The sequence below is a fragment of the Cibotium barometz genome, chromosome 36, assembly GCF_041138505.1.
Source record: "Cibotium barometz isolate CiBa-2024 chromosome 36, ASM4113850v1, whole genome shotgun sequence".
Classification (NCBI taxonomy): Eukaryota; Viridiplantae; Streptophyta; class Polypodiopsida; order Cyatheales; family Cibotiaceae; genus Cibotium; species Cibotium barometz.
In genome coordinates, this window is record NC_141081.1 from 18,191,082 (window position 1) to 18,263,170 (window position 72,089).

At 42.6% G+C, this 72,089-nt stretch overlaps 1 protein-coding gene across 3 annotated transcripts; it reads right to left on the minus strand.

Annotated features, from left to right (window-relative positions):
* Positions 1–13,489: 13,489 nt before the first annotated feature.
* On the minus strand, positions 13,490–50,549 carry LOC147617564 (dihydroneopterin aldolase 2-like). Of its 3 annotated transcripts, none has more exons than XM_086775845.1 (4): positions 50,493–50,549; positions 14,414–14,476; positions 14,079–14,264; positions 13,490–13,992 (listed from the first exon to the last, which is right to left on the minus strand). In XM_086775845.1, exons 2-4 carry the CDS (start codon positions 14,458–14,460, stop codon positions 13,785–13,787), a joined length of 441 nt encoding a protein of 146 aa, XP_086631971.1. In that variant the 5' UTR covers positions 14,461–14,476; positions 50,493–50,549; the 3' UTR covers positions 13,490–13,784. The 3 variants fall into 3 exon arrangements, with proteins under 3 accessions (XP_086631971.1, XP_086631969.1, XP_086631970.1); XM_086775843.1 differs by lacking the exon at positions 50,493–50,549 and adding an exon at positions 44,739–46,060; XM_086775844.1 differs by lacking the exon at positions 50,493–50,549 and adding an exon at positions 44,739–44,912 and having other exon boundaries at positions 14,414–14,509.
* Positions 50,550–72,089: the final 21,540 nt, after the last annotated feature.

A 72,089-nucleotide genomic window follows, 5' to 3' on the forward strand; every position in this document is an offset into this window, starting at 1 on the left:
TTTGAAGATCAACAAGATCAACCAACAGATCCATATAAAAGAGCCATAGACTCATCCGTTGAGGACCAGCAAGGTCAATCAACCAGATCCATGCCCGAATTTAGAAAACAACTCTTACTCCTTGTTCCACTATCTTCCACAACGCACGTATGGGTATCTTCGATGACCCAAAGCCCGAGCACCGTATGGTCAGTACCCTCTAGAATCCTTCGTAGGTCACCTAGCGCTTCACTCATAGGCTGCTTCCTTGGTCCCTCATCCACCGTACCAGAAGCTCACCATTTAAATCGAACCTCAGCCGATCTTGCTACGTGATACGTCCTCCGTTGACTCTCCGTCAGCTGTTGCAACTTTATCAGTTAGGTCTCCCCACCACGACCTCATTCACAAGATGGTAAAAATTCTTCCCCAGCATTCTTGACATGAAATTTAAAAACAGGTCATAAATACAGTTTCTAATGAACTCTCATCTGTCCACATTGTTCCACATCAATCCTCATTTAATTCATATGTATTCCCATTCTCATCATGTCATTTTCCATCTCATCACACCTTTCCTCATTTATCTACATCAGATCTCATCCACTCGCATCTACCCATATCCACATCTCATCACATTTTCATTCACATCACACATCATCCATTCACATATATCCCAATTTACATCACATCTCATTCACTCACATCCCGATTCACATCACATCTCATCTATTCACGTCACATCTCATCTATTCACGTCCATCACATTCATTTACATCACATCCATTTACATCCATCACATCACATTCATTCATATCCATCACATTCGTGTTCTGATAACCATCTCATCACATACATTCAATCCACATTATATCACATCACTTCTATCCACATCATATCTCATTCATACACATCTCATCTCATTCATCTACATATATTCATGTCACATCACATCTCTTTACATCACATCACATTCTTTCACATACACATTCATTCTTTCACATACATCCACATCCATTCTTCACATACACATCCACATCCATTCTTCACATACACATCCATATCCATTCTTCATATACACATCCATTTTCACATACACATTCGCATCCATTCTTCACATACATATTCACATCCATTCTTCAAATACATATTCACATCCATTCTTCACATACATATTCACATCCATTCTTCACATACACATCTACATCCATTCTTCACATACACATCCACATCCATTCTTCTTCACATACACATCCACATCCATTTTCACATACACATTCACATCCATTCTTCTCATACACATCCACATCCATTTTTCACATACACATTCATATCCATATCATTCATTCACATCCTGATTCCCATGACATCACATCTCATTCATTCACATCTCGTTTCACATCACATTACATCTCATCCATTAATTCACATCTATCTGATTCACATGACATCTCATCACATCTATATTCACATTACATCTCATCACATCTATTCACATCACATCTCATTTCTATGCAAGTTTTCAGTTTGATTTTCTTTTGAGTACAAGGAGTATTTCTCGAATCAGTATCCCCAAAACTTCTTGATCCGAATTCTGAATTTCATACTAGAATTCCTCGAATTGTATAACCTTGATCCACAGATCAATTCGAAGGGTCTCAAACTTAGTTTCAGATTTGGCGGGAGTTTTGAGGGTATTTTTCTAAACTAGTCACACCTTTTTTCCTCAAAATTGACGAAAGAGTTTGGTATTGGTCATGGTCTGATTCAAGGATCGAGTCGGATAAGATTTTTCCTGAACTATCTTTCTCGAAAAGGTTTGGTAATTCAGTTACTATTTTACTGAATTTCTTTATTTGAATATTCTCTTAACTGATTTCTAAATTAGTTACCAATTCTAATGAGGAATGAATTAATCATTTATCTGAATATTTCGATCTTGATAGATTTTTTGAATTTTCTTTTTATAATCCGTGTGAATATAAAATGATAGAAATTTCTCTCTTAGAGTATTTAATTATTCATTTATCAAATACTCATAGAATTTAAATAGAATTTAAGAGAATTCTAATTTTTATATAAAGATTCATTATGCATCTATTTATGCATAAAAATCAACTTTAATGGGAATAACACTTTTATAAAAAAATTCTTTTATGCATCTATTTATGCATAAAATCAAATTTAATAGGAATAACACTTTTGTAATAAAAAAAATTTCTTTATGCATCTTTCTATGCATAAAAATCAAATTTAATAAGAACAACACTTTTATAATAAAAAAATTTCCTTTATGCATCTTTCTATGCATAGAAATCAAATTTAATAAGAATAACACTTTTGTAATTTAAAAAATTTCTTTATGCATCTTTCTATGCATAAAAATTAAATTTAATAAGAATAACACTTTTGTAATAAAAATTTTTTCTTTATGCATCTTTCTATGCATAGAAATCAAATTTAATAAGAATATCAGTAATATCCATGCATATTCATAGGTGAATATGTACATGGAGTAATTAGAATATTTCTTTTAGCTGCAAAAATGGTGGGAATTACTCTTTTGGAATAACATAAAAACAAACTTTCGTTTTCACAAAATTCTAGAAAACTTTGCCATAACCTCCTTTGTATGGCTGACCATTTCTCATTTTTATCATTCTTTATTTAACTTAAATTAATCCAAATTAGATTTATATAACTCTAATCTACATAATTTTCTAAATTCAAGAGAAGAGTTTAATTAATCTCTTAGTTAATCTGTCTAGGATTGAGAAAGGTTAGAATGTAAAGAGGAGAAGGGAGTGGCCTTTTTATCAAAGGCATAGCATTTGAATTTAATTCAACATTTGCAAAAGATAAAAATTAAGAAAACCATAGATTTTTCATTAAACAAGTAAGAAAATTAGCTTACATGGAGTTTGTAAAACATAAAAATTAAGAAAACCATAGATTTTTCATTAAACAAGTAAGAAAATTAGCTTACATGGAGCTTGTAAGCTCTCCATTGGCTTCAAGGATTGAGGGTTCTACTCTTGTTTGAAGCAAGAGTGGCCACCAATTCACTTTGGAGAGGATTAGGCCAAAAACAATTGAATTATTAAAAAATTCAATGTAGATGGCTCAGGACGACAGGAGCAGAGTAACAGTGTATAAACACCATTAAGCTTTTACAAAGGGGGAGGCTTCTATTTATAGGAAAAAGTGAGCCTCTAACCAAGCAAACTGATTCTAGAATTTTTCAGATCAATTTGGTCAATTTTTGACTATTTTTTGTCAGTTCAGCTTACTTTTTGGATCTAGTTTTGAAATAGGAGAGAGGAGAGATAAAAATATCTCATTTTATTGATTAAGAATTGGCAATAATGATGAGAAAAAGGCGCCTACTTCATGAGGGGAGATCCCCACACTGAGGTATCAAAATTCAGTTTTTTAATTCTTTTCTTTGTTCCTTAGTCTACTCTTCATTTTATATGAGCATTTACTTATTTTATTTTTTTTGGGAGGGGGAGTTCTTTTATTCTTCAATTTATCTCCTCCCTACATTTGGATTAATCTTATTAGTCCATAAGAACCTTAATTAGACCATAATCCAAAAATTTCTGAAAATCTGGACCCTTAGGCTAAGGTCCTTTATACCTATTTTCAATTAATTCCAAATGCACATTGGAAAGTTCTTTTTGAATTTTTGTTTCAAAAGAAACCATTTTAGACACTAGGAGAAATATCTCAATTTTGAATTACCTCCCTCTAGACATTTTCTCTCTCCAGGCCAAAACAGGATAAAACAGGATCTTTCTTTTATTTCAGAGAGGGGAATAACTATAAGATCAGAAGGGGAGGTTCTTACACCTGCACACCTCAAAAGCTGGAGGGAGGAATCTTACACAATTGCCCATACTCTGTCCTTTTTCCTTCACACATGCGCATATCCACTAGGCTACCACGTGTCGGCATGGAGTTGTAACTTGATTGCACTAAAGGTAATCCAGTAATAAAATCCATACTGATGCATTCCCACTTCATCTGGGGGATGTCTAATGGATGTAACTTCCCAGGCAATTTTACTCTCTCAGCCTTGACTTTCTGACAGGTCAGACATTGACGTACATGATTAAGCACATCCTTTTTTAGACCAGGCCAAAAGAAGCTTTTCTTCACAGACATGTAGGTTTTGATGAAACTTGGATGTCCTACAATAAGGCTGTCATGGGCTTCATTCACAATTTGACCCTTAGTTCCCTCATCATTGGGAATGCATAGCCTATGATTATAATAGGGTTCATTGCACAGTATCTTATATACATTACATCTATCTTTACCAACATGTTTGAACTAAGCTCCATATTCCTTTCACATATTTCTCCAACCCAATTGTGAAACACTTTCAAGTGTTTCATAACATTTTTGTGTTCTGACTGACCCTTCCTCTTGGATCAAAAGGAAAAGAGGCGAGTCCAAACTCGACAACCAAGGGCACTTGTAGCCCAATCATCAAACCAAATTCCAGCAAAATCTTGAACACTGTCATGAAAACAACCCAAATCAACAGCTTGTTGCACCCCCTAGTCAATATCCTCAGCTTCCTCATTCCATAATATGCTTACAGAGCATCCAGAAGCTCATCATGCCTGACACAAACTCTAGTATCCACATGGGCATCAACCTGCTCAACATCATCTAGATCCATATATTCTTCAAACAAAGCAAAGACACCCTCCAAGGTGTCATCCAACAAAGCATCATTATCCACACCACTATCCATATATTCATGCACATATGACTGTTGATTCATGCTAGTATCATCATCACCTGCATCATCATACAAAGGCAATTCTAACAAACTCTCTACTTCACACTTTGACACATCACAAGACAAACCTATAGACTCCACACTGGCAACCTCTGATGAAGCAATCCCTAACTCAGATACCTGTGATATCTCCAACACACTAGGGACCACCTGCCTCTCCATAGTAGACTCACCAACCTCTGAGCAATCCTCCATCACTTTGCCAGCATCTACTACCTCCAATTCTGGGTCCATGGAAGAGGTTTGAGGAGGTTTGGGTAGAATTTAAATTTGGAGTCTCAAAAGATGTACGAAGCAAAGGTTGCCCACTAGTGATTATAGTTATGTGACTAGTGATAGAATGATGAGCCCCATTTTTTTTTTGCAATCATAATGATATGAGTATTAACGACCAATAAAGCTTGATAGGATTAGTGTAGGGACTTTAAAAAAACATACTAGTGATTGTAGCACATATAAAAAAATCTCTCTCATGTGTCTGTGTCTGTATGTGCACGCGCTTTTGGTTTTTCTTCCCTTGAAGCCAGATTATGCTCGTTAACAGCAGTAAGTGCAAGCTTATGTGCATGCTGCTGCTGCCCATCATCTCATCTGCACCATTGCATCCTTCCATCTCAAGCAACAAACAACAACTAGCCCTCTCAAGCACACTACACAGACAAAAGAGCAACTATAACAAGAAATTTTTGGGAGCGAAGAAGAAGATAAGCAATAGAAATTTTGAAAAAGATGGCATTCACCACAACCTTTTTTCGCACCCCCGCTTGCCGAGATGTCATCAGTGGTGGATGCTCTTGGAAAGGAGGGCCTTTCCATCTCCAGGGACGTAGTGCAAAGAGCAAATTTAGTTGGTAAGGAGGGCTTGCCATCGCCAAGGATGCAGTGGACAGAGCTTAGCTTAATGCCCAGCTTGAGCATAAGGGCGGGATGGTTTAGAACAATTGTTGAAATGTTTTTACCTCCATCAGCCCTTCTCAATTCTCGCTCATGTTGGAAGCTATAAAATTCATATGCTTCAAGGTAAATCATGTGATATAATCTGGAGAAAGAGTACACTTTGGTGCGCCAAGAATTTCTTTGGCTTACGCCTACAAGCTCTTTGGTTCCTAATCATAGGTGGTCTTTCCTCATTTGATTGGAATGAATCTATGCTTGCATATAATTTTTGGTGACTCAAAGAGTTCAACCACTCCAAGCATGCATATATATTTTTTTTTGACTCAAAGAGTTCAACCACTCCAAGCATACGTAGTGATGTCAATTCCAACCCTCTCATAGATGGTATGGAATTGTGGCCAGAAGATGCATGCAATTCTCTTTGCATCCTCAGGCTCACGTGATGATGCATAATCTGTCTCATAATGCTCATCTAACAGCATGTGTATCACACATTGTGTGATGTAGTCCTAGCCGTAGTATTTTGCTAGGAATCCTCGTGCCATTGGGTGAACCTTCCATGTTCTAATTTTACCTTGAAAGTTGTTCCTTCTTTCTAAGGTAGATATGATTAGTATCCCAATCATGGACTATTATAGCTTTCATCATACAAGATCACCCTAGGGTTACATCATATGACCTTGGTTGCTTACATAAATTCATCATGATAGTTGTTTGGATGGTAGCTCAAACCAAAGGTTTTGATCTTCAAGTCCTTCAAAGTTTGTCTTTTGTTCCATTGGCTAACTTCAAGACTAAATTTGTTTTCTCCATAGGGAGCTTTCTCAAGAGTTCCATGGTGTGACAATGCTAACACCAGCACCATTATCTAATATTACCATAACTCCATGATTTTTGTGTGCACAGGTAACACTATATTAATTTCACCACTCTCGTAGAGTAAAGCCCTTATTTATTCATAGGTACCTTAGGCAACTTTTATTTTTCCTCATTAGTAGGAGTCTCCTCAGTTGGTTGTTTTTTCAACTTGAGTCAACTTTCTCCTCCACAATTGCTTATAGCATTCTCTCCATACAATCATTCACTCAAGTACCTTCACAAGCTCACATTATCCTATAACAAGATTTCCATTGAAAACTTAACTTCAGCAAAGATAAGAATATGCATGGACTAAAGTCAACATTATTCAAGAATGGCATAGGCTTCGTATCTATGTAAGGAATTGTAATCCTAGCAATGCTACATGGACTATAGTCAACATCATTCAAGAATGGCATATGCTTCGTATCTATATAAAGAATCTAGAATATACCCTCCTATAACGGGTTTTCAAAGTCAATTCTAAGTAACTTTAGAAGGATTTACTTATATGAGTCATTGGAATCTCCTTACAAGTCTTCCATGATAGGTTCAAGATCTACTAAATATCTCCTAGCTTGATCAATTGGCAACACATTAGGATGGATAGTGTCCAACTATTTTCTTGCTTCATCAATCTAGCCTTAAATTTACTAGCTTGAGACTTTGTACCAAGTTTTGGACTTCCTCTAGCAATGGGTTTGGATATTCTACTAGTCCCCTAGGTGTGGCTACTTTCTCTTCTAGTTTTCTAACTTTTAAGAGAAACTAAATTCGAATTGAGTTGCATCACGTACTGTTGTTGAAGGCATTGAAATAGACTCATCCTCAAAGCCACTTTGTATTGTGATTGGTTCATGTTTAATACAATATTGGAAGTGTTTCTAGCATTTTCTTAAGTTTTGAGAGCAACCAACCAATGCTAAGGGTTATCTCTACATGTTTACAAGGGCTAAGTTTGGATGTTGAGTGACCATAATTATCCACTTAAATTGGTTGCAAGATAATCTGTGTGCAAAGAATCTAAGTATTATAGGTGTTGGTGAATGTATGTTTATATGACTGGTTCACATATAGTTCTTGTATAACAAGTTTATAGTACCACAGTGTTTAAGAGGTTTGGTGTAAGTGCAGAAGTTATGGGAAGCACCATTTGGTAAGTTGCTATAAGTAATCATGTCTGATATCACAGATTATGAGCGAGAAGCTAGATAAGAATAACTCTAGGCATAGAAGTTTAGGATGACCAATTTCCTTATGTGAAAAGGATATTAGGAGTTTATCACATGTGATGAAAAGGAGATAGAGAATGCTGAAGAAAAGCTAACACCAGAGCACGTCCATGCATATAAATCATGGCATGAAAGAATCAAAAAAGTGTTGTATTGTTTGCCTGTCCACAGTGTGGTAAATTCCACGATTATGCATATAATACAGGATGCACAAAGATGTAGAGAATGCTGAAGAAAAGCTAACACCACTGCACGTCCATGCATATAAATCATGGCATGAAAGAATCAAAAAAGTGTTGTATTGTTTGCCTGTCAGTGTGGTAAATTCCACGATTATGCATATAATACAGGATGCACCTAAGCTCAAAAGATAAATTTGAAGTAGGAGAGACATAATGTGACTACAAGAAAACTGAGTATAAATGATTACTTAGTGAAGGTTAAAGGAATTACAGATGCCCTTGCTTCTATTGGATCACCAGTAAATGATGATGATATGGTTTTAGTGATCTTGAATGGGCTTGGCAAACGAACAGTTCAAGACCTCCAATCGAGATCGAGAGAACTTCCCTGATTTTCAGGAATTAATTGCTCTTCTTATCTATGAGGAGATGAATATTAGGGGAGTTTCATCCTTTGGAAATTCAAATGAGTAGGCCTTCTATACGTAGATACAAGTAGAGGTAGAGGGAAATTATCATCTAGAGGCTGAGGAGAAGACTGTTTTGGAAAGAAGAACAACAACAAGAATCAAATGTACAAAGAGAAGAAATAGGCCACTCTAGAGGTAAGGGGAGCCAGAGAGACCAAGGTGGTTGGTAAAGAATGTTGAGATGTCAAGTCAACACGAGCTGACACTCATGACGGGCCTAGGTGACCGTTCCATTTTCACACCATTGACACGTTTGGTAGCTGACATGATGGATCTTTGCAAGCGATTCTATAGCTAAACTACACCTACCTAGTTCAACTGAGTTATGACATACTTATCTTGAGCATGTTCACATTACGGATTGCTTGTACATAGTACTCTAGTACTTATGTTGGTTTTCACTTATCTTTTGTAGACCTTTTTTTAGAGCAACAAGTAGAAGATTTTTTTTTGCCTTCCATCTATGTGTGTGTCTTATCAATTGTGAGTGAGTGTGTGTGTGTGTGTGTGTGTGTGTGTGTGTGTGCGTGCTTACAAGAGCTCAAGATCTCTCTCCTCCCCTAATCTTTTCATAGTATCAGAGCCTGGGTCAGGCTAAGGAGCTGAAAGGAAAGATAAGAAAGCTACGCAAAGGAAAAGGAGCGGTACATGGGTAAGAGAATCCTCATCTCTTCTCCTATACTATTATGTTGCAGGTTGCATACAGAAATTGCTAGTGTGATGAGAATCTTAACAAGAATGACTTCCATGCGTGGAAGTTTATAATGACCAATTTTCTAATGGAAAAACAATTTTGGGACTATGTTAAAGAAGGAGACAATAAAGAGCCTCTGGGATTGCCTAAAGAGAACATTGCTCCACAGCAAAGATAAAGGTGGCATTCAAAGACTGGAACCAAGGTGCAAGAAAAGTCGTGTATTGGCTCTCAGTCAAATGTGACAAACACTATGATACAGTATATATAGGATGCCAACACTCAGCAATTGCATGGCAGAACCTGGTGAAGATATTCCGGACAAACACAAAGGTAAGGAAGTTGCAGCTAAAACAAGAGCTGCATACAGTGGAGAAGAAGAATATGTCCACCATCAATAAGAGTGCATTTGAAAATCAAGGGTATTGTTGAATTCATTGGATATATTAATGTCTTAGTGGAAGAGATGACTTGGTGAGTGTCTATTTGAATGGGCTTGGAAAAGAATAAAAGCCATTCAAAACCTCTATTATTGTAAAAGATAATGTTCCCACATTTCAGGATTTGGTGTTTATGTTAATCATAGAAGAGAAGTATTTGGGTGAAGACTATTTCTTCCAAAGCAAGAACACCTGAGAATAGGCCTTCTACTCAAATTCAGGTAGAGGTAGAGATAGATATCATGGTCAAGGCCAAGGTGGAAATCAAAACTATGGATAGCAGCAGTCCAATAATTCGCTAACATCAAACACACACGTGGAAGAGGCGAGTCTCAAAGCAGGGGAAGCTAGAGAGGCCGAGGTAATTGGCAAAGGCAACACTCAGGATTTCAGGTTCAAAGGATTTCTTTTATTATAGCAAACCAAGTCACTTTTGCACAATAGAGTGACTTGTTTAGGTTCAAAGGATTGCTTTTATTATGGCAAACCAAGTCACTTTGCTTTTATCATGGCAAACCAAGTCACTTTGCTTTTATCATGGCAAACCAAGTTACTTTGCACAACAGAATATTGCAAGAAGCACAGTGACATAAAAAGTGGCAAGTTACAGAGCAAAACAATTATGCATCTTGTGAGCATTTGTTTGTTATGCAACACATGTTGAATTCAATGACTGTAGATGTATTCACAAACGGTGATGATGTATCATGGTATGTGGATTTGGAAGCCTCTAACTACATGGCTTATCATGGTGGAGTAGTTTAGAGATGTTAAAATTTTTGAAAAACCATGTTATGTAGAGACGAGAGAGATGACATGACATCCTATTTCTCACATTGAAAATGTGCATGCCATTGGTTATGCAGGATGGCAAGATGAGTTATAGCAAAGAATTTGGTTTCTGTGTTGGGTAGATAATTGAGTAGGGTTTACAGATATGCTTTAACCCTAAGGGCTGCTACATTGAGGACTTCAACAATAAATATCATTTGGTTGCAAAGGTGAAAGCTGCTATGTTTACACAAGAGATATAGGTATTGTGGCCAATATAGATATATGGCACAAACATATTGGTCATGTGAATGAGAAGTGATGATTGAACTCTATGTAGAATTCAGAAATTATTGTAGGTTTGCCAAAGTTTAAGGTGGATGGAATGCATAAAGTACATGAAGCACGTCAGTTTGGAAAGCAAACAAAGAATGTATTTCTACATGATAGGAATGTAAGAGAGGAGCAGCTAATGTGGTGCACTCAGATGTATGGGGGGAAACAAGATGGCATCAATGGGAGGATGTCGTTATTGTTTATCTTTCATTGATTGACCACACAAGGAAGGTGTGGGTCTATTTCATGAAGGAAAAAAGTGACATACTTACTCACTTTCACAATTTTAAAATGTTGGCTAAAAAAGCAAACATGTTTGTACGTTAAACGCCTAAGTTCAGATTGCTGCTGTGTGGATGTCTCCCCCTATATGAACAAGGATGACAAGTTGAAAGGACCCAACTACGCTCATTGGAACCTTCAGATGCGGGTCTAGTTGATCCACAAGGGTTTGTGGGACATTGTTCAGGGCACTGAAAGCAAGCCCAAGTGTCCTCAAAACTCTAGGTGGACTCAGGATCAAGAGGATGAATTTGCTGTGGAATTACAAGACTGGGAGAATCGAGACTCGAAGGCGCATTTTGTGCTTGTGCGGACCATCACCAAGGAGGTCTCACCGGCAATGCAAACTCTCACCATTGCTCATCAAGTATGGTCAAAATTGGAGGATCTCTTTGCACGAGATTCATCGATGAGGGCAGTTACCTTGTAGGGGCAGCTCTACGGCTTGTTATTTCCTGAAAACAATTCCATGCAGTCTTTTCTCATGAAGGCCAAGGTTATCCATGAGACCAGTTATTGGCTATGGGTGCTGCTTTGTCCTCTTCTCAACTGGCTGCTCTTATCCTCACCAAGCTTCCTCCGGACTAAGATGTGATTTCTCGATCTTTGCGATGCCATGTCACATCCACTCAGTTGGATTTTGATGATCTTAGCTCCCTACTTTTGGAGGAGTCGTCTGTTCTCATCTCACAAGGTAAATTGAAGGTGTCAGTCAACAGTTCTGACCATGCACTTTCCTCAGTTCAAAAGAAAGGTCGGAGTCGCTGCTTCTCTTGCAGGAAAAGAGGACATTTGTCCAAGGATTGTTTGTCCAAGAAGGACAAGACTAAGAGCAAGGCTTCATCTCAAAGAAAAGGCAAAGACACGACACATGATAGTGATATAGATTCTAGTACCACTTCTAGGGCTCCCAGGGCCCTTCCAGCTCAAGAGACCCCAGATGGTGTGCTTCTCTAGTACACATGCAGTTTCCCCCCATGTGCTTCCAGCTAGAAGAGGCTTGTGGGTGGGAGAGGGGGCTGATTACAGCTCCAGCTACTGGTGCATGGGAACCGTGATTCGGAGTTCCAAGCATTAGACATCTAGCAGGACATGGTTATCTTTGGTATGAACTAGATCTGTTCCAAGTTCATTGTTCAAGGCTTTTGGGACGTTATGTGTTCCGTCCACTGTTGGGGATTATGAGCGCGGTGTGTCCAGGAGCTCATCATCTATTTTTGGAGTTCACTGCACACTTGTGTAGGAATTCGTGGCAAAGCAAAGTTCCTTAATGTTCGTGGTGGCATCTTGTTTCAAGAAAACAAGTTGGTGGGTGCTCTCTCCGAGGAGGTAATTCCAATATTCGCGGTGCTGGAGGGTCCATGGTTTGCATCTTCATCGACTTATCTTCTTCCGACTCTTGCACACTATGAGCTGCAAAGGGAGTGTTACAATTGTGCATCTCAGTGTTTTGGGGCTTTACTATTTATTTGGGATTTTATTGGATTTTCTCCTAATTATTTATCCAGGGCCAGTCAGCCAGTTTCCTCTTACACTATTTCAGGAGTTCCCCATTATTCACTCTTTCATCCATTTCCCTTGCACATAGTTCAACACTCAGTGCTGGCCATTGCCATTGTAAAGCTTTACTGCTGTTATAAAAGGTGATCTTGTCCAACTCTCTCAATCTCCTTTGCACTCTCATATGTTTACTATTTATGATTCCACATGTGCTATCTCCTTCAAACCCTACCTCTCGTTCCCACTCCGAGGAAAAGCCAAGGCTGGTCCTCAAATCTGGAGAGGTACCATGACAGCGCGACTGCGCAACATCATCCTCGAGGGTGCAATCATCCTGTAATTGTAGTGCAACATCCTCCCGTCATGGATCCAAATCATGTGCCTATAGAGCCTCATCCTCCAAAGAAGGATCAACATCCTGTGAGGCAAGAGCTACATAAGGGTAAGGGGCAGGCGGGAGCACAAGGGACAGAGGCGGGGGCAAGGAAGGAGGCGACAGAGGTTCAACAACGGAGCTCACCTACCCTCTCTCACTACAAGTCTCTTTTCGGTTTCAGGTTTTTTTTGTTTCAAATACATACTCTAGCAAATCAAAGTCGTTGAGAGAACACATGATAAAAAGACAAATGGCAATCAAGAAATCGGCTCAAGTTCAGTCTGGATACAAGTGAATGAATAGAAACATTTTTGCTTAATATTCAAGATCTTGGCCAATGAAAGCCTTCTTGGGGGAGGGTTTTTTTTTGGGATTGGGGCGCCGGGGGGGGAGAGAGACTTGGGTTTCTACAAGCACAATGACGTATCATGTAGATAGAGTCACACACACTCTTATACAAATAAATGAGCATGTGTGGAGCATGGGGGGACTTGGGTTTGTACGAGCACAGTGATGTATATCCACATACACTCTTGTACAAATAAATGAGCATGTGTGGAGCATGGGGGGACTTGGGTTTGTACAAGCACAATGACATATCATGTAGAGAGTCACATACACTCTTATGCATGTGAGTTCTTCAAGTAAATGAGCATGTGTGGAGCAACAAATACTATTATAACTTGAAGGAAAACTTACAGCTTGTAAATCTATGTGACCCATTGGATTTGAAGAAAAGATAGCATTAAGAGCAGTCACTACATTGCACTTCCAGAGATCTATATATATATATAAATATATATAGATGATCCCACTGAAGAACTCCCCACCACCTCCCAAAAATTCAGTGAATCAATCCAAGAAAAGCTGAAAAACTTCTAATCCATACCATCCCTATCTTTTTCTCTTCTCCTGTAGAAACTTTTGTCCAAGGATGCACAGGCTGGTTATTATTTAATGTGACCCTGTTTTGGATGGCGATGTGCGAAAGATTTCTAACCCCACGTACTCTGCATCTTTCTTTGAGGCTACTTTCGGCTTACCCAGACGCACCCATACATCAGTGACACTCGGGAATCTACTAAAAATTGTCATCGTGATAGAGTTGGCTAAGGCCTCCAAAAGATCAAAATGGGGTCCTTCCACTACCTCTTTGATTACCCTGTTTTATCAGAGAATCTATGTTAGCCCCAGGGCATATGAGAAGACGACCAAAAATAAAATTAACATGGAAAAGTAGCTGTTTACCCATATAAAGCTGTATAACTGACTGTGTCGTCCAAATTATCTGTTTTACCAGCCTTTTCCAAATCCAACCAGGCATCCACATCTACTAAGAATAACTGAGGAAATTGCTTCTCATCCTCATTAACCCCATGGAAACCGAAAAGCTTCAAGCCCCTCAAAACAAGCTTGTCACCATAGGGCCTGGTCCTGGTTCAGTCCAAATCACAAATAGTGTGCTCAGCTTATGCTACCAAAAAGTTTAATTATCAACCCAAGTTTTTTTGAAAATCACTGAAGCATTCGGCTATGATATCATTTGCATTAATGGGGGGAGAGAGAGAGAGAATTAACTTTACCTCAAACCAGGCATGCTGGCTGACAGCTCCGAGCTTTCACAATCCATATCTTCAATCTGGTATCTGCTTACAAGACATCCTGATATTGACTTCGATCTTCACCAAAAATATCATTCTTGAGAAGAAAAAAAATGGGCGTATTTTTGTCAACTTGAAAGTAAGAATGTCAACTCTCAAAATGTGCTTATTGGAGAACATAAAAGTCAGACCAATTCTTTGACGATGCATCTGCTGTCAGGAAATTTGGAATTGAACAAAAAAAAGCAACCAGTTTTTAATTTGTTCTCTATGTTAGGTAGCATTAAATTCATTAAGAACAACAATAAACTGCGGAACCCAACAGCCTGCAACAATCTTGAAGAGCGGCAGATTCACTCCTCAAAACCAGCCCAAACAGCGGCAATCGATAAAGACCAGTCCAAAGCTTCCTACTTCAATAGATTTCAGCACTTGGAAGAGGACTACACAAGGTTTTCTTGCTCTATTCACAACCCTGCTCACTTAGAACAGCCTGTTGTGCCTCTGCACCGCCACCATCGGAGCCTCTGCCTGCTGTGTGCGCCAACCTGTTTGCTGTTGTGCGCCACTTGAAGTGCTGCGAGCCATCTGTGTGCCGCCACTGACTGGTCGCCACCCGTGAAAGCGCTGATGCCTGCTGTGAGCTGTACCGCTTTCAGAGCACTTGTGTGCTGCCCAAACAGTGCTGTTTTCGGCACTAGCAGATTCTGTTATGTTGCCCGTGGGACTAATCCGTTTCATACATAAAGCTTTATATGGAGCTTGAACACGGAGCTTGGACATAGAGCTTGTGGATGGAACTTGAATATGGAACTTGGACATAGAGCTTCGACATGGAGAACTTGGGCATGGAATTTGGACATGAACATGGAGAACTTGGACATAGAGCTTGGACATGGAACATAGAGCTTGAACACGGAACTTGAATATGGAACTTGGATTTTTGACTAAGACTTGGATCTGGATCTGGATCTGGAGTTGGATTTTGCACTTAGACATGGATCTGGACTTGGATCTGGACTTGGTTTTGGAAATGATTTGGATTTGGAACTTGGACTTGGATTCATTGGATTTGGATTTGGATGTTGGATATGGTACTAGCCCGGTGAGAGATACTTGTGGGTCATTCCCGTGGTGTACTCGGCATCAGAGATCTCGTGCCTCCACACCGACCTCGACTTGGATATCCTACATCGACATATCTGTTTGTTTTGTATTCATTGATTGTATTGATCCTTGTCAGCGTGCCCGTGGATTGTTCTTGAATAAATTCCTGAAAGGGGGCGGGGCATGTTCCCCACTAACTGTGGTGTACTATTGTAAGCCCAGCAAGGCGTGCAGTGATGACAGACTCAACCATGTGTCCAAGAGATAAAGATATAAAGAGAGAGGAGAGAGAAAAGGGAATGGGGATCTTGCACAGTACACCACATTGACCTAGGAACAGGCCCCGCCTCCTTTCAGGAATTTATTCAGAAACAATCCACGGACACACTGGCCAGGATCAATACAATCAATGAATACAAAACAAATAGATATGTCAATGTAGGATATCCAAGTCGATTTCGATGTCAAGGCACGAGATCTCTGATGCCGAGCACAGTGCACACCACGAGGATGACCCACAAGTATCTCTCACCAGGCTAGTGCCAAATCCAATGAATCCAAGTCCAAGTCCAATACCCAAGCTCCGTGTCTAAGCTTTGTGTTTCATGTCCAAGCTCTATGTCCAAGTTCCATGTTCATGTCCAAGCTTCATGCCCAAGCTATATGTTCCATATCCAAGCTCTATGTTCATGTCCAAGTTCCATGTTCCCCAATTTGGAGAAGGAGACAATCCACCAAGGAGCCACACAAATGGATGGTGCTGGCCAAAAGGGCGATGGAGGTAGAACTTCAAGTAGTGGCGACGGCCAGATGGTATGCGGCCAGTAGGTAGGCACAAACGTCGGCTCTGTTGGCGACTCTTTACGAGGTTCAAGTGGTGGCTCTGAGTAGCAGTTGGTATAGATGGTGGCCGAAAGATAACCTGTAGCTACACTAGTCTGTAGCCAAGTCGACGGCAACAAGAGCAGAAGGTGGAAGACAGCACTGGTTGCTATTGGGGGCTTTAAGGTGGCTGCAGCACTGGTCAGTTGGCGCACCCAGCAGGTGGCTGGTGTAGCCCTAGAGCAGACGGCAGCTGGGAGAGGGCACTTAGTAGATTGCGCTTTAAAGACGACACAGAAGCTGTAGGTGGAGGCCACGTTGACTGGGCTTGGCAGTAGCGCTAGCTAGCTGGTGGGCAACGGTGCTGGCTGCCTATGCTGGACGGTTGCGCAAGAGAAGCTGAGCACTGCTGCCCAAGACAAAGTGTTGGCGAGGCTCACAGAGTTGTGTTGTTGGCTGGCATGTGGCAACGGCAGAGCTGGCAGCGTTGGTAGGTGGCGCAAGCAACTCCCAAGCAGGCGGCAACAACAGCTGACGTGTTGCAGTAGCTTGCGGAGGACTGACGCATAAAGAACAGCAGTCAGCTGGCAGCGCTACCAGTGGCTAGAGGCGGCATGAAGGAGCAACAAAAACAGTAGCGCACAACAGAGCTTATGGGCGAAGGAGATTCAGCCAGGTGGTGCAGAAGTGGATGATGGAGATGTAGAAGATAACCCTCTCGATTTTGATGTTGACAAAGAAGAGGATGATGGCTAACTTCCTTCAATGATCTTCCTTTTGAGACTCTAGAGAGATTCAACTTTTTTTTATACTCAAAGGAGGATCCTGCTTTTATTTGCAAAAAGCTACCATGCTTTTGATTTGCTTTCCTTGCTTTGCTTTCGGTCTTTTTGCTTTTGTAATAATAAAATCTTGCTCATCTTTGCCAAAGTTCTTGATTTATGCTTTTATAGCTTCAGGACCTTGCTTTTTGGCCTTGGAGCTACTTTCTGGAAAAGCGGCCTTTGGCTTTTTGGTCCGGCTCAATCTCCTCTTTCCAATGGTGCCCTTGGCGCGCAGTCAACCATGTTTGACTTTTTGCTTTTTTTGCTTTTTGACCAAGAATGATTCTTTTTCTTAATCAAACCTTATGGACCCTGTCCCCATGTCTTTGTTGGGTATGGGGGAAGAAGCCTGCACACACACACACACACACACACACACACACACACACACACATGTACAAGAGAGAGAAGTACTAGTGAAGCTCAAGCGTGCTGGAAAAGATGTACTCAATAATAATAAAATGAGAGTACAATGTGAGTACATAAAGTAGCCTAGGGCAAAGTGCCCAACACACATAAGTGTGTTCACACGGGAAAAAAACCTGTGTCCAGTCACAGGGAAAAAGTGCTCGTGAGTAAGCTGTGTGTTCACACCTGAACTAGCCACGAGTGGTCATGACCAACAAACCCCCCTCAAGTGAATAGTGCGAACGGGGACAAGGTGTAGCAGACTACCCTGGTAGAGGCTGTAAGCTCAAAGCTTTGTGGAAAGCTTCAAACTTTTCCCTCGAAAGAGAGGCTTTGTAAACCCATCTGCTATATTGGCATGTGTAGACACATAAGCCAAGTCAATCTCTCCTGCATGGAGCCTTTCCCTCACATAATGATAGTGAACCTCAATATGCTTTGTGCGGGCATGAAATACTAGGTTTCGTGCAACTGCCAAAACACTCAGACTGTCAATGTAAATGGTGGTAGGGGACTACTGTCCAACACCAAGATCGGCTAGAAGGCGTCGTAGCCAAACACATTCCACAGTAGCTGTAAAGGCTACCCTATATTCAGCTTCACAACTAGAAGTGGCCACTGTAGGCTGCTTTTTATTGAGCCATGAGATACGTGAGTCACCAAGAAGAAAACAATCACCACTGGTTGACACTCGCGTGCCATAGCAACCTGCCCAATCATTATCTGTAAATGCAAGCAAGCATAGTGTAGAAGAACTGCCATAAAATAAGGCAAAGTTTGCAGTGCCTTTAAGATAGCGAAAGACACGCTTACACGCATGCCAATGTATAATGCTCGGACAATGCATGAATCTGCTCAACTGAGAAACAGCATACTGTATGTCCAAACGAGTAGAGCATAAATAGATAAGGCATCCCACAGCTTGCTGATAGGTGGCAAAATCAAAAGGCTCACCAGCATGCTCAAGTGACAGATTAGACCTGGTTCCATAGGAGTAGAAACAGGTTTACAATTTGTCATGTGAAAACGCTCAAGGAGCTGCTCAACATATCTGCACTAAGATAACATGATACCCCCCTCAAAAGGTATAAACTGTATGCCCAAATAGTAATGTAAATGCCCCATGTCTGTGACATCAAATGCATGCTGCAAATCAGCTTTAAAAGCTGAAATATCACCCTCTTCAGGGCCAGTCAGACGAGCATGTCATCCACATAAAGAAGAATGAGAACATTGTTTCCAATGTGGCGTACATAAAGTGTACTCTCAACTGAACTATTCTGAAACCCTTTGGCAATCAAGTATGCATGAATTTTGTGGTACCAAGCACGAGGAGCCTGTTTAAGACCATACAGTGCTTTATGTAAACGGCATACTTTACTTTCTGCACCTTTTTGAACAAAGCCAGGAGGCTGAGACACATAAACTTCCTCCTGCAAATCGCCATTCAAAAAAGCAATTTTGACATCCAACTGATGTACATGCCATTGTTTGTGGGCAACCAATGCAATAACAATATGTATGGAAGTCAATACGTGAAGTGGGAGCAAAGGTCTCCTCATAGTCAAAGCCCTCACGTTGGGCATACCCTTTGGCGACCAAGCGAGTCTTTTTGCGATCAATTGAACCATCAGGCTTACGCTTAAGCTTGAAAACCCATTTTGTGCCAATGGCACGCTTGCCTAGGGGCAAGTCACATAACTCCCAGGTACCGTTTTTGTCCAACTCCGAATGCCTGGCTGCCACCCAATTGTCATCCTCCAATGCATCAACATGAGAAATGGGTTCCTCATTACAAGCGGTGGCAACAAGAGCTGTATCCACATAATGTGAAGATGCATGGCAAGAAGCAACACGTGTACGACCTGGCATAAATGTAGACTGTTTGCTATCACGCAAAGTGTCAACCAGCCATCTAGGAACCGTTTTTGACTTCCTAGTATCTGCATCTTCCTCTGCTAATGCATCACCCAAGGTATCTTGATCGATCTAAGGCATTTCACAATCAATTTGGGGCAAGTTCAGCTGCTGATTTTGCTGGTTTTCAGCAGGCATAGGTGGCTGTAAATGAGCTGAAACTGGCTCTACATTGTCCACATTTGAATTGAATTAAGGCAACAAAGTATCAAACACATCTTCCGGCCCAATAGATGTCTGTTGGTACATGAGACAAGTGGTTGAGATGCATATTCATCAAAGATAACATCTCTTGACACAATGATCTTGCCTGTATTAGGCACATAGAGTCTGTATCCCTTACTCTCAGTACTATAACCAATGAAAATGCATTTGATTGCCTTTGCATCAAGCTTTAAAGAGATGAGAGAGAGATATATGAGAACTGTACACCAGATTGGGTCCCGAATTACCCACTGAAGGGCCCCCTATCCCGATAACGAGATAGTATTTGCTTTATTTCTTTAGAGAGAATGACTGTGGACTGTGGATAAGCCAAACGCAAGATCTCGAAGGATCGGAGGCTTGGCTGAACTGTACACGGCTGTAGAAACACCTCGATGAACTGATCTCGAGCCTATGCACTCTTCCCAAGGGCATAAGGAAGGGCTGCACACCTGAGGCTGAGAAAAGGAGATGGTGGACTGTTCTAAGCTATGTTAGAATGCTGTAAATGCGTATGAATGCTATGTTACCTTCACCAAAGGGCTGGTGTATGACTGGATGATGTACCGAAGGCTGGATATTGATGTAAACTGATGATTCAGGGTTGAGAACTGCGGTAGACTGAAACACAGACCTGTAGGGATGATGCTGGACTGAAACGCAGGCTGAATGCTGATGCTAGACAGAAAACGCAAGCTGAATGCTGTTGCTAGACAGAAAACGCAAGGCTATAGACTGAATTCTGGCCTGAATAGATGCTGAAAGCAGGCGACTGTTCACATGCAGAAAACTCAAGTGTCTTATGCTGATTTGGGGCTGATCTGATGCGCTTATGGGGCTGTAGGGACTGCTGAAGATGCATGCATTGGAGAACTGGAATGAAAGCTTGGGACAATGTTTGCCCACTTGTTTCAATCTTTGTTTCATGATGCACTGAGAGACCCAATCCCCTTCCTTGAAGTGGATATCTCGTCTAAACTTACATGCCTGTCTATGAACTGAATGATGGCCAGGCTCAAAATTGAGGGCCAAACTGGGTTGAGTACCAACCTCTGCGGAATCGACATACTGATCTTCTAAGTCTTTTCCAGAGATATTGAGAATGGTAGACTCCTGACTTGTCGGGATGCTGGTCTTTCTACTAAGAACATCTGCTACTGGGTTATGCTGACCAGGGATGCACTTAATCATTCCTCCAACTTGTTGGAAGAGCTGACCCTGTCTAGTGTGCTGAGCACTCCACTGGGCACTTGGCATCGTCGGGAGCCACTTAAGTGCTTGGTAGTCTGTGGTGACTGTGAAAATGTGTCCATAAGGAACATGGTTCAAATGTTGGACTGCTGTTCTAGCTTGCCCTTGAAAGTCTTGGAAAGACGAGAGGAAAACTTGCTAGGAGGTTCTGCTAACTGTGGGATACTGGGTAGGAGATCATCCTTAAAAATGCCTGAATGAGAAAGGAGATCTACTAACTGAGGGACTGAAGATGATGAGACAGCGGTTATTGATGAGATAGAAGCTGTCTGAGCATAAATTAATGCTCCTCCTGCTCCCTTGCACATAGCTCGTCGGGCCTGGAGATGAGAAATCATAGGAACGCCAGGAATGCTCCTATCCCCCCGAATCATGACAGGCTCAGGAAAACCTTTAGAGATAATAAAGGTGTCCTGCCCCCAACTGGGAATAGGTTCATACTGACGAAACCACTGGATTCCTAAGATCATGTCACATCCCAAAAGAGGAGAGACAATGAATTCTCGCTGGAATGAGGCCTTTTGAACTTGAAAAGAAAACTGTTGTGCCTTCTGAGAGATGTGGGTGCGGAGACCAGGTGTAAACCCGTCTACCTCCAAATGATAGGGCACTAAGGTACAGCTCATGTTGGTAGCCAACTGGGGAGAGATGGCGTCCTCAGAACTGCCCATGTCAAAAAGGATTATGAACTGTCAGCCCTTGGCAGAGCCATAAGCTCGGATCAGGCTTTTCTGTGTGGTTGTTGCCTCACCCTCCTGCCTAGCATCAAGTACTTCGGATGGCATGGAATGCATAGAAGGTAAGATCTGAACCGCATTGGTGGTAGCAGGCAGGTCTGGAGGACCAGGGGATACTACGGCAACTGTGGCAGAAGGCTCTTTGGAGGCTTGCTCCGCTTGTCTTTTTGGACAATCCTTCTTACCATGCCCAATGGTATGACAGAAAAAACATCTGTTTTCTGACTGATACTGTCTTTGCTCCTCTGGAGGAAGATAGCCTCCAGTGATCCCTACTTGAGCCTTTTCCTCAGGGATCTTCTTAGGCTTGGATTCCTTACCCCCTAAACTAGAGCTAGGACTGTTGTCTGTCTTAGTGTCTTTAGAAGACGAATTACCCTTCCCCTGTTGGGGTTTGGTACTGGACTGAGATGACTGCTTGGGCTTGCCTCCGTTCATCTTCATTTCTTCATTCTGAGCGAGAGTCAAAGCCCGGTCATATGTACTTGGTTCAAAGTTACGAACTGTGAACCGAATGTAGTCCAATCCACGGATGAATTGCTCCATCTTAGCCTCCTCAGATAATCCTAACTGCTGTGCTAAAGTAATAACCTTACCGGAAAACTGAAGCACTGGGGATCCGTTCTGTCTGAGTCCATAGAACTCGTCTTTCAGACCGGTCATGTACTCGGGCGGGAGAAATCTGGTCTTCAGGTCGTAGACAAAGATGTCCCAGTCAAAGGCTGTGACACCTGTGGCCTGGTCTATATGAATACTAGACCAATGCTGCCACCAAGTGACTGCCTTGCCAGTGAGATGGGGAGCCGCTAAGTGGACTTTGTCTTGTGGGTCTGTGATCCTAGCTAAAGGAAAATGAGCATTAAATTAATGAATAAATTGATTAACTGATGAATGATCACACTTACCATCATACTTACTGAAGTTTGGTTGACTGCGAATGATGGTGGTTGATGCTGCTTGCGGACTGCTGGCTGGTGACACCTATGACTGGGGAGACTGAGGAGAGCTGCTGATACCTCAAGTGTATGGCCTCCTTTTCCCGTTGGTGCTCGAGTAACATACGTTCTCGATCAAGCTCACGTTGGTGTTCCCGAGCGGCGAGTTAAGCCTCATGCCGGTCTTCGTCAATCCTGCGCTGGGCTTCCTCATAGTCCCGTCTCTCTGCTTTTTCTCTTTTCCTTCGAACCTCATCCTCTCTCCTTTGTTGTTCCATCTGAAAGAAGAGGGAGATGTAGTTGGGTGCTGCTAGAGGTGTAGAAGGACGTGCTGCTGCTGCCTCCAAGAGTTGGAGACGCTCCATGGGCAGCTGGTTCTGAGCTCTAAGAAGAGCTATGGTGTCTGCTGTAGGCGGAAGAACATGGTCTCCTTCGGGGGAGACGTCTTCCGACTGATGAGTACTCTCTTCTGTAGACATGATGCTGAAGTCGGTGGTCGTGCCGGAACGCAATCTAACCATCCAAGGATGCCCCCACGCTAGGATACGGTGTGTGTGGACAATCTGAATCTGATACCAATGTGATATGCAGCGGAAGTCTTTGTATTGGAAGATCCTGTCACACAGATGCTCACACCGTCTTCTGTATCCTGAGTTTCGTGAGTTTAGCAATCCATTTCAATACTTCAAACTTTAAAGAGATGAGAGAGAGATATATGAGAACTGTACACCAGATTGGGTCCCGAATTACCCACTGAAGGGCCCCCTATCCCGATAACGAGATAGTATTTGCTTTATTTCATTAGAGAGAATGACTGTGGACTGTAGATAAGCCAAACGCAAGATCTCGAAGGATCGGAAGCTTGGCTGAACTGTACACGGCTGTAGAAACACCTCGATGAACTGATCTCGAGCCTATGCACTCTTCCCAAGGGCACGAGGAAGGGCTGCATACCTGAGGCTGAGAAAAGGAGATGGTGGACTGTTCTAAGCTATGTTAGAATGTTGTAAATGCTTATGAATGCTGTGTTACCTTCACCAGAGGGCTGGTGTATGACTGGATGATTTTATGCTGGACTGAAACGCAGGCTGAATGTTGATGCTGGACAGAAAACGCAAGCTGAATGCTGATGCTGGACAGAAAACGCAGGGCTGTAGATTGAATTCTGGCCTGAATAGATGCTGAAAGAACGCGACTGTTCACATGCAGAAAACGCAGGTGTCTTATGCTGATTTGGGGCTGATCTGATGCGCTTATGGGGCTGTAGGGACTGCTGAAGATGCATGCGTTGGAGAACCAAGATTGGCTGAAGCCAACTCAAGCTCTCCAAGGGCTGGATGAGACTAGTCTAGTGCTGAAGGCAAGGGAACTCCTAGGGCTGAGGAGGAAAGCTCTTAGCACACTGAAGACTGAATGAGAAACTAAGCCCTATGCAAGCCTATTTATACTAACTAGAGGTTGGTCAAGTTGGCTGGTCATTTAATAAAGTTTATATTTATAAATGACAATAAATGCTAAATAAATACCAAAAAAATATGGGAAAAATACCAGATAAATCCCAGTAAATTCCCTAAGGCTTCTAGGATGTTCTAAATGATGCACAGGCATATGAATGCATATTATGCAAAAAGCAGAGTGCTTTCTGATGCAAACCCTAAGGCTTCTACTGACTCTACATGCATGAATAATTCTCTCCAAGTGGGTTAAGGGACTTGACTAACTGACTGACCGACCCGCTAAGGCTGAGGAATGACCTACGTAGCTCGTGCCTGACTTATCCTGGACTGAGGATGTACAATGGGGTCACAGCGTACGACAAATATCATCCTACTGGGTTCTAATACTGTACAACTGCTGCACTGCTGATGATGAGCCATCTTGTCACCATGCACTTAGTGCAGAGTGCATGTGACACATGGGACGGAAGTCTCTGAAAGCTTCAAAGGCACCTGACTTCATTTTTAAACCATACACCCAACAAAACCGAGTGTAGTCATCAATGAACGTGATGAAGTACAAGTGTCCTCCAAAAGATGGAGCCCTCATGGGGCCACAAAGATCACTATGAACGAGCTGTAATGGTCAGACAGCCCTCATAGCACCATCTTTAGGAAAGGAATTCTTGTGCATCTTTCCAAGGATGCATCCCTCACATACATGCTTGAAGAAAACCTGCATAGGAGGAAGCTCATGCACCATACCTTGCTTCTCCAAGTGTACAAGAGATGAGAAGTTCAAGTGACCAAACCGAGCATGCCATAACTCAATGTCACTCAACACACGGATGGTGGATGCAAGCATAGCATCATGAGAATAAGTCCTCCTGTCATACATATCGAGCTTATACAAGCCATTGCATAATGTTCCAAAAAGCATAAGAGAAGCTAAATCTCTGCTGTCATACAGTGAGGAACAATGGTCAAAAAACTGAACCTTAAACCCGGATAATGCAAGGACTGAAACAGAAATGAGATTCTTCTTAATGCCTAGTACATATAAAGTGTCACAAAGAGTGAAGCTATCCCCATTACATGCTGTTAGCTCCATATTGCCAATGCCTTTAATGGAGTAAGAGGCATCATTGGCACACATAACTATGCCACCTGGAGGTGAATCCTGCAAATTGGCAAATAGATCTCTGCAAGAAGTGATGTGCTTAGAAGCACCACTGTCAAAGTACCAATCTCCAGCTGAGATAGACATACAAGAAGCAGGCAAACTGCATGTAACCACTAATGCATATCCCTCATGAGCAAAGTTAGCCTCTTCTTTGGTGTCCACAGTAGCAGCCAAACCTTGCTGCTTCTTTTTCTTTTCACTCTCAATGCGCTTCATACCCATGCCTTTTTTGATGCTTTAGAACTAAGCTCAAAATCCCCAAAACATCAAAATACATGTGGAAAAAAGATGGCCAAGTTTTTTGCAATAGTTGCATCTCTTCTTTTTCTTGTTGTCACCCTCTTTAGACGAGGTAGAATCTGAATGGGCATGTGGTTTGCCCTTAGGTTTACCACTAGATGCAGCCCCAGATTTACCTTTGTTTCGATCAAAGGCACCAAATGCCTGATCAGCAGATAGCATAGTGGTCCTATTAGAACGAGACTACTCCTCCTGCAACAATAAGAGAGTCACCAACTCATCAAAGGTATACAAGTTTGGATTACCCTTCATGAGTAGACGAAGAGTAGTAGCAAAACACTGATAGGATTCTGGCAAACCCTGAAGCACTACAGATACAAGTGAACCATCTGGATGCTTCTACAAATGCAGATTCTGCAAATGTTGTGCAGGATACAGAATGGGCGTTTAGCGTGTATTGCCAGTATGACCCATCTATACATGATGCTGCTCTCGCAAATCCTTGATGCAGGTAAGGAACTTGTCCATTGAATCACCCTCATCCATATGCCCAGACTCAATCTTCTTGCGAAGATAGGCGACACAAGGCTCATTGCAAACTTGATACAAAGAAGCAACTACATCCCATGCACCCTTAGAAGAAGTGCATGAACGAATGTGCAGTATAACCTACCTTTTGCATGAAAAAGCAATCAAAGCATGTGCCTAACCATCCTTGGCATCCCATCTGAGCTGTTCTAGAGTGGGTAGCAAAGGTACAGAAGATGTAGCACCACCTGAAGATACATCATCACCTACATCAATGGTTCTTGAAGTACTTGCTGCTCGTGCAGGAGCAATGGGCCTGACACCAGCCCCTAATACATAAACCTAATGATTCTTTGCAACAAGTACATGTTTCATCATGTATGCCCACACAGGATAGTTGGTACCAACTTATCCTCAACGAAAAGCATTCCAAATAAATCACTAGTGTTCCCAAACATGGCTGTCACAAGTGTGTACAAACAAGTAGTAACGCTGTAACACCCAAAAATTTGGGAGAAATGCCTCAATGTCAACTGAATCTGCCTGTAACACCCAAAATGCCTGCAAATGTCTATAAAGGACCTACAAATGGTGTCAATTTTTGCAAAATCCCCAAATTTCTAGTGCAATTACGCACCGAATCAGGTAAAATCAGTGTCAATTTTGCAATTTTGAGCTCAATGATGAAAAGCCCCAAAATTAATGCAGCCAATTTGCTAATATTTTTTTAGCAATTTCAGAAAATTTTTAAAAGAAATTAAAAAAGATAGCAAATTGGTTATCGGTTACTATTGGCACAAAGTTCGAGGAGAAGATTGAAGACAAGATTCGTAGCAGATCTCTACGGCGCCTCTATTTACTATGAAGTGTTTTTGATGTTCACTAACCCTTGTATAGCTATGCAAGGAGAAAGGTGTTGTTGTTTGCCTTGAGATGGTTTCAGGGAAACATTGTTTATGGCTCCCTTTAATGGGATGAATTCTTTTCATGGCTCCCTTTAATGGGATGAATTCTTTTCATGGCTCTCTTTATTGGGATGGATTATATCTATGGAGATTTCTTTCTTGGACGAGATTTATATAGATATTGGGCTTCACAAGCAATTTTTATGGACGAATCTGTCCGAGTTTATAGAGAAGAAATCTTTGGATATCTCATGGATATGATGCTTTTATGGATAAAGTCCACCTCTACTTCAAGGTGTGCGGTTAGCACGGAGTATGTGGTAAGAGTTATGGTATACAAGGATTATGGTATACAGGTGTATGGATTCCTGGACTTCTTTTCTAGGAATTTGGATCCATCCTCAGGTTTATGGATTATGTTTATGGCTCCCTTTTACTGGGATGGATTATTCTTTTTGGCTCCCTTTATTTGGGATGCATTGGACTTATGGAACTCATGATTCACATACCCTGTGTAGTGTTCTCTTGTCCTACGTGCTCTCTTGAAGATTGTTTCTACCATGTGAGGGTGGAGCAATAGAGAGCAGATGGAAGGGAACATGGGCACTTCAAAGGATAGTGACAAGCACAACATACCCCGGGACTTATCTCTATGCCAAGGGTCATGTGGACCGATGTCTTGTTGACAGGAGACTTATTTTGTCTCGCTCATTTACTTGGGACATGGATTATGATATCTGGACTTATGGGACTGTTTTATCTCGCCCATTTACTTGGGACATGGATTATGATATCTGGACATATGGGAGTGATTTGTCTCGCCCATTTATCTTGGGACATGATTATGATATCTGGACTTATGGGACTGTTTTTGTTTCACCCATTTATCTTGGGACATGATTTTGATATTGGTATTATGGAGTCTCGCCCATTTCTTTGGGACATGGATTCTTCAGTTATATTGGATTTTTGAGACTGTCTCGTCTCGCCCAATCGATGGGACATGATTATATCTTGAATATATGGCTTAAAGCTTAAAGTTGCGGACAACTTTTAAGAAGTTGGGGAGGATGTCACCAGCCTGGACATTTCCCAGTCTGAAAGGGGTCTGGTGGACTCCAGGATGTTTAAATATTTGGAAAGTACAAGCTTTGGGAATGGGGGATTATCCTAGAATACAAAGGACCACACTCCTAAAATTTAGGAGAGTTGCTATTTTTGGCCCGACTCCGATGGAAATTCTGTTCGCGTCATTACATCTGGAATTGAGCAGATACCAAGAGTTGGCAAAGTGCCTATGACAGAATGTCTACCAGTTGGGAGGTAAAGATTATGGAAGGACCCATCTCTTACATTGGGACATGTGGCAAGAAAGTGGACCAAAGTGAGACAAGTGGCCTCACACTTGTCACTTCAACTATTGTGTGGCTCTCCACTTGTCATTGTAGCCTTCTCTTGCCATTTTAGCTCATGGGAGGCCCAAATCTATAAATTGGAGCCCTCTCTCTTCATTAATGGAGGCTCTCTTCCTGCACACTAGCCTCTACCACCGTTGAAGGCTTCTCTAATGATGGCTACTCTCTTTCTCTCTCACTTGAAGGCTGCCCATGAAGAATACCGGCTGTATGGGACTGTTTTGGAGGCTTCCATCGCGAAGAAATACTGAAGGCAAGGGTATTCAATCATTTATTATGATTTCTAGCCATTGTATGTGTTGTACCAGCATTTGTACTTGCTGTACCTGCTGTACCAGCCATCGTACCGGCTGTACCAACCACTGTACTTGCTATACCTGCTGTACCAGCCACCGTACCGGCTGTACCAACCACTATACCTGCTGTACCAGCCATTGTACCTGCTGTACCGGCTGAATGGAGAGTTGTACTTGCTGTACTAGCTCTATTGCATGAAGACCCGTGGTTTTTTTGGGGAAGAATCAGTACCCACACGGAGGTATATGGATTATATTGTTGGTTCGGCATTTCTACAGCCTATGTTCCGGCTTGGTTGCCTTGTGTTGGGCTGTGTGTTATGGCATTTGTATATGGATAATCCGGCATCTCCCGTGGGGAGAGTAAGGCCCTCAAAGCTAGTACATGATATTATTCTCCTTGGGTAATAAAATACTCCAAGGGGGGGGGTCGGCCCATTCCGGCCTCTATGCAGTGTCACTCGTGCAAGCTCCATTTGCAGCATTTGTGGATGTTTTGTCCAGCTTTATGTTTTATGCAAAGTGATGATGGATATGTGTTAAGGCTGTGGCCATGTTTAAATGTTTTAATATGCATTGATGGTATCAACAAGTGTGTCAAAGGCCCTAGTCCCCCGGGCACCCGCCGCCGCGAGTTACATTGGTATCAGAGCATAGACTTCCTTGGAAGCGGAGGCTTCCTTCTATCAATAAGGAAGAGAAAAGATCTCAAGTGGGGACCACACTTACCATCATTGCTGTTAAGCATGGCTAGCCGCTTCATAGCTTATGAAGCAAGAGCATGAGCAGTAGACAGCTTGTTGATCTAAGGATTTATGAATTCACAAAATTTATCTTGGAAGTATGGAGTTGGCTTTATGTGCACACGTTTAGCACTCTTTCCATATGGATATTGCGGATTATATTATCAAGCTTAAAGGCAAGCTATATGGAGATATATCTCGGGATATCTTAAGGATATGGTGAGGAGATATTTCTTTTGGCTTCATGACCAACCTGGCAAAGAAAAGCTAAGTATACTTTGAGTTTGCAAAGTTGGTGCGTTGGCTATTTACTATGAAGTGTTTTTGATGTTCACTAACCCTTGTATAGCTATGCAAGGAGAAAGGTGTTGTTGTTTGCCTTGAGATGGTTTCAGGGAAACATTGTTTATGGCTCCCTTTAATGGGATGAATTCTTTTCATGGCTCCCTTTAATGGGATGAATTCTTTTCATGGCTCTCTTTATTGGGATGGATTATATCTATGGAGATTTCTTTCTTGGACGAGATTTATATAGATATTGGGCTTCACAAGCAATTTTTATGGACGAATCTGTCCGAGTTTATAGAGAAGAAATCTTTGGATATCTCATGGATATGATGCTTTTATGGATAAAGTCCACCTCTACTCCAAGGTGTGTGGTTAGCACGGAGTATGTGGTAAGAGTTATGGTATACAAGGATTATGGTATACAGGTGTATGGATTCCTGGACTTCTTTTCTAGGAATTTGGATCCATCCTCAGGTTTATGGATTATGTTTATGGCTCCCTTTTACTGGGATGGATTATTCTTTTTGGCTCCCTTTATTTGGGATGCATTGGACTTATGGAACTCATGATTCACATACCCTGTGTAGTGTTCTCTTGTCCTACGTGCTCTCTTGAAGATTGTTTCTACCATGTGAGGGTGGAACAATAGAGAGCAGATGGAAGGGAACATGGGCACTTCAAAGGGTAGTGACAAGCACAACATACCCCGGGACTTATGTCTATGCCAAGGGTCATGTGGACCGATGTCTTGTTGACAGGAGACTTATTTTGTCTCGCTCATTTACTTGGGACATGGATTATGATATCTGGACTTATGGGACTGTTTTGTCTCGCCCATTTACTTGGGACATGGATTATGATATCTGGACATATGGGAGTGATTTGTCTCGCCCATTTATCTTGGGACATGATTATGATATCTGGACTTATGGGACTGTTTTTGTTTCACCCATTTATCTTGGGACATGATTTTGATATTGGTATTATGGAGACTTATTTAGTCTCGCCCATTTCTTTGGGACATGGATTCTTCAGTTATATTGGATTTTTGAGACTGTCTCGTCTCGCCCAATCGATGGGACATGATTATATCTTGAATATATGGCTTAAAGCTTAAAGTTGCGGACAACTTTTAAGAAGTTGGGGAGGATGTCACCAGCCTGGACATTTCCCAGTCTGAAAGGGGTCTGGTGGACTCCAGGATGTTTAAATATTTGGAAAGTACAAGCTTTGGGAATGGGGGATTATCCTAGAATACAAAGGACCACACTCCTAAAATTTAGGAGAGTTGCTATTTTTGGCCCGACTCCGATGGAAATTCTGTTCACGTCATTACATCTGGAATTGAGCAGATACCAAGAGTTGGCAACGTGCCTATGACAGAATGTCTACCAGTTGGGAGGTAAAGATTATGGAAGGACCCATCTCTTAGATTGGGACATGTGGCAAGAAAGTGGACCAAAGTGAGACAAGTGGCCTCACACTTGTTAGAAAGTGGATCAAAGTGAGACAAGTCAATCATTTATTATGATTTCTAGCCATTGTATGTGTTGTACCAGCATTTGTACTTGCTGTACCTGCTGTACCAGCCACCGTACCGGCTGTACCAGCCACTATACTTGCTGTACCAGCCACTGTACTTGCTGTACCTGCTGTACCAGCCACCGTACTGGCTGTACCAACCGCTGTACCTGCTGTACCAACCATTGTACCTGCTGTACCGACTGAATGGAGAGTTGTACTTGCTGTACTAGCTCTATTGCATGAAGACCCGTGGTTTTTTTGGGGAAGAATCAGTACCCACACGGAGGTATATGGATTATATTGTTGGCTCGGCATTTCTACAGCCTATGCTCCGGCTTGGTTGCCTTGTGTTGGGCTGTGTTATGGCATTTGTATATGGATAATCCGGCATCTCCCGTGGGGAGAGTAAGGCCCTCAAAGCTTGTACATGATATTATTCTCCTTGGGTAATAAAATACTCCAAGGGGGGGGGTCGGCCCATTCCGACCTCTATGCAGTGTCACTCGTGCAAGCTCCATTTGCAACATTTGTGGATGTTTTGTCCAGCTTTATGTTTTATGCAAAGTGATGATGGATATGTGTTAAGGCTGTGGCCATGTTTAAATGTTTTAATATGCATTGATGGTATCAACAAGTGTGTCAAAGGCCCTAGTCCCCCGAGCACCCGCCGCCGCGAGTTACACATATGCCTAGTATCTGGCTACAAACCAAACACCTAGAACACCTATCATCATTCCAAAGGGTGACTCACAGTATAGACTGGCATTGATTCATGTGCATTGTACGGGACTTGTAAACTTGACCTTGGTCGCTTAGAGTGGAACCTTGGCTGACTCGTCCCGGACTGGGGCTCACAAGGGACCAGTTTCCACTCCAGGTCCTGCACCTACTTGTACAAATATGTCCACGTGGCATCCAAGTGCAGGATGCACGTGACATCCCCTTCTGCTTAACTTCATGGAAGCCACAAAGCCTCCAAATAGTTCGTCAATAATGCCAAGAAATCTTCGAAGAAGTTCTTGTCAAGCCACATCGCTTCGTGTGTCCCTCGTTCTTTAAAGTTCATGAGGAAGTCTCTTTCTCTTCAGCCAAAGCCATGCTTGAAACGACAAAGAAGGATCTGTTATGGAACCATAAATTCAGCTTCGTGACTAGAGACAGAAGAGCCGAACGTTGAATGCCGTAAGCCAAGTGCCAAATGCTCAAAGCTAAAGTCGAAATAGGTCTATAGCCAATTATGGAAGCTGAAGGATTGAATGGCTGAAAGCTTGGAGCCGAATGGTTGAATAGCTGAATGCTAAAGTCGAATGCTTTAATGCGGAATGCCTGAAGCAGAATGGTTGAATGAGGAAACCTAAACGCTGAACGACTGACCGGGCAAAGCTGACTGAAACAGCTGATGTAGAAGCTATTGGATGCTGAAGCTGAATGCTTTAATGCGGAATGCCTGAAGCAAAATGGCTAAAGAGGAAAGCCAAACGCTAAATGGCTGACCGGGGCAGTTTTAGGTAGCTTCTATAAGTTTTTTTAAAATATTTAAGAATTAATGAAAATATTGATTTTTCGAAACCTCGCGGTTTCTTAGCTGGGGGACGAAACCTTACGAAACAAAACCCCAAAAAACTCGAAACGGAAAAAACCTCGAAACGTTTCTTGTGACTATGGCTTCGTCCACTAAATCTGGTTCCTGTTCATCGTGGACGTCGGAGAGAGGAGGTCCAATATAAGGCTTCAACCAGCTGGAATTGAGCACATTGTGCATAGTTCAACTGAGTTGTAGCTTCAGCCTCATGGAAACCTCATTGATCTTCTTCAAAATGGGAAAGGGTCCGAAGTCCCAAAACAACAACTTTGGGCATCGCTTGTCTACCTGTTTCAACCTTTGCTTCATTATCCTGAGATAAACCCAATCTCCTTCCGACAAGATCACATCTCTTCTGTCCTTGTTGGCCTACCAAGTGTAGGCCTCTTGCACTTTAGCCAATCTATCCTTCACAAACTCCAAGATCTCTTTGTAAGACTTCGTCATTCTATTCGCTTCAAGCACTAAGGATGACATCCTGGTCAACAAAGACTAGAACGGTTCCAAATGCTGCCTCATGCGCTTACCAATAGCTGAAGAAAAAGAATCATTTAAAACAGCACGAACCAAAGGCAAATACTGTTCCCACTTACCTTGTTGGTCGTGAACACAACACTTTAGCACATCGAACGCCAATTGATTGTAAATCTCCATCTGGTTGTCCGTCTGTGGGTGAAATGCACTGGAAAAATTCAACTCAGTCCCAAAGTTATCAAATAATTGTCACATGCACTCTGCACTGTAGTGCATGGTGACAAGATGGCTCATCATCTTATCAATGCAACATTGTACATTATTAGCACCTTTTAGGATGATATTTGTCGTACATCATAACCCCATTGTAATCCTCAATCCAGGATAAGTCAGGCACGAGCTACGTAGATCATTCTCAGCCTTAGACAATCAGTCAGTCAGTTCAAGTCCCTTAACCCACTTGAAGAGATGCATTCATGCATGTAGAGTCAGTAGAAGCCTTAGGGTTTGCATTAGAAAGCACTCTGCATAATGCATAGCATTCATCCACTGCATTTAGACCATTGCAGAAGCCTTCAAATAACATCTAGCATTCATCAGAATTTACCCAATATTATTCCCATAATTTATAGCATTTATTGGGCATTTTTACATCATTTATCCATTTATCCAAGACAAGATGCAATCAGCCAACTCTGTAGCCAGCCGACCAGCATCAATTGTCCATATAAATAGCTGAGCATATCATTCATTCATTCATTAAGCCTTGAAGACCTCAACGCTTGGAGCCTTCACCACAAGGAGCATAAGCGATTGGAGAATTCAGCAGATCATCCATCAGCGTTTCATCCATCAACATATAAGAGCATCAACGCTTGAGCAATTCAGCCTTCATTCAGTAAAACGCAGCATCTACAGCATTCAGCCTACAAATCCTCTTGCGTTTTTAGCATTCATACAGTTTTCAACATCCTTGTTTGCATCGCTTTGCTACAGCCACTTGGTGAAGGTAAAACTCAGCATTCATACTCATTTTCAGCATTCATACATAGCCTAGAACAGTCCCAATCAGCCCCTTCTCTCAGCCTCAGATTTGCAGCCTTCCTACATCCATTGGGAAGAGTGCATAGACTCGAGATTGGTCATCATTGGTGCTTCTACAACTGTGTACAGTTCAGCCTGACTCTTGGTCCTCTGAGATCTTGCGTCTGACTTATCATCAGTCCCCAGTCAGTCTAGTCAAACAAATAAAGCAAATACTATTCCGGTAACGGGATAGGGGGCCCTTCAGTGGGTAATTCGGGACCCCATACGGTGTACAGTTTCTATCTCTCTCTCAAATCTCTTAAAGTTTGAAGTCATAAAGTGGATTGCTAAACTCGTGAAACTCAAGATACAAAAGACGGTGTGACATGTGAGACAGAATCCTCAAATTACGAATACTTCCGCTGCATGTTACAATAATGCCCTCCAGAAATGACTGGTAAACTTGGCATCTCGATCTAACACAATGCTCCTAGGTATGCCACCTATGGGATACCAATGTTGTATAAACAATCTAGCAACATCCTCAACAGTTACATTAGCCCTACAAGAAATAAGCATAACAAATTTGCTAAAACGATCAACAATCGTCAAACACTGAGTATCACGCTTAACCAGACTGGGAGACAGGTTCGTCACAAAATCCATCGAGATATCTTGAAAGGGTCCTTTGGAAATGGGTAAAGGCTATAACAACCCTATCTTCTTCCCACAAGGAGCTTTCACTTTCTGACAAAACTCACATTGTTGCACATAAGTGGACCACAGTTACGAGAAACGCTGGAAACGAGGGCTTGTGGGCAGAAACCGCATTTCACCTTGGTGACATGCCAAAAACGCGTTTCTAGTAGGGAAACGTTTTTGCCTGGCCGAAATGGTGCATTTCCGACGTTTCTTCCTTGTGAGAGACATTTCGCATGAAGCGAAACAGCCGTTTCATGTGCCACATAACACCATGCTCCAAAAAAAACCCCAAATGGACACGCGATCGAGGACGCCCACCGTGCAGTAGTTAAAACGACTAAAAACAGGCTAGGATCTTTTTCGAAACATGTCGCCCATACGAAGATTTTTTTTTTTTTAAGCCCAAAGTATCATTGAAACGGCCGCAGGTGTGAGGAGAAAAAAAAAAGCCCAAATCGGCTAGCTGGTTGCGCATCCACGTGTGAGGAAAAAAGCCCCATTTGTGCTCTTTTTCTGTAGCAAAGTACAAGCCCCATTTTTCAGCTCTTCTTTCGTATCTTTTTTCACTCCCACTGCACTGCAAATCCTCCCCTTTTCTTTCACTTATCTATTCAATTGGTGCAGAGTACACATTCTCCCCTTTTCTTTTTGTGTTTGCCCCTTTTCTTTTCCATCCCCATTCTTGCAAGCATTTCTTTTCTTTGTTACTCTCATGGCATCTAGACAGCCACATCTTGAGAGAGAGAATGAGAAGGAATTCACCCAGAGTGACTATTGGTAGCAAGTGGATATTGTTAATAAATATGACTCCAAGAGAGGTGGGGCAAAAAGATTTTGTTACCAATATTGTGGAAAGAGGTGGCTTTCCAAAGCGGGTTGAAGCCCATTTGCTTTCTGACGGTCAAACTTCACCTTCTGACATACGATGCATTGCCTAACAAAAGCATCAACATCTCTTCTCAAGGTCAGCCAATAAAAGAAAGCCTCAACTGCCTTTACCGTGGCGTCAATGCCTCTATGACCTGCATACGGTGGAGCATGACTTTGAATCAGAACCTTGAGTCGTAACTGCCTGGTAACACACAGTCTACCATGCATCAACAAGAAGCCATCCCTAAGAATATAATGATCATGCCGCTGACCCTCAGACATCTGATCATAGACCCTGCCAAAATCCTCATCTTGGGCATACTACTCTTTCATCTCATCAAGCTCATGATGATAAGCAAGTGAAACTGCTGAGACCTGTGGCTTGCGTAACAAAGCATCTGCCACAACATTCTTTTTGCCTTCACATGTACAATCTGAAAGTGGAACATAGACAAAAAGTTGGCCCATCTCATATGCTTCTCAGAAAGTTTAGTTTGCGTGAGGAAATAATGCAAGGTCTAATGATCTGGCTGCACAGTGAAATCAACCCCAAGCAAATAGTGTTTCCATGTAGAAAGAGTACGAATTACAACCAACATCTCTTTCTCATAGACCTGTAAATGCTTCTCGGCATTCTGTAATATATGACTCTCATAGGCTCTATCACATGTCCTTCCTGCATGAGAACTGCCCCAATGTTGTTCCCACATGCATCACACTGGACAACAAAAGCCTTTCGGAGATCCGGTAGTACCAATACAAGATCCGAAGTAAGCTTTTCTTTAAGCTTTTTAAAGGCTGCAATTTCTCGATCAGCCCATCAAAACAGAGTTCCCTTCTTAGTTAAAGCATGAAGCGGCGAAGCAATCTCAGCAAAATACCGTATGTACCGCCTGTAATAGGAATACAATCCCAAAAAGCTGCGTACATCATGCACGGTCCTCAAATCTGGCCAATTGAGAATTGCTTCCACTTTCGAAGGATCCATACGAACTCCATCTTTAGACACGATATGCCCCAAGAAGTGTATTTCTTCCAAGAAGAACTCACTCTTCTAGCCATTTATGACCAACCTATGCTTCCAGAGTTCTTCAAACACTGTGGCCAAATGCTCCCTATGCTCCTCCTCTTAGCGTAAATGCACAATCATGTCATCAAAGAATGTGCCCACAAACGCTCTATGAGGCTGGAAAATCCTCTCCATCATCTTGTTAAAGGTGGCCGGAGCATTTGTCAAGCCAAAGGACATGACCAAGAACTCATATAGCCCAAAGGTGGTCTGAAATGCTGTGTTATGTACATCCTCGGGTCTAATGCGTATCTGATGATACCCCCTTTTCAAGTTTGTCCGATTAAAGACTATGGAACCTTGTAAGCGGTCCAATATGTCATCGATCCTCGAAATAGGAAATCGATTTTTCATGGTGTTCTTGTTTAGCGCCATGTAATCTATACACATGCGCCAAGAACCATCTTTCTTTTGCACTAAGAGCACAGGCGAACAAAAGAGTGATGAGCTAGGCTAAATCAACCCCTTTTTCAACAACTCCTGTACCTGGCTCATAATTTTCTCTTGTTGGGCTGCACTAACGCGGTACGACGGCCTATTTGGTGGGGTGCTCCCCGGAATAAGATCAATAGCATGATCTTCTGGCCTTTCTGGAGAAAGATCTTCTGGCCTTTCTGGAGAAAGTTCTTCTGGCAATGACTCGAAAAAGCAATCCTGGTACTCACGTAGGAAATCAGTCTTGTCTTTATCTAACACAAACAAATTAGATTGAGATTCATCATCTTTTGCATCTTGGGACTTATGCTTGGGACAATTGAAAGACATATGTCCCTCTTCGGTACAGAAAAAGCATTTCTTGCCATCCAACAAAGCTTGTTTCTCCTCAGGAGTTCTCTTGGGCATTGGTAACATCTTACGCTGCTTCTCTGCAGGCATTGTTGCATCACCCGATGGATGTCCTGACTTTTCAGTTTTCTTGCCAGTGCTTTTGATGCCCTTAAATCCAATTGAAATCCCAGTGAGTAACGCATTTGCCATTATGCCATTTTCTATCATATGCGACATTTGTTACTGGAGTCTTAATGCAATAGTCACGCACTTCCTTGGGCAACCCACAACAATACTTCTCAACTTGCTCTGACAATGGCACTATACGATAAGAAGTAACTAGGAGTAAAGCTTCCCAAAACTTCTTGTTGTAATCCTCAAGATTCTCACATTTCGATGAATCCAACTTATGCCATGCCGTCATTACATCCACCTCAAATGTAGATGTGAGCCACACGGAAGAGAACACCTGTTTAAACTGTACCCAAATAGATGGTGCTATGCCCTGCAAAAGAAGAGTGGACCACCACTACAATGCATTGCCCTTGAGAAAAGTCGCAACTTTTCTCACCTTCGAGGATTCCGTGTAATTTCCACCAGAAAAAGCAACATCAAACTGCTGTAAAAAGGTAAGAGCCTTGAGCCTGTCTTTGGCCCCACTGAATGTGTCAAATTTCACTGCAGCTCCCCCTTCCTTACAATCCTTCGCCTTACCTATAGGCGTTAGATTATCGTAAGGAAGTGGCCTCACAAGATTGCTACCCCCTGCATTCATGCCCATAGTAGGGTCAACATTGCCAGTTCTCACACCTTGCATACCATGCAATCTTGTTGATCCTCCCATGTTTCCAAACATATCACTATACATACTGGGCTGCATGCCCCCATACATGTTTCCTTGCATTCCGGGCTGCATGCCCCCATACGTATTCCCTTGCATTCCGAGCTGCATACCACCATACATATTGCCTTGCATACCAGGCTGAAAATTAGCTCCAAAATTCCCTTGCATTCCCATACCTCCCTGAGGGTAACCCCCAGTCATAGATTGGAACACGGAACCACCGCCAAAATAACCTGGATGCATAGATTGATGCAGAATAGGTGGCTGTCCGAAAAAGGAACTCTGTGGATTTGCATCATAAGTGTTCTGCATGTTAGAAAACTGTCCAAAAGCAGGATCTTGTGGGAAGGCACCACTATTGCCCTGAGATGGGTTCCTAAAACGCACCTTCTTCTTCTTCTTCTTCTTAGGCTCAAAAGGGGCCCTCATAAATTCAGCAAACTTCTCACTTTGTGTGAGCTGCATAAGCACATCCACTGCCCCTGCCAAACAGGCTTTGAACTGGGCATCATCTTCCTCTTTACTTGGCATATCTCCTGACTGCGTTACATCCTCATAACATGCATCTTCTGCAGCCTGTTCTCCTACAAGTACATCCTCAGATTCAATCCTCGCAGGAGTGGTCTCTTGCTCTTCCTCATCATCATAGTCATCCTCATAGTCTGACGTCTTGCTGAAATTTTCAACGGCGATTTTCCTCAAGACAACCACGAGCTCACCCCCTTAAGAAAGTTGGTGATGGTCCCAACAACGGAACCTTGAAACCGGCCTCTGGAAGAAACCAAAGTGCGGTAGACTAGCAGTCACCCAAACCAGTTGTAATCCAGCAAATAAAACAAATATATGGGAGCTAGAGTGCTCCAACACGAAAAGAAGAATGACACCTGTTGGCCCCAAAGCTTGGCGTCCCTTTCGGTATTTCTTTATTCAAATTCAATGGAAAAGTTTAAATAATTCAATGGAAAAGTTTAAATGAGTACATCATGGCCATTCATGGCTTGTATGTTTGCATGTCCAATCTACCAATCCTCTGGACCTCTTAGCATAGAGGTTATACACAGCCTTGTGTCCCAAAAAAACCACGTTGTTATCTCCTCTAATCAGCCAAGACAGTGCATCCATGAGGCCTTGAATATGCATCTAACTGGCCCATGAACATAGCCACAAACTCAGCCATGAAACAGTCCACAAACTCTTCCAAGTCAGTCCAAAAACTTGCCCTGCTTCCACCCTCCAAACTGCCAAACCCTTCCTCTCACAAAGGGCCAGAGAAACAACTCCGAAACAATCACGAGCCAGTGAAAAGAGAGACTCATTTTGACACTTCCTGCAGTCCCACCTGCTCACAAAGAGAGAGAGAAACTTGCAATCCTTGTGTCGCTTTCCCCTAGAGAAAGAAAGAGAGAAAAAGCAATTCAGCCAGTCTGTTTTCACGAGAGAGGGAGACAATCCAGCCCTTGTGTGCCAGCCTATTGCAAAAAGCCCTCTCTGCTCCTCACCACCCCTCAAGTATTGCAGCACCCTGCAACACCCTTGTCACCATAGCTTGCACCACTACACCACTCGGGTTCGCCCTCGCATGGTATCAGAACTACCGTGAGCAAAGGGATTGAAGACCTCGAGAGCACACAGCATGGATCATCTACCCGCACTCTCGGAAGACCAATTTTTTTCACCAGAAGTTGATTCTCCAAACTCTGATCTGGACCACACAGGAAATGGGACTTCTTACTCAATGGAGAGCCTTGTTCAAGATCTTACATTGGGAGACAATCAACCCATCTACATCAACTCACCTTCACCACCTTTGTCGTCACGATCGCCCTCTCTGACTTTCTTAGACTTTGCTTCTAGAGGGGGATACATTCCTTCTACCAATGTGTCAGTGTGGGACCCTGGCATCCTTCATCTTCTCTCATGGTCCCCTTTTGGCCTGAGAGGGGGTGTCTGAAAATGGCATTTTGTCCAGCCCTAAAAAGGGTATTTATCTAGATTATTCTGGATTTCTTAGATTTTTTTATGTCTTGTTGCTGGCCGATTGCCCTTTCACTGGCCAACCAGCAGCCCGCTTGACTATATATAGCATTCCCTCTTCATTCAGTCTTTTGTACCACTTCATAGACATACTTAGTACCACTTCTACTACTGTTGCTGCTCCCGGAGACTGCACATCATCTGCTTCATCATCATCGGCTCTTCAGGTCAGCACATCAGCGTTTTACATCAGGCCACATTTTGGGACAGAAGCCACTCTCTGCTACAGGTCAGCACATCAGCGTTTTATATCAAGCCACACCTTTGGACAGCAGCCCCCTCTCTACTACACAAAGCACATCAGCGTTTTTCCTCAGTTCATGGGACAGAAGCCACTCTCTGCTACACAGTATAGCACCTCAGCATTTTATCATCACTACACCGCTTGGGACAGCAGCCCACTCTCTGCTACAGTTTATCATTATTTTTCTTCTACAGTTTACCACTCGGGATGGCAGCCCTCTCTCCTCCTCACCACCCCTCAAGTATTGCAGCACCGTTGTCACCAGAGCTTGCACCACTACACCACTCGGGACGGCAGCCCTCTCTGCTCCACACCACCCCTCGAGTATTGCAGCACCCTTGTCACCAGAGCTTGCACCACTCGGGACAGCAGCCCTCTCTACTCTTCATTACTATTCAGTTACCGCAGCACCCTTGTCACCAGAGTTTGCATCATCATCGACATCATCACCACTTCAGCTTCCACTGCTCACTACCACCTTAGAGTGGCTCTGCATCCACCAACACGAGCCTTCGACACCGACCACTGCACGAAGTGCCTTTGCCTCACATCGACGCGAGCCTTTGTCACCAGCCGTGCTTCGGCTCCGACATCGTCCTTGTTTCTGCACCCGTCTTCTGCTACTTAGAGTCACCTCACATCAAAGGGCTCTTGTACATATGTTCAGTCACCATTATATATAGACTCGCTCACCAATTTCATGCTATGTTGCTTTGCTCTGATCTCTCGTACATCTGGTCCTTTCGTCCTTTTGCCCTCACATCCAGGACAAATAATCACATACATTTCTACAGCTGATAGAAAAGTTGAGAACCCCTTCACACTTGGCTGACAACCTCCTGTCCTTTTCCACAAGAAGATCCTGCCTAAAACCTAGCAACACAAGCTCCTAATCTGGTTCTATCTAGTTCTTTATCTTGTTGCCTCTTCAGGATTAGCCAGTGCATGTCTTGATAGACCTACATAGCTCGTGCCTGGCGTGTCCCAAACTCGGGCTCACAATGGGACCACGGCATATGACAAATAATCCTAAAAAGGTATTAATACTATATGATTTTACGTATAATGTTGAGCCAGTGTCACATAGCACCATAGTGCAGAGTGCATGTGACATTGGTGGAAGTCCTAGAGGTGTTGAATTGGTACACATTTGGAAAATGCACCGTACAAAGGTAGTTGTTTTTGGTCCAAACAAGAAAATGCAGCCAAATGGTTCTTCAATATCACATATCGGTGGTGCCAGAGTGAGGGCAGCCACGGGATGTAGAGCCCCTAGGTGGGTATCATGGAGTATGAAGCCCTCATATGCTCATCCCGCTAACAACCATGGTACAAGGATGAGGGGAGGAATAAGTGGTTGCAAGTTTTCAAAAGGGATCGAGCTCTTAACCCAAGAAAAGGTACAAGTCTTCAACCCAAAGAGAGGTCAAAGTGTCAAAGATGACTACAGATTCTATGGCTTTTGGCCTTCCAAAACAGGTAAATCTAAACCTTAAAATCCCTAACTCTGGACCTGCCACAAGGATGGGATCAGAAGATCTACTAATGAGCAATGACTTGCCTTTATAGGCTCTAGGAAGATACATTCAACTGGCCGACTGTTGGTCGGCCAGTTCCATGGACCCATAATGAGATATATGCTGCCGACATGAAGGATGACACCTGTTGTGCCTGGACGACTAGCTCCTAGTCCAATGAGATGCCTTTCCATGCCTGTCAAGGCTGCTACTCCCCTACTGGAAATCAACCATGTCCATGTGGGCACATTACATCCCCTCCTGCTAAACTTGATGACAGGATTCCACCCTTTGACCTTGGATGACTGTCATCCTTCCATCTTGGCAACCTTTCACTAAAAACCTTGCCATGTCTCCGATTCCACTCCAGATCTGGTATTGAGACTTCTGCATCTGTTCCACATTGTCCCCTTGCCTTCATGTCCTGTCCTTGAACACTTCAATCGTCTCCTTTTCGAGGTCAATCTTAGCATCCTTGCTCCACCCCGTTGGAACTGTTTTCCCGAAAGCCTTTCTTGGTATGCCCCAAATGGCATTCAACTCTTAGGGCTGCCATTCCCTTGGGTTTTGCTGGCACCGACCAGCCCCATGGGATTTCTACCCTGGCTATGTTACTATCCTTGGACCTATGCACCTTCTTGGGACACCTTCAGCACTTAGCCTTGCTCAGCTTGATGCTATGATGTCACATGCACGGAAGCCCTATGTGCTTTCTTTCAGCCCTAAGTGACTAAATAGGAGCCTTGATGCAAAACACCAACAAAGACAGAGAGAAGAGAGAGAGAGAGAGAAAGAAAGAAAGAAAGAAAGCCGTATAACGTCTACTAGAGGCCGATCTCGACCTATGAGACAAATCAATGTACAACTGTCAATGTCTTCTGGATGTCAAGAGATAAAAAGGACAAAATGAACATGAAATAAAGTATGAAAGTATTGAGCTAGTGGGGGGGTGTGATGGATAGAGCACTACTGCTAGAGGCTCAGTATGCAACCTATATGCGCAGGGTATACAAGAATGCAATGCAGATCTGTCTAGCTCCAACCAGTACCATAATGGGGGTGTAATATGTGATACATACGCGATGGCGAGGCAAAAATACCTCGGAACATGATCTCCGGGTGTAAGTGTAAGTGAGCTAGCCGCTCTTGGATATGGTGCTGATGTCACCAGCCTGGACATTTCCCAGTCTGAAAGGAGTCTGGTGGACTCCAGGATGTTTAAATATTTGAAAAGTACAAGCTTTGGGAATGGGGGATTATCCTAGAATACAAAGGACCACACTCCTAAAATTTAGGAGAGCAAGAACTGGCCAAATCTGCGCTGGTCCGCAGACTCCATGATCTGGCGGAGTGAGGGATGTCCACTGAAGATGGTGATGTATCTCTCTCTAATGACACTATATGCTATGCATCTGCATACACAATGTTCCTCACTCTCAACCTCCTCCTGGCATAGTCTGCATATCCTCTCTGCTCTGGGAACCGTGCTGCCCTACCTGCCTCAATCTCAAGCTGGTGTGATGACACTCTGAGCTGGCCAATCGCCCCACTCGGGCACTGTGAGGCATGTACACATCCATGTATCCAGGTCTCTGTATGAATCCATCCGCTGAGGTACGCATAAACTGATCTCTGTAGTATAGCATCTTCGGCGGTAGAGGCTGACTAGGTGTAATCCAAGTCTCTTGAGTGTACCGCTGCCATAAATCCTGCCGAAGGACTCTGTTCCTCTCACTGTGAGAGAGGTGGATGTGTGGTGCATGTATATCATACTGGAGAGATCTATGTCGAGACCATGCTGAGTGAGCCACTTTATCATTTGTGAATACCATGATCTCCTATCTACGAGCTGCCTAGACGCCTCAAAAGCTCTATGTGAGAGTCGATCTGATGGCATATCTTTGGTCCTCTGTATGAAGCAGATCGTCTGGAAGAGGGCCTCTACTAGCATAGGAGGTGCAGCAAACTCCGTCCGGGAGAGAGGGAGAGAGAGAGAGAGAGAGAGTGTGTAGAAATAGAGTTTCTTGTATATCCTTGTGCAACAAAACAAGAGATGAAGATGGGAAAATGCAGAAGGAAAGGTACAGTAAAAAACCCCCAAAAAAAAACAACAGAGATGGAGCTTCCATTCATTACTGTGTGAAAATGAGAAATGAAAAGACATTGAGGGCACAAAAAACGTAGCGATATAGCTTCCTAACCAACTGTTGTACAACAAAAAGGGAGGTAGACAGATCATTTGGGGTAAGAAATGGAGAAAAGAAGATTCCAGTGCATCGTTGTGCAGAAAAACCAAAAGGGTGCAAAAGGGAACATTCAAGGCAAAAAGCTTCCCTGACCATTGTTGTGCAACGAATTACGGCATAAATGCAACGATATAGTTTTCCTCGTCATCAAAGGAAGCAAGCGCATACCTGGATTTTTGAAAGGAGCAGGAGGATTGAGATCGAAGCAAAGCCTTGCTTGTGGAAAGATGGCAGCAGCTTGGCTACGCCTCCCACCTTCAAGGAATTGGTGCGCTCTCCTCTTTCTCTCTCGTTTTGGGGCTCTCCACTTTCTCTTTCTCCCTCCATATTGCCCTCTCTCTTTAAAATAAAAGACACTTTTTTTCCCTTTCAAAACAAAACAAAAAAAGACTCTTTTTTCTCCTTTCAAAACAAAAAACATTTCACTCAACCACCGGGAAAGGAATGCGGCTAACACCAAAAGGCACATATGTATGCCAAAGGGCTTTATTTTCCAGATCAAACTTGGATGGGTCAAACTTTCTTGGGTTGGGAAACCACTACCCTATCATCTGTATGGAAGAAATACTATGGTAGACCTATGCCTAAGCTTTTAATCGACTCAGAAACAATACCAAATAAAGTCAAGAGCCAACAAAATAGTTTTATTCCATTGCTTGTAGATGTCTTATATTTGCCCCCTCAACCACCATCTAATTAATTAATCAACAATATGTTCTTCAGGGCTTTATAGTAAAGGGGCATAGATTAACAGGAGAATAAATCACTCTCTCACACTACCAATAAGGGAAAGTCTTTTTAGTAGAAGCCATTTGCCTTTAGGAAAGGGACACTCAAATTACCACCACCTACCTGGAGGAGGGAGACATTGGTTGCGATGGGAAACGCTCGGTGCGATGAAGGTGATGTTGCTAAGGGATAAAGGTGTTGTTGGGGCCTTGGCACTCCTGTAAGGCCGGACGGGGCCAGAGAGCGTAGCCCACAATGTGTAGTAGGCTGTTGACAAAGTTGGTGGAGTGTTGACGAAGGGAAAGCTTGTAGATGTTGACGTCATTGGGCAGCGTTGAAGACCGAGGCCAAAGCTGGTGCTGTCATTGGAAGCTAGGCTACGCTAAAGCTGGGCGTCGTTGGAAGCTGGAGGTTGAAGCTGGGCGTCATTAATAGCTGGGCAGCACTGAGAAGACGGAGGCTGAAGCTAGAAGCAAGGAATCGCTGAAAATGGAGGCTGTTGACGTCGTTGGAAGCTAGGCAATGCTGTGAAGACGGAGGCTGAAGCTGAGCATAGGTGGAAGTAGGAAATTGCTAAAGACAGAGGCTATTGGCGTCGTTGGAAGCTGGGCAACCCCCTAAAGAACGAAAGCTGAAGCTATTGATGTTGTGCCCAAAATCGGATAGTGTGCGAGGCTCCTCACCCTCAACCTTAAGGACAACGCTCTCTCAGGCTTTGTCCCCACCCAACTCGCCAACTACAAAAGCTTGCAATCTCTATACCCTCACAACAACACGCTAACAGGCCCATTACCCATGCCCCTTTTCTCCAGTCTCTCCGACCTTTTACCTAATCTAGCATGAATATCACACCTGGAGGGTGCCATGTGGCTGAGCAAGAAGGTACCACATGGCAGGCCCCCATAAGAAATAGTAGATCTCTATATTATCTTAAGGAAGAGTTTCACAACCCTCCCACGTGGCAAGAATTTGGAGGTTCGGGAAGGAGATGAGGAGGTTTGGGTAGAATTTAAATTTGGAGTCTTAAGAGACGTGCAAAGCACGGGTTGCCCACTAGTTAATTAATTAGTTGTAGATTTTCCACTTTTACCCATAATATGTGCCACAACTATATAGTCGTAAAAGGAAAGAAAACAGGTGTCGAATTTTTGTCGAATTGCATGTGAATAAAGACTTCTAGAGATATCGCTCTATTTCTCTCCCTCTCTCGCTGAGGTTACAGGCAACTCTCTCCCTCTCTCATGGAAGTGAAGGGATATGCCTATCTCTCGCTGGATGTCATTCGGTCGTGTAGAACAAGGAGCTTGCTACTGTAAGGAAGGTGAGGAGGCGATGTGATTAGTTGCCAATGTGAGAGGAGATGCTTGAACAAGCGGTGGAAAGGCGGAGAGCATCGTGGGCGCTAAGCACAAGGAGAGTAGGGGGAGATGGTGGTAAAGGGCGTGGTAGCTGGCGGATGATCTCAGGAGGAAGGGCGTTGGGGTTGACGCACAGAAAGCCTGCTGAGGGGCGACAAAGGTGGCACAGGGAGGGTTGCGCGCTTGGGGGGGGGCAGTGAGTAAGGAGCGAGGGAGACAAGCGAGGAGGAATGGTAACGTGTAAGACATTAATTAAATGCCACGTAAGTGGCATTTATCTAATGCGCCTACAATAAAAAACGTGTAAGACATTAGTTAAATGCCACGTAAGTGGCATTTAACTAATGCGCCTACAATAAAAAACGTGAATATGCACCTACAAAACTTTCTTGGATTATGTAAACAAACTGACTAATGGGTCTCAGGATTTTTCTATGCCCCTCTAGAGTCTAGGTATGGGTTGCCGAGGCCCCATTGTTTAATTTAAAAATTATCATTTTTTTAAGGGCAAGGTAAGTATTATTTTAGGTAATGCCTATATATATTTAGGTGATACATAATCACAACTAACTTTTATCTCACATTTATTAATGTTGCTGACACAGCATTAATAAATCGAACCTTGCACACTCCTAAGGTGCGCTTGTCCACCTCCCAACGCCATTCCTCCTACCTAGGCGCAATAGGTCCAACCATAGTAGCAACAGAACGGGAACGGGAACGGAACGGAAGCCCCATCAAGGGAACGGGAATGGGCCACAGGGGGAATAGGAACGGTAAGGGGGAACGAGAGAGAAAGAGAGAGGGAAAAGTACGTAGCCTTGTTGCCTTGCCTTCTTGAAAAGTAGGAGTCGATGTCTAAAGAGACTTGAGAGAGGAGCCCACTCGTGACTCAAAGCTGTCAAGCAGGCATGCCGCACGGGCCTCAGAAGTATGCGGGCAGGCGACAATAGGGTACGTCTTTCAAGGATATCCACAGGTGGCTCGCGATAGCAGGTACACTTTTTCTCTTTTTTTTTCTCTTGGCCAAACATAAAAAACGTTCCGCAAAGGGGGAACGACAGCCAGACGTTCCATGTAACCGTTCCCCCACGTTCCCCCTGTAAGAAAAATGGGAGAGAGACAAAGCTGAAACTGAAACTGAAATGAGAGCAAGACTAGAAGGAGACACAAAGCATAGAGATACCTTGAGATGAGTGTAGACAAGACACAAGATTGATTCTTTCATTGATGTGACGCCCACAATATATAGGTGAGAAGTACAAGATAGAGTAGACTCACTGACTTATGGGACAATTATAGAGGTGCCACATGGCACTAGACTAGACTAGACTAGGAGAAGTACACCTAGTGTGCACTTATCTCCAACACCCTCCTTAAGTGGACACTAGAAGGAAGACAGAAAGACAAGACTATGACATGACAAAAGATAAGACCAATACAGATAGACTAGACAAGGACTGAGAGACAAGCCAGAAGATAAGATAGACAAGATCCTGAGACACCCCTCCTCAAGTGATATCCTCATATGGGTCCACAAGGGTAGGGACAAGAGTGGATCATAGACAGACAGAGAGAGAGGCAATCAGCCAGTAGAGTGGTCCCACAGAGAGAGAGACTGTCAGATAGACATGAGAGATTCTGACAGATAGAAGATAAATGGGGACATAGACAGAAAATGCCAAGAGAATGTGGGTAGCTAATCCACAAAAGAGAGGCATATAGACTGATAGACATGTACATGAGAGACAGATAGATGAAGGGAAGGTCTTACCACTTGCTGAAATGCAAGGGCAGTGTCAAATCCCATGAAAACTGAAAGGGTCGACCCAAATAAGCCGAAAAAAGCACAACTTGGGACGTGATGCAGAGGGAGGAGCCCAAGCACCGCAAAGAAGGGGGGCATCGAGTCGAAACTAGAACGAAAAAGCCGAAAGGTCTCGCGAGAGAGAGAGAGAGAGAGAGAGAGAGAGAGAGAGAGAGAGAGAGAGAGAGAGAGAGAGAGAGAGAGAGAGAGAGAGAGAGAGAGAGAGAGAGAGAGAGAGAGAGAGAGAGAGAGAGAAAGGGGGAAGAAATGTTATATATTAACGTCCTTAAAAGGCCAAAATGACCTATGAGACCAAAAAGGTTACAACAATTGGTGGATCTGATACAATGTCTATGTAAGAAAAGCTGAGAGAGAGAGAGAGAGAGAGAGAGAGAGAGAGAGAGAGAGAGAGAGAGAGAGAGAAGCTCTAACAATGCATGCAACTCCACGTGAAGTGACATGGTAAGGTCACTTACACACTCATAAGAGTTCGTACATACGCTCGAGGGGAAAAAACCTCCTAAAGAGGGAAAAAGTGCCCATGCCCATTATTAGGCTACGTCCACACATCACTACCATAAAAATGCTATATTTATGTCTTTTCCCTTTGGTAGCCTCTGTTCTAGCAGTACTTAATGCTCTCCCTCCACCACATCGAAAAATACTTCACCAATCAAAAAATACTCACTTCTCACACAGCATTTTAATACCACCTAAAAATGCACCGCTAGTTCATCGTTGGGGAGTCATGGTGGTGTGGCTACATGTTGTTACCCTCATGCCTCTCCTCCTCCTCACGTTGCTGGTTAATGTAGCAGCGCAAGTGCCAGCCATAGTCACAATAACTAGCCGTTTCAGCCCCTAGGAACTCGTTTCTCCATTTCACGACCCCATCCGTTTCCATGGTCGTTTCTCGTTTCCCAAGTGATATTGTCACAGGAAATGGCTGTTTCCACCCCTAAAAGCTCGTTTCCCCGTTTCCATTCCCATTTCTCGTTTCTGGTGACTATGGTGCCACCACCCCTCTAGCATCGTCTAACAATTCGCTAGCCTTGTTAAATTTCAAAACGGCAATCATATGCGACCCTTGCAACATGAAGGGTCACTTGTTGGATGGAGAGATTTAAAAATGAAGCCAGTTGAGCACCACATGTGCAAAAATGAAGCCTGTATGCGGCAATTGGAGGCAGAAATGCAGAAATTCCGTTCGTGAACACCGTGTTCAGCATAGCTGGCACACAAACGCAGAAAGAGAGAGAGAGAGAGAGAGAGAAGAGAGAGAGAGAGAGAGAGAGAGAGAGAGAGAGAGAGAGAGAGAGGAGAGAGAGAGAGAGACCTTCCTGTGCAGCAAGGAGGAAGATGAACAAAAATAAGAGAGAGAGAGAGAGAGAGAGAGAGAGAGAGAGAGAGAGAGAGAGAGAGAGAGAGAGAGAGAGAGAGAGCTTCCTGTGCAGCAAGGAGGATAATTAAGCCAAAAATGCAAAAACAAAGCTTCCTGTGCGTCCAAAAAAGAGTTGAAAAAAAAAGGCATGTTAAGAAAAGCAGAGATATACAACCTGCACATCCATGTGCAAGACTAGGGATGCAATTGGTGTTTTGGAGTGGGTGTTTTTTTTTGTGGGATTTTTGTGTGTGTGTGTGTGTGTGTGTGTGTGAGAGAGAGAGAGAGAGTGTAGAAATGGAGTTTCTTGTATATCCTTGTGCAACAAAACAGGAGATGGAGATGGGAAAATGCAGAAGGAAAGGTACGGTAAAAAACCCCAAAAAAAAAACAGAGATGGAGCTTCCATTCATTGCTGTGTGAAAATGAGAAATGAAAAGACATTCAAGGCAAAAAAAAACGTAGCGATATAGCTTCCTGACCAACTATTGTGATCATTTGGGGCAAGAAATGGAGAAAATAAGATTCCAGTACATTGTTGTGCAGAAAAAAAAGGGGCCAAAAGGGAAGATTTAAGGCAAAAATGCAGCGACGTAGCTTCCAAGAACATTGTTGTGCAACGAATTACGGCATAAATGCAGCGATACCTGGATTTTTGAAACGAGCAGGCAAAGCCTTGCTTGTGAATGGGCAAGCGACACGGAATTGGTGCGCTCTCTTTTTTCTCTTTTTGGCTCTCTCCTCTTTCTCTCTATCCCCCTCTCTCTTTAAAATAAAGAGACTTTTTTTCCCCTTTCAAAACAAAAAACATTTCACTCAACCACCACGAAAGGAATGCGGCTAACACCAAAAGGCACATATGTATGCCAAAGGGCTTGCATTTTCCAGATCGAACTTGGATGGGTCAAACTTTCTTACCCTGTCATCTGTATGGAAGAAATACTATGGTAGACCTATGCCTAAGCTTTTAATATACTCAGAAAAAATACCAAATAAAGTCAAGAGCCAAAAAATTTGTTTTATTTCGTTGCTTATAGATGTCTTATATTTGCTCCCTCAACCACCATCTAATTAATTAATCAACAATATGTTCTGGAGGCTTTATAGTAGTAAAGGGGCATAGATTAATAGAAGCATACATCACTCTCTCTCTCACTACCACAATAAGGGAAAGTCTTTTTAGTAGAAACCATTTTCTTTTAGGAAAGGGACACTCGAATTACCATCACCTACCTGGAGGAGGGAGACATTGGCTGCGATGGGAGACATTGGATGCCATGAAGGTGATGTTGCTAAGGGATAAAGGTGTTGTTGGGGCCTTGGCACTCCTGTAAGGCCGGACGGGGCCAGAGAGCGTAGCCCACAATGTGTAGTAGGCTGTTCACAAAGTTGGTGGAGTGTGACGAAGGGAAAGCTTGTAGATGTTGACGTCATTGGGTAGCGTTGAAGATCGAGGGTAAAGCTGGTGATGTCATTGGAAGCTAGGCAGCACTAAAGCAGGGCGTCATTGGAAGCTGGAGGATAAAGCTGGGCAGTACTGAAAAGATAGATGCTGAAGCTAGTCGCTGAAAATTGAGGTTGTTGACGTCATTGGAAGCTGGGCAATGCTTTAAAGACGGAGGCTGAAGCTGGGCATAGGTGGAAGTAGGAAATTGCATGCCCCTTTTCTCCAACCTCTCCGACCTCTGACCTAAGCTAGTGTGAATATCACACCTGGAGGGTGCCATGTGGCTGAGCAAGAAGGTACCACACACAATGCTCCCACGTGGCAAGAATTTGGAGGTTGGGGAAGGAGACGAGGAGGTTTGGGTAGAATTTGAATTTGGAGTCTTAAAAGATGTGCAAAGCACGGGTTGCCCACTAGTTAATTAATTAGTTGTAGATTTTCCACTTTTACCCATAATATGTGCCACAACTATGTAGTCGTAAAAGGAAAGAAAACAGGTGTCGAATTTTTGTCGAATTTCATGTGAATAAAGACTTCTAGAGACATTTCTCTATTTCTCTCCCTCTCTCGCTTGCTTGGATGTTACAGGCAACAAAACTTTCTCTCCCTCTCTCGCTCACCTGGATGTTACAGGGAAAAAAACTCTCTCTCTCTCTCACCTGGATATTATAGGCAACAAAACTTTCTCTCTCTCTCTCTCCCTCTCTCCTGGAAGTGAAGGGATATGCCTATCTCTCGTTGGATGTCATTCGGTCGTGTAGAACAAGGAGCTTGCTATTGTAAGGAAGGTGAGGAGAGGCGATGTGATTAGTTGCCAACGTGAGAGGAGGTGCTTGAACAAGCGGTGGAAAGGCTGAGAGCATCGTGGGCGCTAAGCACAAGGAGAGTAGGGGGAGATGGTGGTAAAGGACGTGGTAGCAAGCGGATGATCTCAGGAGGAAGGGGGTTGGGGTTGGTGCACAGAAAGCCTACAGAGGGGCGACAAAGGTGGAACAGGGAGGGTTGCACGGCACTGGGGGGCAGTGAGTAAGGAGCAAGGGAGGCAGGCAAGGAGGTATGGTAGCATGTAAGACATTAATTAAATGCCACGTAAGTGGCATTTAACTAATGCGCCTACAATAAAAAACGTGAATATGCACCTACGATAAAAAGCGTGCATATGCACCTGCGAAACTTTCTCGGATTATGTAAACAAATTGACTACTGGGTCTTAGGATTTTTCTGTGCCCCTCTAGAGTCTAGGTATGGGTTCAATTTTTTGTGGACAAGGTGAGTATTATTTTATGTAATGCCTATATATATTTAGGCGATACATAATCACAACTAACGTTTATCTCGCATATTCACAACTAACTTTTATCTTGCATTTATTAATGCAGTTGACACAGAATTAATAAATTGAACCTTACACACTCCTAAGGTACGCTTATCCACCTCCCAACGCCTTCATTCCTCCTACTTAGGCGCAGTAGCTCCAACCCACCTCATGACTAAAGCGCACCCATATCTGTCTTCCAGGTCGTGTAGACCACCCCTAATTGCACAAATGCACATCTGTCGGCAACTCCAGGGCAGCAAAACGTAGTCATAACAAGCCGGCCAGGTGCACGGCAGCTAGAGGCTAGTAAAGGCCCTCTAAGGGGCGACCCAAATAAGCCAAAAAAAAAAGCACAACTTGGGACGTGATGCAGAGGTAGGAGCCCAGGCACTGCAAAGAAGGGGAGCATCGCATCAAAACTGAAACGGAAAAGCCAAGCATGCAACTCCACGTGTTGTTGGAGGAGAGACATTCCAAAAAAAAAAAAAGACAGGATACACAAAGATTTTTTTGGAGAAAGCATTCCTAAAAAGTGAAAACAACGTTAAAGCTTATAAATATATACAATATTTTAACATAAACTAATTAATTGATTCAAAGAAACGTTTTGGCGCCTTATTTAGGTGATACATAATGTTGTTGAAATGCTTGTATTTTAAAAATGTTCACCTCTCTAAAGTTTTATTTTATTAGGCTTAAGATTAGGAGGAAGATTGTGGTCAAGATGATGGGTAGTGGGGTGTCCTAGGTTAATTAATCTGCACGTGGGATTGCATTCTATAGTACAGGGGTGGATGGCGGACCTACGTCTCGTGCATGCAGGCAAGCGGGGTGGTAAGAACCAAAAGATAGCCGATACATGGGAGTAACTTGACAAGTCGGGAGATGGTGGTTGGGGGGATTAGGAGAGCCGGACGAGGAGATGAAGAGGAGTTGTGAGGAGGAAGGTGATAGAGAGGAGAAGAAGGTATATCTCCCATAACTTGGTAAGGAGGCAAATAGGGTTGTTCTGGATGTGTAGTGCTATTCTGATGTGCCCAGGGAAACCGCCAAGCAAGGGGGAGCTAGGGAGGTGGCTGCAGGATGAAGTGTTCCTTGAGAAAGTGGTTTCACTTGGGGAAAGCCTTATTCAATGTTCTACTTGTGATGAAGGGGCACACTGTAGTTGATCTCTTTACAAGAGTTCCGATGTTTATGAAGCCAAAGCTTGTGCATGCAATGCCATTTGACCTCGCACATTTGATGTAAACAAGAGCCTCCGTGAGGTGTGTCCGGTGTGGGTCGAAATTATGGGACATCCACCCTGGCCTAAGACCTGCCTTCTTGGGGGACTTGGCTATAGCAATAGGCCCTGTGATGTTTGTCCCAAGGGATGAGGACAATGGGCGGCATTTGAACAAAGTTTGTATTTCTTGGAATACTCACCTGGAGACGGCCAAAGTATTCGAAATGGAGTTAGGGGAGTTGGGGAAGATGGCATTGAAATTGAAACTTGGGGGCTTGCTTTAGATACGGTGGCTTTAGCCACATTACCAGAAATTACACCTTTGGTAAAAATGTGGAGACGGGTGGAGAGGGAAGGAAGGAAGAGAAATCGGGGGGGGGGGGGACCAATGATAAACTTGGTGATAAAGAAGAGAAGGGGAAGGGGAAGATGGTAACGAAGGGAGGGGGTCCGAGGAATAGGGATGGACTAAGGTAAGAGATAGAGGAAAAGGGGGATGTAGTCTTAGGGAAGTTAAAGGGGAGGCAAGAAAAAGTCAAATCTAACGTGAGGGGAAGGGAGCTGGGGGGGGGGGGGGGAATCCTTGGATGGGTCGGATCCCTCTCTTTATTCTAATCCTTGTAGAGCAGCCCCTTAGGAGGAGATGATAGTCAAACATCTTCCATGGGAAGATCCAACTGGCAAGTTGAAACAGCATGGAGGGACATTCAACGAGGGGCTGGGAGGGTAGAGAGAAGGGTCAACTATGGAAGAGGAGGCTAAAGTGGATATGGTACCGGCCCACTACTCTTAAATGAATAGGAGATGTGATGTAAAGGGGTGCACCTGGAATGTCAAGGGATTAAGGGGTCAAGAAGAAGAACTCAGCCTTTTGGGGCTTGGGGGATGTCGGTGATGGTGGTTTAGGAATATAATTTGTTTGGTCTGAAGTGTTAGAGAAAGGATAGATTTGGGGATTGGATGTTTTTGTATGGGTGAGTGAATTCGTGATTTATTGGTGTTTTGACTATTGTTAAGAAGGAACTAAAACCTAGTATTGTAGCTAATCATCCCAATGGTAGAATCTTAGTTGTGGAACTTCAAGTAGATGAGGAGAAGGTGTGGATGGTTAATGTATATGGAGCTTATAATCATAAGATAAGAGGGAAGATGTGAGAATGGATTGCTAAGTTGGATGTTCATAGCCCATGCATAATTATGGGGGATATTAACATGGTAGAGAAGCATGTTGATATGTGTGGGGGAGCACGATGTTGATGGGCCAAGAGAGAAAGAAGTGGGAAAATCTTAGAGGCAAGATGGAGTTTGTTGACAGGAATTGGGAGCTTGGGGATCTAAACCTAGACATACTTACTTTACCCTTCAATATTTTGGGTCATCTTCGAGAATAGATAGGGTTTTCTTCAGTCATCAAGCCTTATGGGTTCCCCATACCTTTTTTGCTGAAGTGGTGTCTTGCTTTGCCTTATCAGATCATATGCCCTTGAAATGGGGGTGGCATGTGGCTGAATGGGGGGAAGATAAGCTCAAACAATTTCCCACAAGGAACCTGAGGGTGAATAACCTATTACTTAAGGATGAGCTATTTACTTCCCTTACTGAAGAGGCTATTAGTAGATTGAGAGATAAGGATGTTAGGGAGGGATCCTAGGGAAAATTTGCTAATGTGATGTAAGGCATTATCAAGAGAGTTGGTAAACTAAGGGCTGAGGAGAAAATACAAAAGAAGAGGGTCTGGGGTGAACTCTTGGAGCATTTACAAAGGAAGAGGCAAGTTGGAGGTCTTTCTGAGGTAGAGGTTAATCAATACATTGAGTGCTAGGCTCATTTGAAGAGAGAAGATGCTAAGCTAGCTAGGGAAAGAGAAAAGGGGGACAAGTGGAAATCTTTCAACAACAGGAGGAAGCCAGCCAGGTATCTATATAGTTTAGCTAAGGAGAAAGGGAGCATGGAAGTGTTAGGACATATTAGGGACGAGAGAGGCCAAGAGATTGGGGATATTAATTACATTACCTTAAAATAGGTTTAGTTCCTAGGGGCCAGTTTGAGCCTGAAGGAGGATTGCTCCCAAAGAAGAGAGAGGCCAAGAGATTGGGGATATTAATTACATTACCTTAAAATAGGTTTAGTTCCTAGGGGCCAGTTTGAGCCTGAAGGAGGATTGCTCCCAAAGAAGGTTTCAGGTAAAAAACAAGTTATTAGACATGGTTAGTAAGAGTGTGGATACTGATAGAGCTAGGTGGAAATGGAAGAATGTTGGGAGGCTGGTTGGAAATAGCTGTGGAAATGGAAGAATGTTGGGAGGCTCTAGAAAAGCTTGGGAAGGAGAAGTCCTCTAGGTGGGATGGGCTGTCTATGGAGTTTCTTATTACCTTTCGGCCCTCTCTCAAGGACATGGTGTGGACCATATGTAAGAATGCCTTTGCCACAAGAAGGCTGGATAATGACAAAGGAAGGGATTATGAAGCTAATCCTTAAGAAATCTACCTGTCATCACAGCTTTACCTATTGGAGACCAACTCATTATGATTTACAAGGTATTAACAAAGGTCATTGCTTTGTGGATCAGCGTAGTTTTGCAAAAGGTGATCTCTAGCAATAAAGCAATATGGTTTTATTAAAGGAAGATCCATATAGACAACATCGTTTCTACCATGTTAGGGAAGGAAGTGGCTCATAGCACATGTCAGAAATGTGTAATTCTTCAACTGGATCTGGAGAAAGTTTATGACAGGGTCCACTGGTCCTTTGTAGCCAGGGTTATGGAAAAACTATGTTTTGGAAGCAGGATGGCCACTTGTGTATACACTCTTACAGGGCATTCTAAGTTGTTTCTAAATGGAAGATTATTGGGGGGATTTGAAATCAAAAGATCTGTGAGGTAGGGTTGTCCTTTGGTCCCTCTGCTATTTGCCATTGTGTCAAGACACGGGTAGGACTAGGGGGGAGTTAGGCAGTTCAGGGGAGTCCTACCATGGCCAGGGCTATTTTAGCCGGCTAGAGTTCCTATTTCCGGCGGGCGGTTAGGTGGAGACTTGCCCTATTCTCTTTTAGAAGGTTCATGGAGGTCATAGGTTGATCTCACACTGGTATCAGAGCATGGTTCTTTCACCCTTCGCTTTCTTTGTGTAACCTCACAATAGGCTATGCCTTCATCATCATAGTTCGCACCAATTCTTGGGAGAAAGCAGGCCAATAGTAGGCATTGTAAAGGGAGCAAGATTTTCTCTTTTATTCGTAGCAACTACAGTGTACATACAAGTAGTCATGGAGGTATACCATACGACTGTTTTCAATGTTTGTCATAGTACAAGGGTGTTGCCAGTCTCGCTGCAACCATCCAAGGCATAGCAAAGAAAGTAGTCGCCCAAGCGCAGCATCAGTATATCTAGTCTTACGTTGACCCAATATATTTATGAGTATCGTGATATAATTCTCAAGCTCGAAGGTTTGGATGATTTCCAGAAAGTACGAGGTTTTCTACGTGGTTTAGATAATGAATATAAAACTAAGGTTAAAACTCAATATCCTAAAACTTTGGAAGAGGCCATAAAAACTGCGCAGATCTTCGATAATAATATTGAGAAGAAACACACGGCCAAGACACGTTGAGTTGGAGCATCCGACTTCCATAGTTCTAAGGGAAACAAACGGAAGGGGGCCAAACAAGGTAATGATATGGTTAAGAAGGCCAAGGGGCCAAGGGGTTCCTTGTCACGGTAAGATTATGAGTGAGCTAAAAAGGAAAAATTATGTTTTATCTGCATGGCTGCTGATCATGATAAATAGAATTGTCCAAAGAACCGTGGAGTCGATAAGGGCAGTAGTAAGGTAGTACACACGGTGCAAGTCTTGGCACTCGAAGCTTCTCAAAAGTTTTCTGAAGTTCAAGTATGCCATACCAATGCCACGCATAGGTGTTATGTAACCTCTACGATGTGGGTACCCTCTTTTGGGCCTTATGATTTGGTTCGAATGCATGGACATATCAATGGACGAAGAGTTCGTGTCGTGATTGACAATGGGGCTACACTTATCATTTGGTAAAAAAATTTAAAATTGCCATAACTCCATAGTGATCATAAATACATGGTATCTCTTGCAAATGTGCATGATAAGCATGTATGGGACACAGTGGTTAAGCAAGTACCACTTAGTATTCAAGGACATGAAATGCACTTAGATTTTCAGGTTATGCATATTACGAGAGCTGATGTTATTTTGCGTCATGAATGGTTGTTTCATTTAGGACCATCTCTTTCTTATAGTTATCTAGATAATACTTTTGATTTTGAGGTCGATGGTAAACAAGTTTGTTTGCAAGGTGAACATGATGTGCCCCCATCTCCACTCATTTGTTTTGTTTGAAGTGGACTACCTTGTACATGCTCCATGAAATAGAAAATCTCTTTTTGTGTTACATGTCTCCTTCAATTTTGTCTCATGATGATGCTAGTGGTGGTGATTTTAATTCCAGTTTGAATATTGAATCTCTCAATTCTGTCATATGTGAACAACATGTTAGTGTTATGCATAATAATGGATAAAATAAATTTTTTCCTTAGCTCACTCAACAAGTTTCTTATTCTTTGCAAAGTCTTTTATATTAATTTTATGATGTGTTTCCAAGCGACTTGCCATCTGGTTTAACCCTGAGCGCAATGTTCAACATGCCATTGAAGTGCTTAAGGATGCAAAGCCTATCTATAAGCCTCCGTATAGGCTTAGCGCTAGTGAAGCCAGTGAGGTAGAGTGTCAACTTGCTAACTACCTTGCCAGAGGCTTCATTAAGCCTAGCAATTCAGCATGGGCATCACTAATTTTACTGGTGAAGAAGAAAGATGGGTCTATGTGTTTATGCGTGGACTATCATGGTTTGAATGCAATCATGATAAAGAATAAGTATCCGTTTTACTGCTAGTTGATGAGCTTTTTGATCAACTGCAAGGTGCCTGATACTTTACCAAGATTGACTTAAGGTTAGGCTATCATCAAGTTTGCATCCACATGGAGGATGTGCCTAAGATAGCTTTTCGTACTAGATTTAGGCATTATGAGTTTTTAGTTATGCCGTTTGGTCTAGCAAATTCTCCAGCTACGTTCACAATGCTTATGGATAGTGTCTTATGCCTGTATCTTGGTCGATTTGTTGTAGTACTTCTTGATGATATTTTGATCTTTAGTCGCACCGAGGAAGAGCATTTGCAACACTTAAGATTAGTGTTCGAATAGAAAAAGAAAAACTCACTTTATGCTAAAGAGAGAAAGTGTGAGTTTTTTAACCTCAAAGATCCATTATGTTGGTAGAGGGATTTTAGATGGATCCTGCAAAAGTAGAGGCAATCCTTAAGTGGCCTCATCCAACCAATTTGGAAGAATTACAGATTTTCCTTGGGTTGGATGGGTTCTATCGTAAATTCATCCAAGATTATGCTAAGATAACTGTTCCTAACAGACCAATTAAAGGCTAAGGGTCACAACTTTGTTTGGGGTGCTGACTAACAACAAAGTTTCGATCGCCTTAAGGTTGTTATGACTACTGCACTTGTGTTGGCAATAGTAGATCCTAATCAGTCGTTCATGGTTGAAACGGATGCTATAGTGATCATGCAGTTGGTAATGTTGTTCTTCAAAGAGGAAGATCGGTAGCTTTTGAGAGCAAGAAGCTAGATAGAGCTTAGGAGAATTATTATGCATATGAGCCTGAGCTTTATGCCATTATTTATGCTCTAGGAAAGTGGAGACTTATCTCTACAGTGCTAAGTTTGAGATTGTCTTTGATCATGAGAGTATCAAATGGTTGACAACTCAAACTGATTTAAAAGGCCGTAAAGCTTGGTGGGCAGAAATCCTCCAAGAATTCGACTTTCAATTACAGTATCGCAAGGGCCAATACAATGTCGTTGGCCGATGCTTTAAGTCGCATGCCTCAATTCAACTCGTTGAGTTTCACGAAGTTGAAAAGTAAATTTTAAGATTCACTCAAAGGCAAGTGCGAACATAATCAGTCATATTCACAAGTGTGGAAAGTTGTTACACGCAGGGATCCCTCCCACTCTATAGTAGTGAGTGCAGATAATAGGTTCACACCCAACTCTTCTCTTTCTAGGAACGAGCTTAATCATTGGAAGCATTTTTCCATCAATAATGGGTACTTGTTACACAAAGAAAGAGTGTGTGTACCGTGTATCCTCAATCTCCGACACTAGGCACCAAATACTTTATGAGTGTCCTGATAGTCCAAGTGCAACAGGTCATCTTGGAATTAGGAAGACCTATGCCTTAGTGAGAAGGCATAGGTCATGATAGTCCAAGTGCAGCAGGTCATCTTGGAATTAGGAAGACCTATGCCTTAGTGAGAAGGCATAGGTCATGATAGTCCAAGTGCAGCAGGTCATCTTGGAATAGGAAGACCTATGCCTTAGTGAGAAGGCAATTCTATTGGCCTGGACTTCACAGGGACGTCCAAGAATATATTTTACATTGTAAAAAATGCCAAGGTCAATAAGGTTGAGCATCTTAATATAGGTGGGCTATTACAGCCCTTAGAGATCCCTAATGGTAATTGGAAAAGCATCTCTATAGATTTTATTGTAGGTCTACCTACACTAGTAGAGGCCATGATGCCATCTGGGTTGTAGTGGACAGGCTGACCAAGATGTCTCGGTTTATTCCGACTAAAACCACAGTGAAAATGCCAGAGTTAGCTCGGCTTTTCATCCAGAATATCTGTTGGAATTAGGGTTGCAGGAATGCACACACAACTTCAAGAAGATGAGGAAGCTTGAGCACAACACAGTAGTGTATTATGAGTGCCAAAAATGAAAGATCACAAGCCCTAGAAGATAATGGGCGTATATACAATGCACGGGGGAAAAAAACCTCCTAGTGAGGGAAAAAGTGCCCCGGCGGTCCTAAGTGTGTTCACACACATCACTACTATAATATGGTAACAAATCCCCCCTGGAGTGATGCGGTGAACAAGAGCTAGCACTCATGTATAGGGAAGTGTCTAGCTATGTGGACGAATCCACAAAAGGGAGTAAGCCCAAAGCTTTGCGAAAAGCTTCGAACTTCTCACGAGGCAGAGCCTTTGTGAAAAGGTCTGCAAGGTTATCCTGTGTTGGCACATAAGCCAAACTGATCTCTCCTGCAGAGAGTCTCTCCCTGACATAATGGTAGTGCACCTCAATGTGCTTCGTACGAGCATGGAACACTGGGTTCCGCGCAACTGCCAATGCGCTCTGACTGTCAGTGAAGATGGTGGTGGCAGATGGCTGCCCAACACCCAAATCAGCCATAAGGCGTCTGAGCCACACACACTCAACCGTAGCTGTGAAAGCTGCCCTGTACTCAGCTTCACAACTAGAAGTGGCCACAGTAGGCTGCTTCTTGCTCAACCATGATATGTATGAGCTTCCAAGCATGAAGCAAAAACCACTCGTGGACACGCGTGTGTCATAACAACCAGCCCAGTCAGAATCTGAAAAAGCATGTAAATCTGGCGGCAATGATCCCCCCTTGGGATAAAACAACCCAAGATGCCGAGTACCACTCAAATAGCGAAAGATACGCTTCACTGCCTGCCAATGCTTAATGCCTGGGCTATGCATAAATCTGCTCACCTGTGAGACTGCAAACTGAATGTCTGGCCTCGTAATGCATACATAAATGAGGCAACCAACAGCTGTCTGATAGAGTGTGACATCAAAGTGATCTCCAGCATCATGAAGACTCAACTTCAAACCTGTCTCCATTGGAGTAGCAATAGGCTTGCAGTCTTCAAGGCCAAATCTCCGCAACAATGTTTCAATATACTTTGTCTGACACAAAGCAATACCTCCATCACACTGCTTAAATTGTATCCCCAAATAATGATGCAAATGCCCCAAATCTGACATCTCAAAAGAGGCATTCAAATCAGCCTTAAAATCAGCAATATGACTCTCATTTGGTCCTGTGAGCAGCATGTCATCGACATAGAGAGCAATGATTAGATGTACACCATCCACACGTTTAACATACAAAGTGCTTTCTGTTGGACTATTCTGAAACCCATGTGCAGTCAAATATGCATGTATTTTTTCATACCAAGCTCGTGGAGCTTGCTTTAAACCATATAAAGCCTTTTTTAACCTGCACACTTTGTTTTCCTGCCCTCTTTGAACAAAACCACGAGGCTGCGATACATACACCTCCTCATGCAAATCTCCATTTAAGAACGCAGTCTTTATGTCCAGCTGATGTACATTCCAACCATTATGAGCTGCTAATGCACAGATGCTACGAACAGTGGTCATACGACATGTGGGAGCAAAAGTCTCATCAAAATCAATGCCCTTCTCTTGAGCATAACCTTTTGCAACAAGCCTAGCCTTATGGCGATCCACTGTGCCATCAGGTCTACGCTTCAATTTGTAAACCCACTTAGTGCCAATGGCCTTCTTGCCAGGGGGCAAGTCGCATAAAGACCATGTACCATTCTTCATAATAGCATCGTATTCTGCTTGCATAGCAGCCATCCAATTTTCTGAACTTTGTGCCTCATCAAATGAAACAGGCTCACTTTCATCGCACATACTAGAAACAGCCAATGCATAACAATCTGACGCATAAGAGGCACCATGAGAGCCAGAACGAGTGCGACTAGACAAAGGGGCATCCAACTTGCTATCACGCAAAGTCTGCACCAGCCATCTAGGCATATTCCTAGAGCCCTCAATCTCTTGTCTCTCATCCTCAAGTGCATCATGCACATCTGCATCAGACATAGGCTGATCTGTGCCATCATTTAAAACCTGCATAGGCTGAAAAACTGCCTCATGAGGTATTGCACTTGACTGTGCACCACTGAAAAGAGGCAACAATGTATCATAGACATCACGTGAGCTGATATCTGTCTCCTTAGTACATGAAACCAAGGGCTGAACTGCATCTTCCACAAATACAACATCACGGCTAACCAAAATGCGCTTTGTCTGTGGATGATACAAACGATAGCCTTTGCTCTCAGCACTATATCCAACAAAAATACATTTGACAGCTTTGTCATCCAATTTTCTGCGATGTTGCACAGGCACTAATGCATATGCCAGGCAACCAAAAACACGTAAATGGCCAACAGATGGCTTGCGGCTATGCCAAGCCTCATATGGAGTGACAACCTGTAATGCTTTGGTGGGACACCTGTTTAGTACATAAGTGGCACACATGACAGCCTCAAGCCAAAAACCATGTGGTAGACTTTGACTCTTAACCATACATCTTGCCATTTCCATGAGAGACCTGTTTTTTCTCTCAGCCACACCATTTTGCTGTGGTGTATACGGCACTGTACATTGGTGTTTTATCCCACGCTCAGCCAGAAATGCATTAAATTCTGAAGACATATACTCCCCCCCTCGATCTGAACGGAGGGTGCCCATCTTACTTTCTGACACATTTTCAGCCATAACCAAAAACTGTTTGAAGCACAAAAACACTTCGGACTTTGCCTTCAAAGGATATACCCATGCATGCCTGGTAAAATCATCAATGAAAGTCACGAAGTAAAGGTAGTTTCCAAATGATGGAGTTTGCATGGGACCACAAACATCACTGTGAACAAGCTGCAATCTGCGTTCAGCTCTCACTGATCCATCTTTGGGAAAGGAAGCACGCTGCATTTTACCCAATATGCAGCCCTCACAAACATGCTTGACAGGTGCCTCAAGCTTAGGCAAAGAAGACACCATTTCAGATTTCTGCAGGTGCAGCAAACTTGCAAAATTCAGATGACCAAAACGTGCATGCCACAGTTTTGCATTTGAAATAGCCTGCGTATCCATAATAGCACATGCTGAATCCTCTACACATTTGCCGTCCATATTGAGCTTATACAGCCCTCGACATAGTGAACCAGATGCTACAATGATGTCACCACAAGAGAGATCATGAACAGTACATCTGTCATCCACAAATTTTACAACCAAACCTGTTTTGGCAAATGCGGAGACTGACAGCAGATTCTTTTTGATCCCTGGCACATACAATGCATCAAAAAGTGTAAAGGTGTTGCAATTTGCAACATTCAGCACAATCTGTCCAACTCCTTTAACGGGATAAGAGGAGTTATTGGCACAAGTGACAGTATTCCCTGTGGGAGCAGACTCAAGGAAAGTGAATAAACTGCGCTGCGAGGTGATATGCTTAGTGGCACCACTATCAAAGTACCATACATCTGAATCTACTGCAGACATACATGTGTCATGCAAAGATGGGTCATAACTGCACTGCGCATTGAATGCCCATTCTGTATCTTGAACAACATTAGCAGATTCATTGTTAGAAGGAGAGGCATCTGCAACAGCCATACCAGCCTCTTTCTTCTTAGCCTCTTTCGCAGCCAGCTTAGGACACGCTTTGATGACATGATCATTTCCCTTACAGTACTTGCAAAATGTCTTCTGTTTGTCACCCTTCTTCTCATCTTTGTCTTCCTTCTTTGGTTGCGCAGCATTTGCAGATTTCTGCTTACTAGAAGAAAAGCCAGCTTTACCTTTCCCGCTTCTCTGACTAGCAACGAAAGCTTGATCTGCGACACGCATAATATTCCTGTTTTGCCTTGACTGGTCTTCTTGCAGCAAAACAGAAACTAACTCCTCAAATGATAAGGCATTGGGATTGCCTTTCATCATCAAGCGAAGAGTGGAAGCAAAACCCTGATAAGAATCTGGTAGACCATTCAAAACAGTCTGCATAAGTGAACTGTCTGACAGGATTTCATCTGCAGAAATGAGCTGCTCTTTGAAATCCTTGATCTTTGTCAAAAAGCTATCCATAGAATCACCTTCATTCATATGCTCACTCTCCAACTGTTTTCGGAGGTAAGCAACACGAGCCTCATTTCTTGCCTGATACAATGTGGCAAGTACATCCCAAGCATCCTTAGAAGTCCTGCAGGAGCGAATATGTGGGATAATGGTACGTTTGACAGACAGCGCAATCAAAGCATGAGCTTGCGCATCTCTACCATCCCAACGAATCTGCTCTGCTGAAAGTGGTGGTTCTCGAACAGCTGCTACAGCACTTGTGCCTGCACCATCATCAACAGTACCTGTTTCTGATGTGTTTGCAGCATTCCCAGCCACAATAGGACGTGCATCAATACCCTGCACAATGTTCCATAACCCCTTTGCTACCAATACATGTCGCATCATATATGCCCACAATGGATAGTTGGTGCCATCCAACTTATCCTCAGCAGCCAACATGCGGAATACATCATTGTTGTTAGCCATGGCCAATGACTGTACTACTAGATGTAAATGCTGTCTGTAAGAGGTAAACCTGTATAAAATCGACCTGTGCTATGTAGCACAGCCCAAAACAGATGAATGGGCACCTGTCCTGCAGATTTTAATCTTGACAGAAAATCTGCACAGTAGGACGATTTTGCCTGCGCAGTACTTGGAATGCAAAAACGGAGGGCGAAATGACTTCAGATCAAAATTCTGAAACGAACAAGCCCTATGGGCTGTCCCACGGCATATACTAACCTGCAGACGCTCGTGAAACCTCGTCGCAATCGGAGGAGATGAAGCGGCAGGTGCCGGTGATGCTGCCCGGGAGGAGGAAGCCTGCTCTGATACCAATTGTTGGAATTAGGGTTGCAGGAATGCACACACAACTTCAAGAAGATGAGGAAGCTTGAGCACAACACAGTAGTGTATTATGAGTGCCAAAAATGAAAGATAACAAGCCCTAGAAGATAATGGGCGTATATACAATGCACGGGGGGAAAAACCTCCTAGTGAGGGAAAAAGTGCCCCGGCGGTCCTAAGTGTGTTCACACACATCACTACTATAATATGGTAACACTCTCTAATAGGCCGAAGCAATAATTATTCATTATTTTCAACGATAGCTGACTAACTTTACTTATATCCTTGGTCATGGGCAATCTAATCTAGAATTTCCATCACAATAAAATCATGAAAGGGTAAACTTTCAAGTTTCCCTTTGGTAATACTAGAGATTTTCATTCAACTATTTTTATTTTATGTTTTTCGTCTCACTGAGCCTCCCATTCTTGTCAGATAATAAAGATAAAAAGGAAATCATACAAACTTCAAAAAAGGACTAAGTGTCATTAAGTAAACAATTCAAAATTTAATCTTCCCCTACCATCTACCATAAAGCTATTATCCATGAAAAGTTCAAAACTATCAAATATTTATCATAGCATCACATTTGAAGGCACTCAAGATTAATCCACATGAGAGTTTCATTTTTTTGGTAACATCCAAAGTTAGACCCACGTTTTTCCGAGATGGGGTCAGGAACCGCATGACCGTCCTAGTGTAAAGCATCCAGTGATGGCATTCACATGTCAACTATTCGAACCTATGTTGGACCTTACATAGGTCTCTCCTTAATGGAGTTATAATCCTAATAACTTACAACATTCAAATTAATGAGATATATCCTAAACATCTCTCTTAACAAAGTTTCGGTCTATCCTTCTAGTCATTCAGTCACATTGATTTCTTAATTAGATCACCCTATGTTTTTCCCCAAAAGGTTTCCTTCCCAATCTTATTTATTGTACAAATATCTTGCTGTGCACCCCCAAGATACAAGCAAAATTTCATAGGATAATTGTCTCAACATGTGAGGATATTCAAATCACTTCTATGGCCAATAGAGATGATTGATTCGTTCTCATATGATAAACAATCACTTGTTTTAATCCCTTGATAGTTAATCTTTAAACAAAAAATCCTAGGAACTAAGATCGGCTCTGATACCACTTGTAAGGTCCCCACCCTAGCTAGCTCAAGGGGATCCTTTTTTGATAGGCAGCTAAGTCCCCTTTGTCTTCAATTGACGACACCTCAATCTCTTGGAAATACGAGGATACGAGCAAACAAAGGGACCTAACTCTATCTCTCGTAGGAAAAACGTAATTATTCTAATAGGAATCTATTCCTCCTATCAAATGGCACTCAATGTGCATGATCGAGGATGGAACAAGTTCACACTTGGTTCATGGAAGCTAACGCCTTTTCCCTCTTTTCTTTATGAGACATGGCCACTAGCTCGTTCTCCTAAAATTACTTATTTGGGTGCTAATCTATTACATATCGTAAATAATAATTATGTTGGAAAGTTATCCGACTCATCGAATCCACCCATCCATAGGATGATGCCATTGAGGCATCCATCCACCCATGCACCCAATCATTTTTGTTATCTAATTAGGTCCTACCACACCATGAAACATATAAAAACATGTTCCTTAATTAGGGATCTTACACAATGTTCCTTAAAACAGCCTTTGAGAATAATATTTACATCAAACAGTTCCTATGACAAAATGTTCACAAAAGAGACCCTGAAACCGGTTCAATAGCCAATTCCATGCTTCCATATCCGTGTCCATAGACATATCCAAACCAATACCAATCCACCGATGATCTAGAATTCAGTCTTCTAGCCTAAACTAACTGGGTATTCCTCACACACGGACCATACTCCCTCGTCACATCGACCAATTGTGAGGGCCAAAAGCCAACCTATCACCCCCTTACATCCTACCGCTTATACTAAACCCTCCCGCTCCTCAGAGGTGACGTCTACTCACACGAGCTGGGCTAATTCATTGCACTAGCCTGGGTCCGCAGAACTAGGCAGCATCATAATCACATGTCCACTCTTGTGGGGTGGAAATCCAATTTCCAGTGGCATACGAGGGGACTCCCGGGCTTGCTACTGCCTCCGCCTACTACGACTATGCAAGCCTAGAGCGGAGTTAGCGAAGTAGGGGAGAAGATGTACCTGTAGATTAGCAAAAACAAAACCAGCAAACATATCCATAGCAATGAAACCACCAAACATATCCATAGAAATCAAGAAAAAAATCTTTTCTTTTCAATAATTCATTATACTATTTCTATAATAATTTTAATCTTAATTAAACTTTAACTAGTAAATCAATTAAATAGATCACTATTAGCAATTAATCGAGAAGCCAGGGCCATACCTGGACTCCCAAGAATGATATATAATTGAAAAAATAAAATATATATACCTTATAGACATTATGTAAAAAATTATCGTTTATCATTGCCTTTGCTCGTTAAAAAGAGCTTCATAACTTGAAATAGGAGAATGGAGAGTCTCCTAATACCTTCTCATAGAAATGGAATTATTCGACCATCCCCGAGCTTAATGTCCTCTCACTCGTACTCTGACTCTTCTCTCTTTGAAGGACTATGGCAAAGTAGCATTCTCTCTCATAGAGCTACGGCATACTATTCTTCCTTTAAAAGAAAACTATGGAGTTGTGGCCTCTTCCTCCGAAAGACCATAGCAATCTAGCCTTCTACTCTAAGAGATTAGATAAGAATAAAGGGATATATACATCTCAAGGTCTAGAATTACCTTGAGGTTACTTGCTGCCTTCTTACAATTTTCATGTGTAGAGATCCTAACAGAACTAGAAAATTGTTTTGGTTATAACTCTCTGATAAAAACTCAGAATATGATCATATAGCCAGTCAAAAGAACCGGAACACATCTGATCTACAAGCCACTATGGGTAGAATAGGCAAAAACGTCTGTATATAGTTGTAAATGCACCATCTTTAGAAACGCGTTGCTTTTCCATATTTTTAGTGTGCATGGATTCTATATATGTAAAAGTACTCTAAATATGACCTCCTATCACCTAAATTCAAAATTCTATTTTTGGAGATATTTATCTCTTAATAGATCGATTCTTATCTTCTTATTTCTTTTCAGATTTTTGAAACTAATATTTTTACTCTATCACTTTCTTAACGTTTCTAGCCATATAGTCTCTCTCGAAGTGTACTCTCTTTCTTCTTGAAACCTATATTAAAAGAGAATCGTTACATGGCTTGGGAGGGATATTACACAGGACATGCTTGGTCATACTCTAACATGAAAGGAGTACACCCCTTTGTTGTAATTCCTCTGTTGTTATGTATATTCTGACATGAAAGGAGTACACCCCTTTGTTGTAATCCCTCTATTGTGAAATATATGATTTTGATTGTGGTTGAGCTAAGACCTATCAAGCAATAACCACGTGAAATGAATCCAAAATCAGCTTATTAAAGAGGAAACACAAAAACTCTTGGATGTGGGATTCATCTATGAGATTGAACCCATGGAATGGTTATCCCCAATTATGGTAGTTACTAAAAAGAATAGTAGTGTAAGGTCTACATTGATCTTAAGAAGATAAATGGTACCCTACCCATTTCCCTACACTGAGCATGTATTAGAGACAGTAGAGCAGGGAAAGACGCCTACAACTTTCTTAACAATTTCTCGAGATACGTTTGATTGATCCCAAGGACCAGACCTTTGCTACTAAATGGGATATTTTTGCTTACAAAGTCAAAAGTCATGTCCTTTGGACTTACTAATGCTCCTGCCATGTTCCAAAGACTTATGAGCACAACTTTCAAGAATCTCCTCCAAAAATGCTTAGAAGTGTTCATGGATGATGTGTGTGTGAATTACTTTCTGAAAGAACATATAGATTGCCTAAGGAAAGTCTTTGAGCTATGCAAGTTGTATCAGATTTCTCTTAACCCTGAAAAGTGCCAGTTCATAGTGCACCACCACAGGGTAATTCTTAGACACATTGTCTCCAAGAATAGCATATCCACTCATGAGGGTAAGATCAAGGTCATGCTTGGGCTTCCAAGAACCCTAATGTCAAGGGTGTCCAAAGATTTATGGGTCACTATGGATACTACAGAAGATTCATCCTCATGTATGCTAAGTTGGCATGACATCTTTATAGGTTATTAATAATTTTTGTCTAGACTGATGAGTGCAAAGAATCATTTGGAAAACTAAAGAAAGAATTAGCATTGGATCCCATTATATCAAACCACTATGATGGGATGTGATTTTCATGTGCGCATTGACACCTTTGCAAATGCCATTGATTGTATCATGGCAAAACGAGGTTAGAGCAATATGGATTTTCTTGTATGCTATGCAAGTAGACAACTCAATGATGCCAAGAAGAATTACATGACCATAGAAAGAGAAGGTTTAGCTATGGTCTAAATACTGAGGAAATTTAGACACTACCTTCTTGCTAGCAAATTGTTCTTTGTGGATCATCAAGCCCTCTTGTATTGAGTAAACAAACCTTGTCCCACTACTCGTATCACCCATCACCCAATGATTGTTGATCTTATTAGAATTTGAATTTATACAATCATGGTTAGAAAGGGTTCTTAGTATGTTTTGGCTGATCATTTGTCCCAAGTTCCTAATGGTGGTGAATCTCCCACAAGTGTGAAAGATGACCTACCTGATGCTTGTTTATTTTACTTAAGCATAGTACCGAATTGGAGTCATGAGAGATAGCCCATTTTTTGTAAATCACTCCTAATCAGGCTGGCAAGTTGAACAAGGTAGCTGCTCCATATACACTTATACCTAGCAACTTATATAGCTAAGGCAAGGCTGACATTTTGAGGATTTGCATCCATGAAGATCATTATATAGAGATCCTAGAGGAAGCCCATGTAGGGATTTGTGGAGGCCATTTTGCTCTACAAAAATCATAGCACGAAGGACTTTGTAATTGGTATGTGGTGGCCTACCCTCTTTGTCCATGCAACAAAATTCATCAAAAGATGTGATGTGTGCCAAAGATTTTTACGAACTCAAAATAGAGACCATATGCCCACCATGAATTTCATTATATCGTTATACAACCTTTTGCTAAACGTGGCATAGACTTTGTAGTATACCCATTAGTCTTGCCACCCGCCGCCATACCACCCAAGCTCACTACATCATTGTGGCCATATGCTATTGCACAAATGGGCGGAGGCCAATGCAACAACAATAAGAGCTGATGCTAGATCAACCAAAAAGTTTCTTTATGAAAATATCATCACCATATTTGGTTATCCATTGGAGATTATCAGGACTGAGTGGCTTCTTATTGGATGAATTTATGGTAATCCATAAGAAGTCCATAGCAAGCCATAGGAAGTCCATAAGTCCATAGGAAGCCATAGGAAGTCCATACGAAGCCAACACCTTATTATCCTCAAGCTGAAAGTACTGACAAGGTTCTTTGCTCAATCCTCACAGAGACAGTTAAAGCCTCATGCATAGACTGGGAGAAAAAGCTTTTAGCTACTCTTTGGGCTTATCGTACAGTATATAAAGCTACAATTGACACAACAACTTTATGCCTTGTTTATGGCCTATATACTATCACCCTTATTGACATGTTGATCCCTACACTAAGGGTAGCAAAAGAAGCCAATCTTGATGGACATGATCTTTTGTTTATGGCCATGATGTTATCACCCCTATATTGACATGTTTAATCCCTACACTAAGGGTAGCAAAAGAAGCCAATCTTGATGCACATGATCAATTATTTATGGCCTAGATGCTATCACCCCTATTGACACACTAAGGGCAGCAAAAGAAGCTGAGCTTGATGGACATGATCTATTTGAACGATTGGTAGTGCTAGATGAAGCAAGGTGCAGAGGTGGGAATGTGGAAAAAGAAGCGCCAAAGGTAGCATTAGTTTGATGCCAATGTGAAGAAATGCAAGTTTCATGTGGGTGACCTAGTACTTATGTATAACATCAGAAAAGGAAAATTGAAACTTTGTGGACTAGGACCCTACAAAGCGGCTGAATTCTCCAAGAGTGGTTTAGTGCACTTAGAAACTCTCGAAGGTGTCCAAATGGAGACTTTCATTAATGGGCAACAAGCTTCATCATTAGTGTGGGTATTTAACTCAAGAAAAACTCATGGGAATACATGAGGCCCAAGAGAAGGTTAAGAAAAAGAAGGAGCTTCAAAGGGCAGCCCAAAAAGAGGCTAAATACATAGAAGAAAAACTCAGATAAAGACACCAGACATTACACACAAATATGGCTAAACTTGTGAGAAGAGGAATGGGAAGTTAAGCCTGCACGATTGTGGTTAGATATGCCAGAGGGTAATAACTTTATATATAAACTAGGTCTTCCATATTGTGATGTAAGCCACAACCTAATGTCTTATGAGACTTGGAATTCTCTTGGGAAACCCCCCTTATCTTCCACAACAAGTGCACAAGTGCTATCTAAATAGTGAATTGTTTAGGGGTGTGAAAAATGGTGTTTGACATAGCTGATCACCCATCAAAAGGAAAATTCTTTGTAATGCCTCTTGGTGCTCTATCAGAAGAGCTCTTATTAGAGAGA

Excerpts from the sequence above, each read along its gene's own strand:
- LOC147617564 (XM_086775845.1), bottom strand. The coding sequence starts at position 14,460 with ATGGATTGTGAAAGCTCGGAGCTGTCAGCCAGCATGCCTGGTTTGAG. Across the intron at positions 14,265-14,413 it reads GCCAGCATGCCTGGTTTGAG|GACCAGGCCCTATGGTGACA; the intron begins GTAAAGTTAATT and ends GGACTGAACCAG. Across the intron at positions 13,993-14,078 it reads AGTTATACAGCTTTATATGG|GGTAATCAAAGAGGTAGTGG; the intron begins GTAAACAGCTAC and ends CTGATAAAACAG.